The sequence below is a fragment of the Choristoneura fumiferana genome, chromosome 27, assembly GCF_025370935.1.
Source record: "Choristoneura fumiferana chromosome 27, NRCan_CFum_1, whole genome shotgun sequence".
NCBI classification, from domain to species: domain Eukaryota; kingdom Metazoa; phylum Arthropoda; class Insecta; order Lepidoptera; family Tortricidae; genus Choristoneura; species Choristoneura fumiferana.
The window spans coordinates 632,605-695,166 of NC_133498.1; the positions used below are offsets into that span (position 1 = coordinate 632,605).

At 38.1% G+C, this 62,562-nt stretch overlaps 1 protein-coding gene and 4 long non-coding RNA genes across 5 annotated transcripts; 4 read left to right on the forward strand and 1 right to left on the reverse strand.

Moving 5' to 3' along the window:
- Window positions 1–2,597: 2,597 nt before the first annotated feature.
- LOC141443529 (uncharacterized) lies at window positions 2,598–20,164 on the forward strand. Its single transcript, XR_012453047.1, has 3 exons — window positions 2,598–2,664; window positions 14,969–15,071; window positions 16,846–20,164. It is a non-coding gene; the product is annotated as an uncharacterized lncRNA (long non-coding RNA).
- Window positions 6,370–11,288, reverse strand: LOC141443528 (uncharacterized). The gene is made up of 2 exons (XR_012453046.1): window positions 11,242–11,288; window positions 6,370–6,990 (listed from the first exon to the last, which is right to left on the reverse strand). It is a non-coding gene; the product is annotated as an uncharacterized lncRNA (long non-coding RNA).
- Window positions 20,165–44,796: 24,632 nt separating the features above from the next.
- LOC141443519 (uncharacterized) lies at window positions 44,797–45,915 on the forward strand. Its single transcript, XR_012453042.1, has 2 exons — window positions 44,797–45,234; window positions 45,636–45,915. It is a non-coding gene; the product is annotated as an uncharacterized lncRNA (long non-coding RNA).
- A 490-nt stretch (window positions 45,916–46,405) lies between these two features.
- On the forward strand, window positions 46,406–52,559 carry LOC141443520 (uncharacterized). Its single transcript, XR_012453043.1, has 2 exons — window positions 46,406–51,877; window positions 52,280–52,559. It is a non-coding gene; the product is annotated as an uncharacterized lncRNA (long non-coding RNA).
- Window positions 52,560–55,124: 2,565 nt separating this feature from the next.
- Window positions 55,125–57,909, forward strand: LOC141443213 (uncharacterized). The gene is made up of 6 exons (XM_074108423.1): window positions 55,125–55,210; window positions 55,287–55,423; window positions 56,683–56,876; window positions 57,371–57,429; window positions 57,504–57,687; window positions 57,795–57,909. Exons 2-6 carry the CDS (start codon window positions 55,316–55,318, stop codon window positions 57,907–57,909), a joined length of 660 nt encoding a protein of 219 aa, XP_073964524.1. The 5' UTR covers window positions 55,125–55,210; window positions 55,287–55,315.
- Window positions 57,910–62,562: the final 4,653 nt, after the last annotated feature.

Sequence of the window (62,562 nt, forward strand, 5' to 3'; positions counted from 1 at the left end):
CCAGTGCGGATTGAGAACTTCACACGCACCATTGAATTTCTTCGCAGGTTTGTGCAGGTTTCCTCACGATGTTTTCCTTCACCGCAAAGCTCGTGGTAAATTTCAAATGTAATTCCGCACATGAATTTCGAAAAACTCAGAGGTGCGAGCCGGGGTTTGAACCCACGACCCTCTGTTTGAGAGGCGATAGGTCAAACCACTAGGCCACCACGGCTTACTAGGCCACCACGGCCTATATATGTATATATATAAATATATTTCGGGGATCTCGAAAACGGCTCCAACGATGTCGATGAAATCTGGTATGTAGGGGTTTTCGGGGATGAAAAATTGATCTAGCCTGATCTTATCTCTGGGAAAACTCTTATTAACTTAAGCTCGGTCGCCCAGGTACTTTACTAATAAACTACTAGGTGTTGTTCATATTTTTTGAAATTCAATCCTAAAGGTGAAAAGGGTGTTATAAATTTGTATAGAAGTCCGACATTTTTGAAGCTACAAGCATAAAACTTTGTTTTTATGCAACAATTATAAATGAAAAAAAAATATGTATTTATACATTTTCTAAAATTCAATTCCTTAAGGCTGCGTGTCAACCAGAGATGAGCGAGGATGTGTTTTTCATTAACCAATAGAAACGGTTAATTTACTAGTCTAGCTCCGCTCAGCTGTTTCCACCAGAGCGATGCTGTGCGAGGATAGGTAAATGAAGCGTTTCTATTGGCGCATGAAAAACACATTCCTTGCACATCTCTGGTGGAAATGCTGCTTTATAGACGGACTCGAGGCAAGCAGCCTTACGGGGTGGAACGGGGTTTCAAAGTTTGTATTTTAAATTATGGTCAGTGGCGTAGCTATCGTATGACCAGGTGGTGCAGTGCACCAGGGCCACGGACCCCAGGGGGCCCTCTAACCTAGGCTTTGTAAAAAGAGGAGCATAAAACAAGAAAAACTTGTGAGCAGGCTCGAGCCATTTTTTCGAAATGTTTTTGAAGGCCAATATAAGTTCAAGCTACTTGGAAAGAGGGGGTGAGGGCCCGATTCTTTCTCTATGCATCGGGGCCCTCGTCCACCTAGCTAGGCCACAGATTATGGTTAGATCAGGTTCACTCTTATTGCATGGACATAAAGCGTTTTTTGATAGGCTAAAGCCGGTTCTGCTTAGATATAGGGCGATCCTTAGCTAGCCAAATACCTAAGCAGAATTTCAGCTTCCACTATACCCCAATGCTGCAAGACAGAGGCCTAAAAGGGGGCATCCTCTAATGAGGGCTATCGTTTTTTGTCTCACTAGATGGCGCACTGTCGCGTGAGGTTTTTAAGTATGGCTTTCAAAGTCTGTTATTAGATATTAGATTAAAATCATATTTAATACACCTTAAAACCGTACCATAAAAATATCGAGCATGCCACAGTGTTGCATAGTCCCCGTTTTGTTCGGAAAAAAAAGGGAGGACAAAGGTTTCCGAAAGACAAAACTGTCTCAAAACACAGACATTCATTGCCCCGGAACGCATATTTGCCATAATCAATTTCAGATATTGCAAAATATTCACTAAATTATTCTAATTATAAATAAACCCGCGTAGCTCACCCAAAAACTATGAGATTTGACATTTCGGAGACCTCACGCTACACTAGCGCCTCTAGCGGCGAATTCATACGCGATAGCCCTCATTACGTAAGACACTTGGCGATTCATCGACCTTCCTCTACCCCTGGTGAGATGTCATGAGAATTTGCTCGGCCCCCTCCCCCTCTCCTAATCTCACGTGAGATTTAGCCAAACGGCATGTTTTGTATTTATATTCATATTCATTTATTTGGCCAAGTAACATCAGTCACATTTAGCAAGTCATTATAACTCATTATATGCATTGCGAAGTGTTAGGGGCTGTTTCACCACCCATTGGTTAATTTTATTTGACGGATAGATTTAATCAATGGATTGTTAAACAGGGGGTTAATCTAAGTACTTAGATAAACAATTTCAGTACATAAGATTTGGACTTTTCTTTAATTAAGTCCGTGAACTCATTTATTGAATACAGTGGATTTACTCGTACCTACCTAATTAAAAGAACTGCTTTCATTTGATCTTAAACCTATTCATATTTAATGAAGTAATTTCCAGTGGTAGGTATATATGATTTAGTCATATTTCAGTGGACCCAATTTAACCCTATTTTCTCAAATTATTATTACACTGTATCTTGCGGTAAAAAAACGTGATATTTGCCGAGACCCTCCTCTCCCCCACGTGAGAGTGGATGGTTTTTGGCTTGACGCCCTCCCCCCTAAACGCCTGGCAATTAATGGATGCCCCCGAAAAACGACGAATCGGTTTAAGAAATGATGGTACGGTGGTTTGCTGCTCAACTTGGCGAAGGCACTGCCCAGCCCCCAGATAATCCATTTGTCGTCATTTTCCGCATTAGATGCGTCAGCACTGTTTTACGAGAAATTCAAATTATTTCCATAATAAAAGAATTAAGGATCACGTTTAGATTGAAACTGACATAATTCGAAATATTTTGGATAGTGCCAGTTTCATTCTAAACGTGCTAAGTAGTATCCGCTCCTCTACATTATAAATACGGATGTACAACCTAATAATTTGACAGAGAAGAACTGACGCTAGCGCCCGTCCTGTAACTTTTGAAGGTAAAATGTTCATGTATTATATAGTGCTTGAAAATTAATAGTAGATTGCATAACCCCCGACGCAATATGATTGAGGTTATACGCACCTTCAGAATTGTAGAGACTCAATAATAGTAATGACATTTTTAAACTACACCTGGTTGTTTTGGTACAAAGTTCATTATTATTTAAAAAGTACCTACAGTATAAAATTGAAAAAAAAATTACAAAAAAAGAATAAAACCTCAAACGGATGAATCGATTTCGATGCGATTTTTTAACCTGAAAGCGATGCGGTTGTTCTGAGCTATGTTTTACTAAAATCGGTTCAGTTGTTTTTGAAATGACAATGTCGGGGATTTTTTAAGTTGGTGAGGTGAAGTACTATCGAGATGTTTTCGAGCGCCCGATTTGATTTTTTTCGTAAATGCTATGAAACCCTATCTTGGGTGTGTCTGACACGCTCTTGGCCGGTCTCTTTTTTATCTAAATACGTTTGAATTGAGTGAAAACAAATTGTATTAAGTTATGTAGTATTAATAAAATTATTTTTGGGCAAGGAATGTTATAAATATGGTGTTGTTTCGCGTTATAATTATCATTAAATTTAGATGCAAATGATAGATTGTCACTCGACATGTCACTGATAATTTAACGGTAGTAAAATAGGAGCCTGCAGGGCTACTACGAAACTCGAAGTTCGTGTCGTGCGGTCCCTTGACACTTATACTATTTAACTTCGAGTTTCGAGTTTCGTAGTAGCCCTGCTGCTGTATATTGTCTATAAATTTCGAGACACTGTATAACTACTAGGTAACGGCTAGGTATGCTATAATACTAACTGATACTTTATTATTATAATTCCATAATATAATCTGGCATTTAACATCTGACTTCATTAATATTACATTATTCTACCCGGATGTCTGAATGTCTAGGCACTCGTCTCAATCAATCAATCAATCAATCAATATTTTTATTCGTTGAAAATAGGTATATACACTGCAGTTGTAGTTACAATGTGGAAATAATGTTCAGCTACATCGTACCCGTTCGGGCATACGAATTATATGAGTCTTAAATACTAAAGTAAAAAAAAATCCTAGGCAAAACAAATTTACATTTAAAAAAATTATTGCTACAAATATACAATAGGGTATGATTTTATTGATCACCTAAAAAATGCATTTTCGGCGACCTAATAAATATGTCCTTAAAATAGTAGATCTGTCACCAAATAATACTAAAACGGTTACCTAAATATTATTTAAAAATTACATAGAAATAATATTGATCATCAAATAATTATATTGGGTTCCAAAATAATTGATGTGTCACTAAAACTGAATCACCAAACAATATAGAAATTGCTACTTAAAAATTAATTATAATCACTGGAAAATAATATTGATCATCAAATAATTGAACTGAAATTTGACGATATGATGTACAATGAATGAAACAATAATAATAATATCCTCTCACAAATTAAACCAATTGACCCAGCCCCAAGCTAAGCAAAGTTTGTTATGGGTGCTAAACAACAGCTAGACATACATACTTACATAATAAAACCTACACTTAAATACATACAAACATCCAAGACACAAGTACCTACAACAAACATTTGTACTCATCATACAAGTATTAGCAAAAAAAGGTTCGGTTCTGGCACATTGCCGGCCTCTGCCGCGGCACGCTCGCTTCGCTCGCTCGGCTCGCGCACTGAAGGTCGCAGTTCTACCTAACACTCCTCCTCGCTTCGCTTGTCGTCGTAACCAGACCTGCCTTAGTAGAATAGGTAGATGCATTGAATTAAGGAACTGATCTATTTATTAGGTCACAGATCTATTATTTTGGTGATCGAATTTTGATGATCAAACTATATTACAGATACAGGTTACGGGATACAGGTTTTCATTAATCTGATGACTCATACTTAGAGACAGTTTTGATTAATATGATGACCAATATCTATGGGGGCAACAGCGTGGCGGTAGCGCGGGCAGTTTTTTTTTTACAAATACGTTAAAATTTATTTTATGACTGGAAACTCTTATAAAAAACTGGAGAAAGTTTATTTAGAGGATACTGATCTCTTAATAATTGAAAGTGTACACTAATCCTTACCACAGACTAATAAGAGATACATCCCTACTGTAGGGTTTTTTGTGTTCGAGCAAACCCGTGAAGTTTATTTCCTCCCCTATTTCATAATTCTTCTGGAAGGGTAAGCCAACATTTTTATAAGGGTGTCTAAAACCATCAAAATATTGTTTACAAAAAAAAATCGAGACTGTAACAATTAATCCAATTTTTTTTTTTACTGACTAGTCTATTAGGGTGTCGCAGTTTAGTGACAAATCTAAATTTTAGTGTCAGAAAATGTTGTTCCCGTAAAATACACCATTCGATCTAACTAAATAACATTGTAAAACGGCTCCTGGCTGAAATAATCGGTTTCTTATGTGCGCTTGTCTCGTTTATTAAGATATCATTTTACCAAATTTTAAGCCTAAAATTCTGTTGGTTACAAAAAAAAGTATTTATTTGTGTTTTTTCATGCAGTTTCTCCACCTCCACACTGTAAGAACACACAAACCGATCTATCACCACCACCACACTACACTGACGCGTTTCGAACTTAACCAGAGCTCATCTTCAGAGCAACACAACCGTACACCATTATTATTGTCCCAGTATTGTTGTTTTTATCCAGGAATCTACCCAATTTCGTTAGAATATACCTAGTCATTTTAGGACGACCTCTATAAACATTTCAAATTATAGCTCTACTAGCTTTAGCCCGCGACTTCGTTTGTGAAGTATTCGTTGATCGCGCACCCGCAGGAACTTTACATTACGAGGAAAATCGGTAATTAAAAAAATGGGACGATTCAATTACTTTTTATTAAACACTATAACATAGTAAGCAGTACAGAAAACAGAGGTACTTACATAGAGAAAGTTTTCCAAGGTACAAGTAATAGGCGGTCATATAGCTTCTCGTTTCTTTCAGGCAATCTTTACAATAGAAATAAATTAGGAATAGATTTTAGCAAAGTGGTTTGTTTTTTTCGTTAGTTTCAAATTTAAATTAATGCACATAATTAAATCTCGAATGAGAAGATGACATTTATTTATTTAAATTTTAAATTGTTGATACCAACAGATAATTTAATTTAGGTTAGCTTGAAAAGATCCCTTTTAGGGATAAGTTCGCCTATGTACTCTTTTTGTTTTTTTTTTGTTTTCTTTCGTGTTATTTTGTATTTTATGTACAATAAAGTATTTACATACATACATAATATGGATGTTTGTGATCCCACGAATATTATACTTAAATGCGAAAGTTTGTAAGTCTGTTTGTCTGTTACCTCTTGGCGTCTACACCGCTGAACCGATTTAGATGCAATTCGATATACAGATAGTGTGAGTCCTGGGAAAGGACATAGGATAGTTTTGTCCCGGAAATTTGCATAGCTCCCGCGTGATAGCGATAAACGAGTTCTATGCGGACGGAGCCGCGGACAACAGCTAGTCTGAAGTAAAGCAATTTTATTGTATTATATTGTATTTAAAACGGTGTCCGATCAGCAGGTCCCTTTAAAGCCCCAATGATAAAGACATACAAACAAGTTATAGCTTGATACCTCTGAGCGACGCGTCACGGGAGGGATTTTCCTTGTTTTTACAAGAAAGACAACATAAATACAAACAAGAATATAATGCAATACAAATATCTTTATTGATCCCCATCACCCTAGAATATTTATTCGTAGCCATCACCATAAATCAGTAGGTACAGTTAACATAAAGACAAAATGCAGGGTAGATACAATTGCAGCGACTCCTTATGCCATCTAGTGGACAAATATGGAAACTCCGACCGAATCCTATATACGCTTCGAAGTTTCTCAACTCGGACGCATTATACAACTTACGATGTTCCTTCGGACTTCGGTCCCCAACTCCCCAGGCATGACTCCTGCCTGGAGAGAGATGTTTATTGGAGCCTCTCCCCACACAATGCAACTGTATATTACCTACTGTTTGATCAAGAATAAGTACTGCTCAGCCACAATATTTTTCAAAACAGTATTTAGCACAAGCCTCGCGCTGTTTTCCGGTCATTATAATATTTGGGCACGCACAACATGTCCGCTTATTACAAAGAAAATACATAGATATTTCATTTTTCGGGCAGCCCAGATGGCTAATGGCATAATTAGGACTTGGTTCTGGTTGCTGCGATATGGCTCTGGGAACTTGAAAAGCCAATATCATTACGGCTATAAGGACCATTGCAACCTTCATCGCCATTCTTTATGCGGGAGCGGTCCTCTTCTGCAAATAAAAATGTCCCTTGTTATAGTGATGAATAAAATAAAGTTGTGTTAAATACTTGTGATGTACTTATAGATATCATTTAATAATATTGTAAATCTGTTTAAAAAAACCGGCCAAGAGCGTGTCGGACACGCCCAAGATAGGGTTCCATAGCCATTACGAAAAAATCAAGTAATATTATGTGCATTATACCACAATTAAAACACTTACTACAGTCTTAAAATCTATTACCAGAAAACGAGCGTATCTTCACGGCACTTAGGTACGTCCTTTTGTTGAAAAGCGCAGTTTTTGCATATTTTTGGACAAACGGTTTACAAGATAGTGGGGGGGGGGTTCACAATTTTTGCTACTTTGGGAGCGATTATTTTTGGAAAGCTTCACATAATCAAAAAAGTGTTTTAGAAACCTTACTATCTTTTCAAAAGAGCTGTCGAACTATGTGCCACATGTTGATAAGAAAAAAAAAACAAATTCTGTTACGTGTATGGAGTGCCCCCCCTATAAATATTTATTTTTGTAATTTAACTACAAAACTAAATAGCGGCTTTGACAAGGCATCTGTGCTCCAAATTTCATTGTTATACATCTTGTAGTTTTCGAGTAAAATGCCTGTGACATACGGACGGACGGACAGACAGACAGACGGACTTGATGAAACTATAAGGGTTCCGTTTTTGCCATTTTGGCTCCGGAACCCTAAAAATATACCTCTTTGAGTTTCTTGCCGGATTCTGCTCAACAGAGGTTTTTCCGAACCGGTGGTAGATTTTTTGACATTCATAAGTGCTTGAGTATAGCCTAAATTGAATAAAGATATTTTGACTTTTGACTTTTGAAATAAAGGTAACCAGAGGTCGCATTGTCTAACGCTCGGGCGCTCGTGGTCGCATTCCCCGTCTCTTTCTACTCTTATCATACACCGTGTGAGAGAATGAAATGGTGAAAGCGATTGTAATTACGATTGCGTTAGACCAGGGTTACTCAAAGTGGGGTACGCGAACCCCTAGGGGTTCGCTATTCGACGGTAGGGGGTTCGTGACAAGGTTTATGTGACCCCAAAAACCACCAGGCTGCAAGACTAGCAAGATGATTAAGATTGGTTTTTGGAGTCTTTTTGTATTTTTTATTTCAACTCCAAATTTGTTACTTATTTGTTTGTTATTTGTTGTTGTTTGTTTCAGTTTGTAGGTATTCTCGTTGGCAAGGTGACTCTTACCTGTATTTGTTACCTTTTATTATATTATGATGATGATTGAAATAAAAATAACCTTAGTTTCTCCAACAGTCAATTTTTTATTTCTTTCTTTGGGGGGGGGGAGGTAGGGGTTCGCTGTCGTCTAGTAACTTTAACAGGGGTACGTGGAGCCATAAGTTTGAGAAACCCTGCGTTAGACAATAAGGTCTTAGGTTACGTGTAACACAAACGGTAGATAACGGTTGCGAGACGACACCATCCCACTAGTTTGTAAATCTGTTTGTTTGTTTGTTACCACATCACGTCTAAACCGCTGAATCGATTTAGATGCAATTTGGAATACAGATAGTTTTAGTCCCGAGGAAGCACTTAGGATAGTCATTATCCCGGAAATTTGTATGATTCCCGCGGTAAATACCTAACCGGCCAAAAGCGTGTCGGGCACGCCCGGATAGGGTTCCATAGCCGTTACGAAAAAAAAAACAAACAGGTACTAGGTAGGTACATAATACATAATATATTTTATAAGATAGGCTGCTAGGTATTTACTTTAAACTACCTACCTACCTACTAATAATTCTCTACCAAGCTTAGCCGTAGGCATGTACTTGGTTTTCAGCAGCAGGACCAAACCTTAGCAGTATACCTACCTATATATATTTAATGACCGCGATTGGTTATTAGAACGTATAGGAATACATACAGTTTAAAAAGCATAATGGCATAATAAGTATAATTTTCATTAAACTAATTCTTAGGCGAACTTTTTTGATCGTGTAATATGAAGGTTTAGTTAATCGTTTCTGATATAGCATAATTACACCAAAATACCAAATGACTATTACGTATTTTCTACATTATTGTTTTCAAACTTTATGTACCTACTTTGATAACGTACCCACTCGTTGTGTACCTTTTAAAAATCTTTCTGGTATTTTGATATCAACAACGATTGATGTTTTGTTATTGTATTGTACCTACCTATGTAAGTTTCAGCACATGAGAGCCCACGGTTAGATTATACGGGGTGCGGCCTGTAATATGAGCAAATAATTAAAACGTAGATCATACTCGTCAGATTGGACAATATTAGTTAGTGGCGCGTTCTCGCCAACAAACTGTAATATCAGTTTGGCGAGTGGATATGTACAGTAAGTAAGTGTATGTAAGTAACACCTATGAGAAATAAATTTTAAAAAAGACACTTTTGAAAATAATGGATCTTTAGTTTTTTCTTTTTCATACAAATTAAATAGTATGTAATGTACGCCATCCTAGAGTCCAACTGACGTCGCCTGTCACCCTACCAACATCAAACATTTTGCTTTACATTGCTTCTTCCAATAAACTTAAAAGTGTACCTAATAGACATAAAAAAACTATTTATTTAAAAAACTCGCTGAACTAATGTCGGTCATTTCGACAAGTACGACCTATGTTTTAATTATTGGCTCTTGTTACCGGCCACACCCGGTATGTACCATCAGCCAAATATGTGGTCTACCACCCTAAAGTTGATAATCGTTTGCATATCACAAAACAGTAATGCGAATAGACGTGTCCTTTAACTTGAAAGTTCGACTTTAGCGACACATTCATTTGAAAGGAACTTGTTTAAAAATTGATAGACCACTTATTTGGCTGATGGTACCTAGGCTGATTGGTAAAATCAAAACAAATGTTTATTTTGTAAGTAAACTGCAAAGGGCTCTTCTACTCTACGAATAAATAATAAGTCAGGAAGCGTAACTCAGAACAAATTCCAAACAACACGTGGCCATACGTTAGACTAAAACGACTTATGATTTAAATACGAATCATTTTCTAGGTTGCAAATAGACGTGCTTGTTGATTGGTTACAATTCAGAAAGAAAGCAGGGATTGGTTTGCGCGCGTGATGCAATGTCAGATGTCAGTCAAATGAGACGCAAAACTCGCTTTTAAGCCCCGCCTACGGGACACGGAAGGCCGTTTTTCTTGACTAACTATTTATTCGTAGCTACCAGCGCTTTCGGAAAGACCATCATTGCTAAGAAGAATTCGCCGCAAGTAAAATGCGAAGTAACACTTTTAGTAACTGAATCAACCCAAATTACTACGTAACTACAACAACTGCCGACTACTCATACATTTTAATGACACACACTAAGGTTTGCAGCTTTCCTTGCATGTTTTCCTTCACCAAAATGCTTTAGATAAATTTAGAAAATGCCGAAAAACTGAAAAGCAACAACCCGAAAGTTAAATTCCGGTCACGCAAAATCAACCCGGGATGAATAAATACCTCCGTAACATTCCCGACCTGATAAATACCGGCTTGATAATCGGAAGCCAATAAATGAAAGACATGCGCCAGAACCTAATTAAGTTATTTTCTACTAGATTTATTAATCTTCGGCGTACACGAAAAACAGGGTCGGTATTACAGCGCTTTGCGCGTCCAATACAACAATGCTTTTAGAATGCTGATGGGTCTGCCTGGCAGATGCTCGGCGTCGGGCATGTTTATGGCAGCTCGCACGATGGTTTTCAGACTTTAATGCGGAAAAATATAGTCTCATTACTAAGCCGTGTGAGACGAAGTCCCAACAGCATTCTGAAGGAAATTGCTGCCAGATTTGATTGTCCGATCTTAAAATATTGGACTGAGCAGATAAAGAGTGTGGCGCAGTTTGTAACATAGCTAGTATAATAATAATAAATATATGTCCTTAAATACTAATACTAGAATAAGTTTAAAATGTATTATCTTCTGTTTTGTTTTTGCTTAATTACTAACACTATGGATACTCTGTTTGTCCGAAATAAAGAACTTGAATTTGAATTTGAATTAACATACCGGTAATTAGCTGATTGGTATTTGCCAGGTCGAATAGTTCATCGCGGTACGATGCATAATGGGCTGATAAGTATTTATTATTTAATGTAATGACATGGGTTGATGTACACGAAAAACAGAGTCGGTATTCCATGTCAGTGTTATCCGGGCCGGTGAATACTGTCACTCAATGAAATATATTGGTGGACGATATTAAAATTAAAATAATTACCTGGTTTAAAATCCTTCTGGGTAAACCTAATGTATCCACCGCGTATGACATACTAGCTTGATTCTGATGGTCTTTTATATCTTTATGTCGTTAAAGATAGGGTAGGCAGGGGCATGTAGAGTAAGCGGGTAAGTTTTGCGGAACCATTCTCATTTTACTGCGCACCTGTCTAATTGCCGTACCGCTTTTTTCCGCACTAGTGACACGGTAATTAGACTTGAGTGTACAGATAAATGTAAATGGCAGTCATCCTTTTTCTAGATGTGCACTCAGTGCCGTGTCGCTTTTGCATGAAAAAAAAGTGAAACGGTAATCAGACGGGTGCACAGTAAAATGAGAATGACCGGGTTAAGTTTGATTATACTTAATACTGATTGTTATTTCTTGATGAAAATAAATAAATATTATGTTGACATAATTTTTCTCGTCTGTATGTTCTTACCTTCCTGAACTGACATCTTACTCATGCTCAACTTACCTCACAGTCAAGGCAAGTTGAGCATGTCTGACTTTAGTCACTTTAGAAAAATTTTCTGCTAAACTATAGAGAATAAAAAAGACAGTAGGGAGTAAATTTTTCCCAGATAAATTTCCTAACAATCAATGCAGGTATCATATTTCTAATGTAAACCATCATAAAATGAGAAGGTGATAAACACAAAATTGCTCAATGTGCCCCTCTCAACCCTACGTTGACAGCTTTATGATAATGTAACTGACATCATATTTTAAGATAAGTAAAGAAATAGTTAACTGCCACTGAGCTTTTTGCATCTGTTTTACATATTTAATATACAATACTAGCTTTTGCCCGCGACTTCGTCCGCGTGGAATAGTAACTTTGGGAAGTATTTTTTTTTTAGGATACATCTTCTGCCAACAATATCTACACATAGAAACTTCCGCGGTATACTGAAATTAACCTATTTTACTAAACTATTTTTTTGTCTTTCCATTTTCGGTAATACATAAATATTTTGCGGATAGCCACACTTTAGCGATACGACGTGTATTGCTAACACAAAAGGACTTATCTTCATAGTTAACTCTTGGCACCTTGGAGCACACAGAGACAATTTAGATACACGCAGCGCAGAGCACACATACAAACATTTATCGACCGACACAGCCCACGGCCGTCCGATGGTGCCGCCATCATATCGGTGTCGGCTCCGATATCCGATATCGGGCCGGATAATGTGAAAGACAGGTACATATTTCATATATTTTACTTGCCCCGATATCGTATCGTCGTCCGATACCGATATCGGATCGGATAATGTGAAATCGCTCTTACGTCTTTTAGTGTAAGTTATTATATATAGGAGGGTAGTATTATATTAAGACGGCATTTTTAATAATCATACCTACACAGTTTTCCGATAAACATACTCATAGTAAATTTGCTTGGAATTCCTTACGAATTTTCATCCCCATATTTTCAAGTAGGTCAAAATATCAAAAGCGCCAGAACAAATGTTTATTAGGGGTTCGTACCTCAAAAGGGAAAAAATGGAACCCTTAGGATCACTTTGCTATCCGTCCGTCCGTCTGTCTGTCAAGTCCCTTTATCTTGGAAGCGCGCGGAGGTACCGAGTTGAAATTAAAACCTTAAACTCAGATCTACAGTCCCGGAAGCTGTGAAAAAATCAAACTTCTAAGTCAAAGCAATCAAAAGCTACAATCGCCTTAACCGAATAAATTATAGGGTATTTCAGGCTGTTCTAGAAACTTGAAATTTTGTACGAAGGTAGGCTCTTATAGCACGATCAATAAGAAAAATCTGAAAATTATAATTTTTCATGTCTGACTGTCCTTGTCAACACTGGGACAAGGACTCTGCTAACACTGGATAATCATAAAAGACGACTCGCGTTTGACCGGTAATCACAAATATTCATCGATTTATCTTCGATAGTGACGACCTTCCATATAAACTTGCATCCCCTATATATTTCATTCCCTCACAGATCGAATTTTCAAAAAACCTCAAACAAATATCTACTTGTTTCTTATTACCTAAGTGCCTAAAAGCCATGTTTCATGGTTTTATCTTCGACAACGATGAGCTTCCACCATATAAACTTTCATCCCCTATTTTAACCCCTTCAAGCCTTTTTTTCGCAATAAAAGATAGCCTATGTTCTTTCCCAAGGTCTAGTCTATCTCTGTGCCAAATTTCATTACAATCGGTTTAGCGGTGTAGGCGTGAAAGTGTAACAGACAGACAGAGTTACTTTCGCATTTATAATATTATAAAGTATGGATAAGCGATCAAAGATTATTTTTGAACCCCCGACGCAAAAAGAGGGGTGTTATAAGTTTGACCGCTATGTGTCTGTGTGTCTGTCTGTGGCACCGTAGCTCTTAAACGGGTGAACCGATTTGAATGCGTAGCAATGGTTCTTAGACATGTTTCATCAAAATTCGGTTCAGCCGCTTCTGAGATATTGAACTTTGAAGCGACAATATCGGGATTTTCAACTTTTTATTAGTTAGGTTATGATTTATTTTATATTTCCAAATAATTACGCAATAACAGTAGGTACCTATAGTATAACTAAACACTGTGAACTACACGACAATTTAATAAACATTATTACAATTGAATACAAACTAAACAGAAGAGGGACGCGTATCCATACTCTCGCAAAACCTCAAACATCCATCACGCAACAACCCCTACTTGCAAATAAATATAAATAAATAAATATCACGGGACAATTCACACCAATTGACCTAGTCCCAAAGTAAGCTTAGCAAAGCTTGTGTTATGGGTACTAAGCAACGGATAAATATAATTATATAGATAGATACATACTTAAATACATAGTATACACCCAAGACCCGAGAACAAACATTCGTATTTTTCATACAAATATCTGCCCCGACACGGGAATCGAACCCGGGACCTCAAGCTTCGTAGTCAGGTTCTCTAACCACTAGGCCATCTGGTCGTATAAGAGTATCACACAAATTAAAAAAAATATATACTTATGGTACTTAATAAAATTATTATTTTTTTAGCCTACAGATGAGTAGCGCCAAATTTGGATTTTGGATTTGGAATTTGGATGTTTGGATGTTGTGTAAGTGAAAGGTCAATTTCAGATTTATTAGCCTTAATTTATATTAAGGTTAGGTTAATCCAAGAAATAGAGAAAACAAGAGTTAATGCCCTGAGTGAGTCCCAATTTGTACGAAAACCAGTATCGCTGGATTCGCCGAAAATATATCTAATTTATTAATATATGTTGAGAGCTGGCACGAAACACTTTTGCAATCTATACCTAAGTATCGCGTCATATATCATGATAATTAGGCAGATTTGAAATTTATTTGAAATTTATTAATAAAATACACGTAAATTTACCTAAGCCGTGGTGGCCTAGTGGTTTGACCTATCGCCTCTCAAGCAGAGGGTCGTGGGTTCAAACCCCGGCTCGCACCTCTGAGTTTTTCGAAATTCATGTGCGGAATTACATTTGAAATTTACCATGAGCTATGCGGTGAAGGAAAACATCGTGAGGAAACCTGCACAAATCTGCGAAGCAATTTAATGGTGCGTGTGAAGTTCCCAATCCGCACTGGGCCCGCGTGGGAACTATGGCCCAAGCCCTCTGGTTCTGAGAGGAGGCCTGTGCCCAGCAGTGGGACGTGTATAGGCTGGGATGGATGGATGGAAATTTACTTACTACGAATACAAAACTTGTTTATTTTGTTGCAGATACAGAATTGCGAGAAGAGTGTTTAATCCATTTGTCGCCATTTTCCGCATGAGGTACCTACCATAGCTACGTCAGCAAGCACTGTTTTAAAAAATACACTAGGTAATTATTTCCTTAAAAGGAGAAGATATTAAGTATCCGTTCCTCTATAGGTAAATACGGACTAACTTATGAAGTAAGTATTTGACAGCTTTTGAAGGTAAACTGTTAGTGTTCATATATTATTAACTGCTCGAAAATTAATTGTAGATTGCATAACAAGTGCATAAAACCCATTTTTAGGTTAAAAGTTTGAGGTTATAAGTTTCAGGCTTAATGTCTGTCGAGCATCGTAGCTATCAAAAGGATGAATCGATTTCGATGCGATTTTTTTAACGTGAATGCGGTGCGGTTGTTCTTAGCTATGTGTCATTAAAGTCGGTTCAGTGTTTTTGAAATGACAATGTCGGGTATTTTTATAAGTTTTCTAACTGGGCCTTAATTACCGGGCCATGGCAGCCCACTGTTTGGGAAACACTGGACTAGACAATACGGCCTCTGGTTACCTTTATTTATCATACTAGCCGTTGCTCGCGACTCCATCATCATCATCCCAGCATATATACGTCCCACTGCAGGGCACAGGCCTCCCCTCAGAATGAGAGGGCTTGGGCAGTAGTTCCCACGCGGGCCCAGTGCGGATTGGGAACTTCACACATGCCATTGAATTGCTTCGCAGGTTTGTGCAGGTTTCCTCACGATGTTTTCCTTCACCGTAAAGCTCGTGGTAAATTTCAAATGTAATTCCGCACATGAATTCCGAAAAACTCAGAGGTGCGAGCCGGGGTTTGAACCCACGACCCTCTGCTTGAGAGGCCATATGTCAAACCACTCGGCCACCACTCCGTCCGCGTAGAATTTGTTCATCGCTATCCCGCGGGAACTATGCGATTTCCCGGGATAAAAACTATCCTATGTCCTTCTCCGGGACTCAAACTATGTGTACTGAATTTTATCTAAATCGGTTCAGCGGCTTAGACGTGATGAGGTAACAACAAACTGACTTACAAACTTTCGCATTATAATATTAGCAGGATAGCTGTTGCCCGCGACTCCGTACACGTAGAAGTATGAAAAATAGTTAAGGTCCTATTCTCAGACCTACCGAATATAACTAAGTACACAAAAAATTGCATAAAAATCGGTCAATCCGTTTCGGAGGAGTTTGGTTCATAATTCATTTATTGCGCATCATGTTGTACATAAGGTCTAACATTAATTAACAATTCCAGGAACATGAACCTTGTAATCTTATAAATATTGACTATAGAGTACATACATTAATTATTAGAATAGGTTTAGGACTTAACTTTATCAAATTTAACATTAACAGCATGTCAAACACAGTATAAAAAATAAAAATAAAGTAAAAAAATAATAATCTGGACAATGATAATTATTTATAATATTAATTTACCCAAAGCCTAGATTTAAATCGATTAATTCATAATTCATCATCATCTTCACCACTTTCACAATTTAAATAATTCCACGGACCCCTGTCAAAAAAATTCTTGGAATTTTCCTAATACATATGTTTACAGACTGACCCGTGTATACACACTCTCCTCTATGGACAGACTTACTGCGAAACCCTGATACACATGCTACGGACCCCACGTTGACAAACCCTGCCTTAAAGGGATAAGTCCGCCTTTGAACAAGTGTCTCAAAGTTTGTCAATTGTGTTTTGTTTCTTTTCTTTTGTACAATAAAGAGTTTACATACAAAAACATTTTAGAAAAAAAATAGGAAAAACAGTTTCTCGGCCGTAAATTAAGTGTCTTTTTATTCAAGTGTTTATTTACCGCATTAACAAGGGATATTTTATTTGCAGAAGAGGACTTCTCCCACATACATGAAGAATGGCGTCGAATGCTGCAATGGTCCTTATAGCCGTAGCTCTTCTAACTTTAAATTCAAGCAATGCCATCAGTAACTGTTTCAGTCATCTGGGCTGTCCAAGGAATGAAATATCTATGTCTTACCTTTGTGACGAACCTAAACAGACGTGCTGCATATGCCCGAGTTTCATGAGGACCACACGACGCATATCCAAGTCTTGTGCTTATTATTGTTTGAAAGAATATTGCTAAGAGCACCATGTATTCGTCTAAACGGGTGGGTTTGTCCGACCACTGTTATTATCCTACTAATTTAACATTATTTCTTGTTAATTATCTGACTAGTTCATAAGTAACTTAAGAGCTTTCATAGGTACCTGCTGAGCTGGCAACGTTGCATTTTTGTTAGTTTTCTCGATTATTCCATAAAAAAATAATGAAAATTAAAAATGTGGTCTGATAGAACTGTTCTTAATCATGATCATCATCCCAGCCTATATACGTCCCACTGCTGGGCACAGGCCTCCTCTCAGAACAAGAGGGCTTGGGCCATAGTTCCCACGCGGGCCCAGTGCGGATTGGGAACTTCGCACGCACCATTGAATCGCTTCGCAGGTTTGTGCAGGTTTCCTCATGATGTTTTCCTTCACCGCAAAGCTCGTGGTAAATTTCTAATGTAATTCCGCGCATGAATTACGAAAAACTCAGAGGTGCGAGCTGGGGTTTGAACCCACGACCCTCTGCTTGGGAACTGTTCTTAATATATAAGTTAATGTCTCTACTCCAATAATTATTCGTGATAGACTTTTATATTCTTTAATAACTAACAAATGTTTATTAACGATTTTAAAGAAAATAAAATGCTATCACGCATAATTATTGGAGTAGAGACATTAACTTATATATTAAGAAAAGTTCTATCAGACCACATTTTTAATTTTTACGGTATAATCGAGAAAAACTACCAAAAATGCAACGTTGCCAGCTCAGCAGGTATAAACGCTCTTAATATTTAATCAGTTACAAAAAGTATACGAATACCCGAATAAAGAAAGAAAGAAAGAAAGAAAGAAAGAAAATGCGTTTATTGCCAACAATTAGGTAGGTATATAATGCATATTACACAAGAAGGGTACCTACTCTAAAAATTAAGTTAACTTACTAACTATATGCGGGTTCTATAATAGTTCGTGAGACCTGCTTTCTAATGTAGGGGTTAATGAACTTTTATAAAAATCCCGCCTTAACCTAAAAGTATCCCCGCATGCTACTCGACCCATTAAATTGACAAGATTTCATTTTTTTAACATCTGTTAATTACTACAGGAATCGAAAGAGTTTTGGCTCCTGAACATGGGAAATATTTATTATAATTGATTTCTCCATATTAAAAAAAAATACAAAAAATTGAAAAAATATGTCTGAATTTGCCAACACTACAACAGAATAGATATGTTTTCCTTTGCCTTTATCACCAGAAAAAGGAGCTGTCATAATTTTGATATTGTCTCTATGCAACGTCTACGTTAGATTTACGTGATCTTTTTTAAGAGACTAGACAAAAGTAATGGATCTATTGTGTCGTAGTTTTGGAGTTATGCCCTTTTAGAATAAGCACATCTTAAAAAATTGTAATAACTTAATTAATTGTTGTAGCGAAATTTTAAAAATATCAGCGTTTTTCTCTTTCCAAACAAAATACAGAGAACGAATCAAATTATAGTCTTAGAAATATGAAATCTTGTCAATTGCGGCAAATGGTTCGGGCATCAGCATAATGCTGACAAGGTCAGGTCATAACTCGGTGGTGCAGTGTAAACTTAAATAGTTACCTAAGTATTTAATTAACACCTTGCATTGCTATCTTGAAAAATTGTTTCTCTATACGATGACAGGCATTGTGAAGTGGTTAGAGAACCTGGTTACGAAGGTTGAGGGTTCGATTCCCAGCTGGGGCAGATATTTGTATGAATAATACGAATGTTTGTTCTTGGGTCTTGGATGTTTAATATGTATTTATCTATATTAGTATGTTTGTTTATCCGCTGCCTATAGTACTTTTCGGATAGGATGGGTACGGTGACACATGTCATTAAGCAATTAAAGGGTTGTGACAATGTAAATTCGAATCGATTTATTGCGATTCTCGATTAAATATGCTAAGGGTTTGTAATCGATTTTATTAGTGATATTTTATATTTTTAACTATCTATTTTTTGCATGCGGCACACTAACCATGCGGCCTTCTTTGGCACTATATCAAAACTAATAACGTTAAAAAAAATAACAAAAACCGTAGTAACAAAATTAATTAACAAAGTAACAGCTCAAAACATCAAACAATACGAAACACTAATCTACTAATTGACAGATGATGCGAGTCAAACGATTTGACAAGATTGTGGAATCGATTCGGTCGATAAGCAAAGTCAAGCTCTATTGTAATAGAGTTCCGTTTTACGCGACGAAAGTCGACGAGATTAAAATTTATCTTTATATTTTTAAAACATAATAATATATTTTTAAGTGATTCTTGTTGATTATCACGAAATCTTTTAAATAGAGATTTTTTTTGTTCTTTCGGGATTCAAGTATATTTTGTTTTATAAATTATTGGCCTGAAACGTTCATGGCGTGGAATGGAAAGAACGCAAGTGTCACCCACCGTACCCATCCTATCCAAAAAGTACTATAGTATCCATAGTACAAGCTTACAAATTACACCAATTGACCTAGTCCCAAACTAAGCATAGCTTGTACTATGGGTGCTAGACAACGGATAGACATACATAAACTTCATCATCATCATCCCAGCCTATATACGTCCCACTGCTGGCAACAGGCCTCCTCTCGGAATGAGAGGGCTTGGGCCGTAGTTCCCACGCGGGCCCAGTGCGGATTGGGACACACCATTGAATTGCTTCGCAGGTTTGTGCAGGTTTCCTCACGATGTTTTCCTTCACCGTAAAGCTCGTGGTAAATTTCAAATGTAATTTCGCACATGAATTCCGAAAAACTCAGAGGTGCGGTTTAAACTTACATACAAACATCCAAGACTCAATTACAAACATTGGTATTCATTATACAAATATTTGCCAGTCAAGAGGATCGAACCCGTGTCCGCTAGCTTTGCAGTCATATGGTCACTAACAACTTAGCTATCGTGTCGTTCTGTATTTTACTTATTGTTGTTGTAAATTAGACCACCTGTTTAAATCTATTATTTACTTCTTTCTATTGTAAAAATGGAATCTGGAATGTTACTGCTTACTATTATGGTGTTTAATAAAGAGTAATTGTATTGTAGTCATACCTATTTTTTTATTACTGGTTTTCCGGGTAAAGTATCCAATAAGAGCTCGTTCAGACTGGCGGGAACCGCGCGGTTTCAAAATCGCGCGATTCCCGCGCGGTTTGAAACGCAAAAATGTGTACTATTCAGACACCGCGGTTATTTAGCGATAGAGGTGTTTAGTTTCAAGATGGACGTCGAAGAGGAAAATGAAATACTGTGTCTGTGGTTGCTTATAATAAAGAAAAAAAGAAAAAAGCCATATTGGGTGCATCCAATATTTAGTGATCGATTTAAACATGGCCATTTCGTTGCGTTATATCCCATACTAAGAATGTTTGAGGAAAAATTCCTTAACTATTTAAGAATGTCAGTAAAATTTTGAACATGAAACTACCGTGAGACTCACTCATATTAAATGATATTATAACAGATAACTCACGTCTTAAACCGAGTTTAGCTCGACATGTTTCGGGCTATTTCGTAGCCCTTCCTCTCAGGAAACACACAACACACAACAACAACATTTCTCTCTTCTTTGTCGTGCGAGCAGAGCGGTGGCGCGTAGTGTGCGTGTTGCGGCAGCCGCCGAGTCGCGTGCTCCTGAGTTATCCGTTATAATATCATTTAATATGTCAGTAAAATCTTTTAAAGAACTAAGTACTTGAATTGATCATGGAATGTGCGTGGCCTCCTAGAATGTTACTTCCAAGCGGCGCGGTATCCGCGACGCAGCTGAACGCTCTCGTTGAGCTCCATTAATGAAAACGCGCGGGCCCCGCGCGATTGTATTTTCTCGCGATTGGTTGCCGGCAACCATGCGGTTATTCATACCGCGCGGTTATGTCTGAATGCTTTAGAAAATTTTCATGTAAATATGGAACCGCGCGGAAATCGGGCGATTTTGGAACCGCGCGGTTCCCGCCCAGTCTGAACGCGCTCTAACAACACAAAAATAATGTTTAGGCAGGTATGTATGATGCAATAACTGAATAAAAATAATTGCTTATTATAGTATTCAATGTAATATTAAATATTGTGAACAGTTGTAAACCGAACAGCTGTATTTTATGTTACTAGTGTTTTAACAAATATAAATATTTTTATCTTTATATTTGTCTACGTGGTAACGTTCTCGGAACGTGTGAGGTAAGAATAATTTTGTGTTAATAATTTTTACTGAAAAAGTCGCTGTAGGTAAGTTTCCTTAGTCGTTTCCATGGCCTCCTAAACAAAGGATGGTTTCAAAAATTTACCACGAGCTTAAGTACGGTGAAGAAAAATATCGATGAGATTCAAGGGAGCTACGCTCCGCTTCGCTCCCGCCTTAGCCTTCTGAACCTAAACTATCCAAGTCGTTTCTGCTCCGAACCGTCTTAAAATATTTTATCTACATGCATATCATAACTTTCCTATTACATGTTCAGAAACGACTATCAAATGGCCATTATTAAGAAACCTGGTATCTGCGGGTGCATCTTAATGTTCACATTAAAGTACAGTGCATCTTAATGTTTACATTACAGTATCGGTAATACTTTTTTTAACAATGCATATCTGTACATATTACAGAAAACTTATGACATGCATGTAGATAATAATAATTATTATAAATAAAACTTTAGTTTTTTATTATCTGTTTTATTTAAGCTTTGGTAGGTACTTCAAACTAGTTATCAGTAACACTAACTTAAAAATACAGGCCATATCTGAACATATTATAGAAAACTTATGATATGCATGTAGATAAAGTTATGTATGCGGCTATACATAATTAGGCATTAAAACACTCGTGTGATCTTATTATGAAACTCGCCTTGGGCTCGTTTCATAAAACCACACTCGTACTTTAATGCCTCTCATTATGCACCAGCCACATAAATAACTATTAAAATTCAAATAAGACCTTCTGTTCGATAATGATTCGATAGCGTAACGTTTAAACCAACAAGTAATGCTATTGCCACTTTCAGCACTAGGTACATGCAAAAGTATCGATAGTTTGCGTAACAGTAGGAGGGACTCTAGTTCCGTCAGTTTGGCATCTGTCATTTGAATCATGTTAGAACAAATAGAATATAGTATGAGCATTGAGCATTACCCTTTACTACGAAGTGCAAAATTCGAACTGCTACGAGTATATTGCCGTCCCGCTGACGCTTCATCATCATCCCAGCCTATATACGTCCCACTGCTGGGCACAGGCCTCCTCTCAGAACAAGAGGGCTTGGCCATAGTTCCCACGCGGGCCCAGTGCGGATTGGGAACTTCACACGCACCATTGAATTTCTTCGCAGGTTTGTGCAGGTTTCCTCACGATGTTTTCCTTCACCGCAAAGCTCGTGGTAAATTTCAAATGTAATTCCGCACATGAATTTGGAAAAACTCAGAGGTGCGAGCCGGGGTTTGAACCCACGACCCTCTGTTTGAGAGGCGATAGGTCAAACCACAGGCCACCACGGCTTCCTAGGCCACCACGGCTTCACGGCGCCTGTCCCGCTGACGCTTAAGTATATTACAACGAGCGTGAGAGGGACAGTACGATACGAACTTCGATTTTCGAATTTCGTAGTAGCCCCCCTGCGCTAACTGCGCGGGTCGCTGCGATGGATTTTTATGTATCGCCCCCGCAGGCATCGTCTAGAGCTCGAGAAATAAAATTATTACATACATCTTATTTCTTTTATTTACAATTTAACAGAAAAATGTTGGAGAGACTCAGAAGACTGACAGTAGACGCTGCTACAACCGTGGCAGCTTTCTGGTGGCACTGCCTTACCTGGACCCTCTTGACCATCAGTCGCCTTCTACTGATGCTGATGTCACTGGCTAACCCATCAGTCGGAGGAATACCACTCGCCCGCCCGCTGCTCACTCTAGCATCAACCGTTAGAGCTACGCACTCCTGGATTTCACTCACTAAAACTTCAATCACTGAAAAATCACTGAACTTTGCGTCAGTCAGAATACCACTAGCTCATCGGTTATTCAGTTTAGCATCTGAGCGCCCGTCAGTTACCGAGAAATCGCTCGGTTGTCAGCGTACCTTGTCATCAAGTGACAATTTATCACAGAAGTCATCCATGATAATAGCATCAGTCGCTCATCCAATTGATACTGGGAGAGCACTCACTCGTCGTTTTCTCGCTTTAGCTTCTGTCGCCAAAAAATCTTCTATATTCCAATCTACATCACTAGCTGTAGCCTCTATACCTTCAAACAACGAAAAACCTCCCGTTTCTCCGGCAATCACCTTGACATCAGACAGTAAGCCTTCAGATTTAGAGAAATCACTCGGTCCTCAGTCGCTTATCTTACCATCAAACTCTAACCCTTCAGTTACCGAACTCAGTCGTCATTCGCTGCCATCAGTAACTAACCCTTCTGTCACCGAGAAATTACTAGCTTGTCAGCCTTCTACCTCACCATCAGTACCAAGTTCATCAGATGAGAAATCACGCTGTCGTAGGGTTCTCAACTTGGCTTCAAGAGCCCGTCCATCATTTACGAAGAAGTCACTAGCTCATCAGTTATTTGAGCCGACATCAGACGCTGACAATTTGCTAATTCATCAGTCACCTACCTTAGAATCCTCTACTAACACTTTAGTCACCGAGAAATCCCTTCCATCTCATTTATCTCACTTACAATCAGTTTCTCGCCCTTCAGACACCACTAAATCACCCACTCATCAGTTACTTGAGCTCGATGGCTCACGAACGACGATAGTGACCAACAAATCACCCAGTCATCAGCCACTTGAGCCATCGTCAGTGACAAACTCATCAGAGACAGATGAATTGCTCAGTCATCAGCCACTTGAGCCATCATCAGTGACAAACTCATCAGAGACAGATGAATTGCTCAGTCATCAGCCACTTGAGCCATCATCAAACATATCAGAGACCGACAAATCGCTCAGTCACCAGTCGCCCGTATATTCAGACTCTAAGCCTTCGAGCGCCAAAAAATCGCGCCTTGAAGCGTTTCTGGCCACGGCTTCGAATGCTCGTCCTTCTGTTATCGCTAAATCAATCGTAAATCATGCGGTATCTGCTGCTAATATGCGAAAAATACCTAACGCCTTACGGCCTGCATTGTTCACAAAACGAAATTGACTTCTGTATCTTCGTTTAAACATCGTATCGTGCCATTCCTTTCACGCTAATTGTTTTTAACTTACCAGAAAAGTGAAAGACTAGTTCTAGCCCGAGCTTTTAGAAACAAAATCCGGCCGAACGCTAAGCCGGAGTGGCGCACCAGTATATAGGGTTCCGTATTAAAAGCGAGCATTTAAAAATATATTATTTTATAATAAGAATCTTTTTAACGCCAGTTAATTCTAAAAAGTATAGTTTAATAAAACAAAGTCTGTTCTGGCGCTTCGCCGGCCGCTGCCGCGGGACGCTCGCTCCACTCGTCGTCGTACCTTGTAACGTGCAAAATACGCCATCTATCGCTTCATTAGCGGACCAAGTACTATAATCAATATCGGCGATACGTTGCGCGCTTGCTTGCTTGTTTGTCTGCTTGTTAGTTTCGAAGCTAGGCGATTGCGATAGTTCTCCACATCTTCGTTAGAGGGTGTTGTTGTCAATGATGCATGTCCTTTCTGATGTGTTCTGGTTGTCTATGACAGATTGTCATTCAATAAACAGCGTTCCTGAGAAATGTGTTTGATCTGATTCCTGGTATTATTCCTAGTATTTCCATATCTATCACTTTCACTTTTATGTTTCTCAACACATGCTCGAGCCTCTTTCTACCCTATATAAAAGTCATCACTGCCATATAAGGCATTATTCCTCTGTTTGTCTCGTAAGAGCAACACCTATATTTTAAATACCCATTTCTTAAAGAAAGGAAATATCCAATTTAAGTCCAATTTGAGATGAAGGAGTAATTCCCTCAGATAGAGGCTATCGCCTCATTATTTAATTAGTTACAAGTGATGTCTACATATAAAGCTCCCAGCATGTAAGTACCTTTCGTTAGCTTTGACTACCTTCCATTGATTCAGTTATGTTGTGGAATATTCTGGAACAGTTGAAGACACCTAGGTTTTCTTTGTTTCAGGGGTCCGGCATGAATCATCCTTAGCTCAAGTACAAGTTATCCTTACATACAGCACAATTCATCAAGTTTGCAAATAAAATGACTGCCGCGGATGTATTCGTGACAGGGTGTCCAGATATCTAGCTATACATCATATTAATATATCATATCATCATATTATTATGTAATACTCGCAAGGAAATTGTGTATCTTTACAAAATCAAAGGTATTTTCTCAAGATCAATTTTTTAGTAGGCAACTTAAATTTGTCGCACATTTATAATTCTGAATCTGATTGGGATAGAGACGTGTCCCGCCAGGAAACAATTGTCGGTTATGTTTCGAGGTCCCTAATATCTAATATTAGACATTATTACATAAAATTACTGTAATTAAATTCTGATTTAGATTTGTTTTTGTGGTGCAAAAACTCAATGTGAGTTAAGGGAAAAAGCTGTACATTTAATCAATATTGTTCTCATGCTGGTGTAGTAGACATTGTTATCTTTCACTTAATTTTGTTATGTGCATACTTCTGTTTTACAGCTTACTTGTGTAACATTTTTTGCAGAAGTTATTTTAATAAATAACCATTTTTTATATTAAAAAATTGTTTTCTTGAAATCACATCAACAGGAGAAGGCGCCCTGGGAATTTATTTCATATAATTAAACTCTCTTTGTCTCTCTGACTACAGTTAGTTGGTGAATGTAACATGGGCCCTTAAAATCCACGTTACAACCTATTCCTATGTTTAGTTTTTTTTACGTCTGGAAGGCAAACGAGCAAGTGAATCTCCTGATGGTAAGAGATCACCACCGCCCATAAACATCTGCAACAACAGGGGTATTGCAGATGCGTTGGCAACCTATAGGCCTAAGATGGGATATCTCAAGTGCCAGTAATTTCACCGGCTGTCTAACTCTCCACGCCGAAACACAACAGTGCAAGCACTGCTGCTTCACGGCAGGATTAGCGAGCAAGATAGTGCAGGTGGTTTAGTATTGGTATTTGCTGAAACCGAATAAAAAATTAGTTAAATATGTATATGGATTAATTTATTTGAATTTTAACCTACCTAATTGACCTTATTTTATAATAAACATTAAGGTACCAAAATTAGGCATAACGTTAGTAAGCAAAACAAATATTATGATAATTCAATAGTAGACAATCCAATGTTAGTTAAAACGTTATTCGGCAATTTGACTTAGTTAAAATAAGAATCGACAATGTGAGTTTAAATTAACTTTTGTTGTATGGATTTTTTATTATGAAAGGGAGCTAAACGAGCAAGTGGGATACAAGAAAAAAAAATCTCGTGCATCACGTTTTTATTTTCAAACATTCTTTTCCTCTATATTTCAGTTTGTATTTTCAATTTAGGTTTTACGGGATGACCGTAAAAGTAAAAATTGGAATTGAAATAAAAAATACAAAAAGATCACCAATCTTAATTCTTTTCCTCGTCAATTGATCAGTTTTCTTTTTTCAAAAACGAAAACAAACCCAAGCCGGGAGGCAACTCTGATGTGTCTTCCGGCAATTCTGATGACACTGAGGGTGCACTGACTGACGCCAGAGAGACTGAGGGGTTACGGTCCAACTCCACCAGGGCAACTGCTGGTTTCAAGAAAGATATTGATGAGAAAGCTTTCTGAATGATAGATGACAGTGATGGAAACATATTTGACAGGCAGCTGAATGCAGAGCCGAATATTGTGGACAGTATCCATTTGATGCAGCGAAGCGCGAAGTAGAACACCTTTAATATGGCGTTCCAGATACAACTGCCGAACGACTCACACATTTTTCTGAAAATTTAAAATTTTTGGTTAGAACAAAGAGATTTAAAAAATATTAAAGTAGCTATCCTCCGTTACTCCGTCTGCGAATTTCTCGCTATCGTACGGGAATTATGCATTTTTCCAGGATAAAAAATATCCTGTGACCTTCATAGGGTTTCAACCTATCTTCATACTCAATTTAATTTAAATCAGTTCAGCGGTTTAAGTAAGAAGAGATAACTGACAGACAGACAGACAGAGAAAGTTACTTACACATTTATAATTTAAAGTAAGGATTTAAAATGTAAAGTTTATACCTAAATAATTGTCACCATACGCCTGATAAGGACTAATTGTGTAATTTAGACTAAGAAGCCTAAATAATAAGAAGACAACACACACAACTACAGCTCACTCACACCACACAAAGTGTTAGGCCAAATAGGAATATGTGATACGAGTTTCGTTTAAACGAGGTTATACGCTGTGATAATTATGCCAAACAATACGATGTACAAAAAAGAACACTACAAAAAAGTAGTAACAAAACAACAGAAATTCGTTCTGTAGTCAAGTTAAGGCAAGTCAAAATATCTTTATTCAATTAAGGCTATAACAAGCACTAAGGAATGTCAAAAAAAATTACCACCGGTTCGGAAAAACCTTTGAGATGAATCCGGCAAGAAACTCAACGAGGTAAGTAATATTTTTTAAACAGATTTACAATATTATATTTTACCTATTGTACATCACCAGGGATTGTAAAATACAAGCAAATTTTTTGTAAACTCTGTCAAAATGTGAAATCATTCATACATTTTGTACGGTAATAATATAAGTAACCTTTACAATATTGATAAATGATTTAATTATAATTATACGTATAATCCATGTAGCTACTAAGTAAACTGAAACATTTTATTAAGAAAAGAAAATTAATAATTAGTGTGTGTGTGTGTGTGTGTGTGTGTGTGTGTGTGGTGTGTGTGTGTGTGTGTGTGTGCGCGCGTGTGTGTTGTGTGTGTGGTGTGTGTGTGCGTGTGTGTGTGTAAATGTGTGAGTGCGCGTGTGAGTGTGTGTATGTATCTATGGGTGTCAAAGTTTCTGAGTCTGTATGGGTGACAGTGTATGTGCAGGTACGTTAAAAGAGAAATATGCTGTCTTAAGTAGAAGATACTCGTAATCATCATAATCGAGTTTTTTGCAACCACTGTGAGACTTTCTTTTTCATTTGAAACCTACTTAATCTAATTATGTTTAAAACATTATTTATCTTATTATAAAGAAATGAATTTACATCACAATTAAGCATTTATGTAATACTAGCTTTTGCCCGCGGCTTCGCCCGCGTGGAACTCGGTTATCACGGGCTGTTCCCTCGGGAACTGTGCAGTTTTCGCGAATAAAAGTAGCCTATGACACTCTCTGGCCCATAAACTATCTCTATGCCAAAAATCACGTCGATCCGTCGCTCCGTTTCGACGTGAAAGACGGACAAACATACAAACACACTTTCGCATTTATAATATTAGTATAAATGTTCAACAGTGGACGTTCTACGGCTGTTTATGGTGATGATGATGATGATGATGATGATGATGATACATACAAAAACGTTTACCTTATAGGTGTTGGTCACGCAGCGAGAGCTTGAATAATGCTCTCTGATTTTTATGTGAACATTTTTATAGATGTTTGAGTCGATTATCCTGTTCCAGTTAATGATTTATGAGTTAATCATTATTTTGAGCCTGAGTGCGGTGAACTCACGGTAAAGCATATCTGCTAGCCATCATTGCGTCTAAATCAAGGTGCATTTAAATAATAAACGGGAAAACCATAAACAAAAAGCCATTATTTTATTTATAACCTAACCTAACCAACAAATAGTTGGAAACTCCCGACTTCGTTACTTCAAAGTTCAATATCCAAAACGGCTGAACCGATTTTGATAAAACATGTCTAAGAACCATTGCTAGAAAATCTGCTTTTAAATAAAAAAAAACACATTCAAATCAGTCCACCCGTTTAAGAGCTACGGTGCCACAGACAGACACACATAGCGGTCAAACTTATAACACCCCACTTTTTGCGTCGGGGGTTAAAAAAACAAATGTTAATGTATATGTAGTGCCACGAGAGTTAAAGTGAATGATTACACACACAGCTACAAAAAGAACTGATTGCACAAAAGGAGAATGAATGAAAAGAACGAACAAACGTCAAAATCCCGCTGTCATTACATGGCAGGTTCTTGTGTGCGTGACCTCAGCTCTGGTGGCACTACCTATACCTACTTTTGCTCTGAACTGAAAGCCTGGCTTTCCGGCGAAAATATTCTCCCCAAATTATTCTTTAACCGACTGTTTCATTGGACGTACGTTTTTTTTTCTGAAACTAAACCATTCAGGAAATATTTCGGGACTACGAGTATCCTGTAGAATCCTGTAGGTTAGGTTAGTTCTAAAGTACTTACATAAAGTTTTCAAAAAAAATCGTTTGTCCGTATGAAGCAGTTATATATATATATTTAGGGAAAATATTTTCGGCGATAAATTAGAGAATCCTCTATTTAAGAGAGTCTAATAGTAAAGTAAGTGTTGTTAATTTATTAAAATCTAATGTTCACGCTTTCTCGAAATTCTGTTTCGCGACCACAGCGTTCTTGAAAAAAAAATGAAAAATATGACAATGAAAAACTTTATTTTCACACACACACAAACAATAGGTAAAATAACACACCAACAAGATACATAAAACAAGGGTAAGATACAAAACAATAATATAATTACCTATGTGTGTGCCCGAAATATAGCCTCAGCATAAATGCAGACTTCTTCGTTATAAGACGAGGGTAGTAATAGTGGATTGTTCAACAAGGGACTAAAACAAGCCATAATGACACGAGATGTTTAGCCACCCGAGCAGAGCGAGGGTGGCTATAGTTTGAGTGGCATTATGGTTGTTTAGTCTCGCGATAAACACTCTACTTTTCACTTTGAATGCGAGGAAAAAAAGCAATGTTTTGTTCAAAATGACAATATAACTTTTTAAAAACGTACGCTTGACTAATGGTCAGGCCATCTGTTCAAAATTGAAATAGCAAAATAAAATGGTTGCGCGGTTTTTTCTTTTCTTTTATTGTTTATGAAGTGACTTTCTGAATGCTTACATATTTAGCCAACAGTTAAAAAATTGAAAACTATTTTAAAAATAATTGGACTATGCATAATTGCATAATAAAATGAATTAATCCTTAATATAATTGAATAGATTCATATTCGTAATCATTAAGTAATTGTGTTTCACATCGTGTTTTTTTTTTAAATATTTTTGCACAGTCGGCATTTGGAGGTTATTTCCACGCCCTAAAAATCCTCCATTCACAAACACCGTGTTGGCTGTTTAGGGGTTTCCAACGTTAATAAAAAAAAATACTTTAATCCCTAGAGAATAAAAAGGATCTTTAGTCCCGATATCCAGACTCTAAAGTAACATTTTAAGAGCATACGAAGTGAAAAACACTTTATTTTTTATCTCATTTATTTCATAAGCCATACATCTTATGATTAAGTAGGCGAAACACTTTAATCTTTTTTATTAAACATTGTGGCGATATTGGTGAAGGTGCGAAGTATGCATGACGCGCAGGCAAGCATCCGGTTGGCGAGAGACACCCAGGAAACAGACGGGTAAGCGGCCGTCAGTTTGGTGAACAACGGCATGGCCACGTTCCAAAGGAGCCAGGCACCGCACTGGATCAAAAAACCCAACACGTAATTAACGATTTTTGACATACAAGTTGACACGGACTCCATCTTTCTGCAAGTAAATTAAAAGGCATTATTATTGGTTAGTAGACGAATCAATGCAGTATTATTAACTACTAGACTGTTGCCCGCGACTTCATGCGTAGAATTCGTTGATCGCTATCCCGTGGGAACTATGCAATTTTCCGGGATAAAAACTATCCTATGTCCGCCCCGGGAATTAAACTATCTGGGTACCAAATCTCATATAAATCGGATCGGAACGTCCAGGATAGGGTTCCGTAGCCATTACGAAAAAAACAAATAATATTTTTCGAAGGATTTCGTATTGTGTACTGAGTCTTCCATGTTTAGGTATATTTTATACCTTAGACTGCTATTTACTCTTAGGGGCTGTTTCACCATCCATTGATTAGTGTTAACTGGCGGTTAGGTGTAATGCCGTCTCCATCTATTCGAACAAAACAAATAGAGACGGCATCACACCTAACCGCCAGTTAACACTAATTAATGGATGGTGAAACAGCCCCTTAAACTACTAATAATTCTCAAGCAATCTTAGCCGCTATAATTTTCCTTGTAAATTTGATATACATATAATTTACTACCATTCTGAATTTTTTCAAATTTTTCCACCCAACAGTTTAGATTTTAGAGGGGGGGGGGACGCTCGATTTCAATGAAAATTTGCACTTTTAAGTTGAACATTACGAATATTTCGCAAACGGAATGGTTTTAAGATAAATATAATTATATTCTTCTTTATTATCTTTATATATATAAAAGAAGAAACTGACTGACTGACTTATAGATCAACGCACAGCCCAAACCGCTGTGTCTAGAAGCTTGAAATTTAGAATATATGTTTCCTTAAAGGTGTAGACGCGCACTAAGTAAGGATTTTTCGAAATTCCCACGGGATAGGGAATAAATGGGATTTATATTTCACTCGAAATGACCTTATTTCAGTAACTATAATTATTAGAACATCAAATTTGGCATGCACGTAGGTAATACTAACAGCTAAAAACTCTTCAGGATTTTACAAAATTCCCACGGGATAGAGAATAAATGGGATTTATATTTTCACTTTTAATTAATGACCCTATTTCCATAACTATAATTATTAGATACTTCAAATTTGGTAAAACAAGTAAGTAATACTAACAGCTAAACTATTTTTAGGATTTTATCAAAATTCCCACAGGATAGGGAATAAAATGGAATTTATATTTCACTTCAAAATGGCCTATTTGCGTAACTATAATTATTAGAAACTTCAAATTTGGCATGCAAGTAGGTAAATACTAACAGCTAAAAACGGTTTTCAGGATTTCTCGAAATTCCCACGGATAGTGCATAAATGGGATTTGGTATTTTCACTTTCAATTATTGACCCTTTACCGTAACTATAATTATTAAAGACTTCGAATTTGGCGAGCAAGTAGGTAATACTAACAGCTAAAAACAATTTTCAGGATTTATCAAATTCCTACGGGATAGGGAATAAAATGGGATTTATATTTTAGCTTCAAAGTGGCTCTAACTCCGTAATTATAAATATTAGAAACTTCAAATTGGCATGCAGGGAGGTAAAACTGTTTCAAAGATTTTCCGAATATCCCACGGGATAAAACGAATAAAGAGGATTTTATATACTTACAACTGAATCAGAAAACGCATACGCTAAACCAAATAAAATGGGGACTGGAGATTTGGCAACCTGATGTAAATCTGGTAACAATTATTTAGCAGTGACATCCTGCTCATCCTGGCGAGGATCGTCTCCGTAGACGGGAACTCCTCAAAGTTATGGGACACGCAAAAGACTTTACATGATTGTTAAATTTCAATGACACCGCCTGATGCTGCAGCCAGGGTCGTCTGCTGATGACGGAACTCCTCAAGGGCTCATAGCATAGATACGAAATTTTACATGTACGTTCAACGAGCTGACACAATTACGCGATTAAGAAACGCGTAGTATGTACTTCGTTTTCTAAAATTCCAACCCTGAATCAGCGAAGCAGGGTTTCAAAGTTGGTAAGAATCATAATTAATTACGTATGTAGGTCGATTTTTGTATTAGATTAGATGTCTGTATATGTCTGTAGATGATTAGATGTCTGTATTTGTATTTCCATATAATCCTCCGAAAAAATAATCAAAACACGAAAAAAGGATCGCAGAAAGTGAATGTATGTTACTCCAATTTAACGCGGCGAAGCCCGCGGCAAAAGCTAGTAGATATATATACATACTTAAATACATATTAAACACCCAAGATCGAGAACAAGCATTCGTATTTTTCATACAAATATCTGCCCCGACACGGGACGAACCCGGGACCTCAAGCTTCGTAGTCAGGTTCTCTAACACTAGGCCATTTTTACTAGTGTTTACCCGCGACTTCGCATGCTTACATCATCATATACAGCAGTTGAACTGAAATTCCGGGATTTTGCAAAATCCCCGTTGGAATTCCCGAAAATTACATCGTGGTTTTCATTGACAGTGCACTAAAAAGAACCATGCCCAATTTCATGAGTCTAAGCCCAGCGATTGTTAATTCGATATTTTATCCCTATCCCATGGGAATATCGGGATAAAAAGTAACCTATGTGTTATTCCAGATGTCCAGCTATCTACATACCAAATTTCATCCAAATCCGTCCTGCCGTTTTATAATATTAGTAGGATTATTATTATCGGTGGTATGTACGGGTTTTGATCACGGACCCATGGGGACCCGATCATTTTCAAGTCATTCACCTGATGGGAAATGATCACCACCGCTATAAATACCAACAACTCAGAGAGTCAATGGTCTGTTGCCAGCCTTTTTTTAAAGAAAGTACGTAAAGACTGACCAGAATCATAAATAACCTCGCCATGTTGCGGAAAACCAATGTTTGTGGTGTATGGCACGCAGCACGGAATGCTGAGGGTCCGGGTTCGATTCCCAGCGCTGGTCTCCTGTCATGGGACAGGAGTCTATACAAATTTCTCCCATGCACCATACATTTCAGCCTGCTTTTTTCTCAGTCACTTAAGCAGCGACACTAGCGACATATATGTTTTAGCTCCCGTAAAAGTAACAATTTGGAGTTGAAATGAAAAAAACAAAGACTCCAAAAGCCAATCTTCTTAACATCTTAATTGGTGCCGTCGCCCAAGTACAAATAAAAAATAAGTATAGTATTTTTTTTATTAAATTTAAAGTATAGATAATTTACCTTGTTGATGCTGCGTTGATGAAGCCGTAATCAAGTACAGTGTAGGCAATTTTTAATACGAATTTTATACATTTTATACCACCCGTTATGTCACATCAGTTGGATTCACATCAGTGATACTGAGAATCTCTGTATCTGTAATATAGGTCATCCCTGATTGTTTACCTTCTTATAGAGCATTTTCCACTTGGTGTATGTCTATCTAATCTAGCTTTTCATTGTACTAAAGAAATTTATTGTACTGCCATTTTGTCCTAACATTGTATTTAAGATGTTCGAAATCGGAGAAATCATTTGCCCCTAAGATACAGGTATTTTATACCTAGTTTAGGGGACAGAATTGCTGAATACTCTTATAAAGACTCTCATGTACAAACCTAATTATTGTATAGTGATTATAGTGAACTGTAACATGCTTATGTACAATAAATTTATTATTATTATTATTATTATTATTATTTAGCTACAACTGTGGTCAACGCCGGAAAACCGACAAAAAAATCCTGTCAAAACAAAACAAATGAAACATAAATAAAAATTTACTTCCACAGAAAAACACTACTATACCTACCTACATCATCTAAGTACAAATCAAGTACCTAATGTCGAACAAACTGAATTATGACCTGGGGTGGAACCTTCTTCTTCTTCTATTTTAAAAATATTGCTTTTCTGTCCCAATTAATAGGACAATTTCGCCAGTGTCACGGCAAACTCTATTTGAGAGGGACGTTGTACGGTGATTGTAGTTTTTGCAACTTGATAGTAAAATTCCAGAAACCACGTGGAGACCACTTGCGCATTAAAAAATGTTAGACACGAGAGCAATATAGAACTTTGGGATCACTGTTCACTGTTAAGGTTAATCGCCGCATAAAACACTATCAAAATTATACTTCTACTAGCCCAAAAAAAAGAGAAATAGCAAAATTATATAGATATTGTCTACATCCGCCATCTTCGAATGCTACAAATCGAATCAGGTGGAACCTTTGTGCTACTAAAGTCATGTCATGTCGTGGGTCGTGTGCTGGTTTGGGACGCTACTTGCATAGACACACTAGCTCCTTCCCACGTCCGCGGAACAGCTATTCAAGCTGGTGCAGCAGCAGAAGCAGCGGAAAAACTCAAAATAAACAAATACAAAGGTCTCGGCCCTGAATACAGCTTTGTTCCATTCGGGTTTGAGACCTTAGGTCCGTGGGGGCCCAGCGCAAAAAATATCTTTAAAGAATTATCCAAACGTCTCTCGGATACCACAGGGGACCGCAGAGCTGGCAGCTTCCTCGCACAACGTATCAGCATTGCTATACAGCGAGGAATTTTGCAGGTGGTAGGACCTTGTGCAAGGTCCGCCCGGATTGCTACCACCATCTTGCTCGCTAATCCTGCCGTGAAGCAGCAGTGCTTGCACTGTTGTGTTTCGGCGTGGAGAGTAATACAGCCGGTGAAATTACTGGCACTTGAGGTATCCCATCTTAGGCCTTTAGGTTGGCAACGCATCTGCAATCCCCCTGGTGTTGCGAGTGTCTATGGGCAGTGGTGATCTCTTACCATCAGGAGAACCACTTGCTCGTTTTCCATCCAGTCGAATAAAAAAAAAAATGCTGCCAGCATCTTTGGGTCCATGCCGCGGGGGGATACTTTTTCAAACTTCTTTTAGTTATAGTTTAGTTATTAGTTTGTTTTACTTTTATTAATATACTTAGCAGCGCAAAATTTGGCCCACCCTTCATAAAAAAATTACCGATTCTGTACATATTTGAGGGCAAGATTTATTACCGCTCAGTATATTTTTAAATTATTCTAATTTTAATTTATTATTGTGTTCCATTAGAGTACACTTTTTTTTTCAACTGGATGGCAAACGACCAAGTGGGACTCCTGATGGTAAGAGATCACCACCGCCCATAGACACCTGCAACACCAGAGGGGTTGCAGATGCGTTGCCAACCTAGAGGCCTAAGATGGGATACCTCAAGTGCCAGTAATTTCACCGGCTGTCTTACTCTCCACGCCGAAAACAAACAGTGCAAGCACTGCTGCTTCACAGCAGGATTAGCGAGCAAGATGGTGGTAGCAATCCGGGCGGACCTTGCACAAGGTCATACCACCTGCAAACCACCACGGACATACGATTTCAGTAAACGATTATAAGAGTGCGAAGTCATTTTGACATCTCATACATTTGTCAAGGAAATGATAGTGAAATTGACTATTAAAGGTTCCATCCTAAGGGTCTATTGCGTAAGTTTCTGACACTCACGATCATAATCAAATGAATCTGCAGGGCTACTACGAAACTCGAAGTTCGTGTCGTGCGGTCCCTCTGACACTTATCCTATTTAATACGAGAGCGAGAGGGACCGCACGACACGAACTTCGAGTTTCGTAGTAGCCCTGCTGTCATGCGAAAACTGTCACTTGATAGCGATCGCGAGCGCTAGAAACGTTATTTATTATTAAATAGCCGGTAAACGAGCATGCGGGTCACCGGTAAGCTATCACCGCCACCCATGGACACCTACAGCATTATTAGGAATGCGGGTGCATTGCCGGCCTGAAAAGGAAGGGGAAGGGGCGAGGGGAGTCAAAGGCGGAGGGGAGTTGGGCCTCCGTATCTCCACTAGCAAAACTACTATTTCACGCCGTATTCTGTGGGAGTGTGGTACTAACCCGGTCGAGCCGGCCCATTCGTATTGCAGCCAGCAAGCGGTTACAGTAAGGCTCTACCACATGTAAATATTATTCAAGCGTTTGAACCACCTCATTTTCGTGCTTACATGTCTTTACAAATGGGCTGTAGAATTTGATGACACTACATTATTTTTTAGGCGTGCTGTACTTCTAATAGATAACCTGGAAACTGTTACAGAAACTCTACCATATCAACAAAAATGTGCCCACGAAAACCATACTTAATAAACGCCCGAATATTGACCTATTTCATGAATCAGTTTGTTTTACTATACAGGCACAATAGGGATAAGTCCGCCTTTGTACTTAACACAAATTTATTTATGTAACCTTTTTGTTTTTCCTTTTTGTACAATAAAGAGTATAAACAAACAAACAAACAAACAATGGGAACTAGCTCAGAATAAGCTGCATGCAATAACCTGCCCTCCGCCCCCGACCCGACCGAAGAAATGTCTACCTACTGCGCATGGGTCTATATTGGAATCTATAATATCTTTTGTCCTAATTTAGAAATCCATAACAACTTTTGTCATAATGATCTTTTGCCATAATAACGTTTGCCATAATGTAAATCCTACTAATATTAAAAATGTGAAAGTTTGTGAGTGATTGAGTTGAGTTTGTGATTGAGTGAGTATGTTTGTTACTTCTTCACGCTGAAACGGCTGGTTGGATTTGGATGAAATTTGGCAAAAAGTTAGTATATAACCTGGATTACAACATAAAATAATTTTTACCCCGATATTTCCACGGGATAGGGATAAAATCTCGAACTAATAACCGCTGGGCTTAGGGTCATGAAATTTAGTATGTAGATAGCTGGATAATCTGGAATAACACATAAGCTACTTTTTATCCCAACGTTCCCACGGGATAGGGATAAAATCTCGAACTTATAACCGCTAGGCTTAGAGTCATGAAATTTGGTATGTATACTATAACTATAGCTGGACATCTGCGGGGCTACTCCGAAATTCGAAAATCGAATTTCGTGTCCTTCCATCCCTCTTACACTTATACTATTTAACATGAGAGTGAGAGGGGTGGTACGATACGAACTTCGATTTTCGAGTTTCAAAGTAGGCCCTCTGCAATAACACATAGGCTATTTTTTATCCCACGGGATAAGGCTAAAAACTCGAAATATCAACCGCTGGGCCTTTCCGGTGGCGAATGCACTAGTCCCAAAACGCACTATTATTCAATACACTCTAATTTCGAAAGCCCCTCTTCTCATAAGAAACTAGGCCCAAAACACCATATTTCCAAAAAGGCTCATTACACGAGAACCATTGATAACTAGTCCCAAATACCCCAAATTGTGTTCACCTGTAGGTGGCGTAATACTTCATCCTCATAATGCATAGTTCTCAAAACACTCTAGTTCCAAAATACCCTATTTTTTTTCTGTTATTTTCGAATGACTCTTTGAAATTGCTTTCAGCCGTAACCGTTACCCGTTTGACGCCAAGAGTATAAGTAATAAGTAAGTAAGCAACGGATAAATATAATTATATAGATAGATACATACTTATTCATATTAAACACCCAAGACCCGAGAACAAACATTCGTATTTTTCATACAAATATCTGCCCCGGCCGGGAATCGAACCCGGGACCTCAAGCTTCGTAGTCAGGTTCTCTAACCACTAGGCCATCTGGTCGTTAAACATATATTTTTTGAGTTTTTTTTTTGGTTATTAGGTTTTTAAGTAGGTACCTACCTTAGTATTTAGCTTCTACTTAAATTTTATTTGCGATTTTACTACCTATGTATATTTATCTTAGAATTAGTTAATGTTTTCTTGGGTGTGGTTTTAAAAATACATACCCTTAATGAAATGAAATAAAATTAAACAGTTTATTTTGCTTTAATAAAACTTAATTTTACTTAGGTACTAATAGGAAAAGTACATGTATATGAAATAATACAATGGAAGACAGATATATATTTTTATTATTATTTGAATAGATACACAGCACAACTGAACTATCTCTACGTTATCTGCTGAACATAAAAATATACATATTAGATACATTTATGAATAATTACAGAATATTGTAAAAACATAATGTACGGATGAAATTTAGTAGATAGGTCTCAGCCCCTACATGAAATTTGTCTCAAGTATTTTATACATATACAACGTCAAGGGGCTTCACCGAGTTTTTAGCGCTAAAGCCGAGTCCAGACGAGTGTAACGTGTAATGTAATCTATCGTGTAATGTAACACGAATTCTACGTGTGGACGTCACTACGAGCATTACATGTAACGCTCGCGCGGCGCTCGGTGTTGATCCATCGGCTGTCGGTTTTTCGCGCGAACACAAAGGCGCTCGCAGTGTTCGTTCGCTTTGAGTTCGTGTGCCGTCCACACTGTTGACGCTAAATTACACGTAATGTTACATTACACGTTACACTCGTCTGGACCCGGCTTAATCAATAATCAATGTAGATATGGGAAAGGGGGTGAGGGAGGAGAGGGGCGAAACGTGGCGGTCCAAGATAGGTTGGTCGGAACGCAAAATTTTCGACGTATTACAAAAACAAGTACATATTTTTAAAATGTATCGTGTATACGCGATAGAAAACATCTAGTTGTCTTATCAATCAAAAACTCATGACCTGCCGCGCAATTTTACGCTATACAGTCAGCAACAAAAATATATACATACACTGAAGTGCCAAAAATATGTATACTTAGGTATACAGGACTTTATTGCCTGAACATTAAGGTCGTGTATACATATTTTTAGCGCTTTGGCTGTATTCATATTTTTGTTGCGGACTATACCTACTACGGGTTTATTTTGCTTTTTAGAGACGACTGGGATTCTTTTTCTATCGAACGAACTACATGTAATCATGTTTGTGGAAACATTGTGGAGTGTATGATTTATAGAGTAGGTAGGTAATCTTCTAATATCTTACATATGACTTTCAAAACTAAAGCTTTACTAGTAATGATACAGCAAGGATTAAATGAACGCAATAAATACGTTAAAAGCTCGGTGCGTCCTAAAATAATTACAAAAATCAATCACTACTCTCTCTTACTCGTACCACGCTTCTTAGAAGGCAATGCAAACAGAACTCGACGTTTGACTGATTTCTCCGAAGGATTATCACAATTCTGACTATCACAACTCTTATTATCATTGTCATAATCATCCTCTACCCAAGATAGAAAAGGACAGATATCTACTATGCAGTCGCGCCATCTATAAAAGCAGCTAAAGACAACTTCAAATATGGCTTCGAAGACAAAACTTATCACAGAGCAAGTGCTTCTGATGGCACATTCAAGACAAGGGCACGCCAGTATGGCCATCTCGGTGCACCCATTGCAACAGGATGCAATGGCTTTGACGGAGAATATTATGAATCTTCCCGCCATGGTGGCGATGGGGCACTCCATGCACTTCCATAGGAATGCGATGATGGCTTTTGTGATATGGAAGAGGATGTAGATCAGGCAGCACGTCATTTTTCTGTGTTCTGTAAAATAAATGTTATACATTGTACTGGATGATTATGATATGATGTTTGAGCCAGAGCGTTGATTATCCGATCCGATATCGGTACCTGCGACGATACCGATATCGGGGCAAGTAATAGTTTTTTATGCAACAGTTGTATAACAGGGTTCAAAAAAGGTGAGTGAGCTTTAGCGAACATCGTAAGAAAAAGACGCCACGAGCTTTTTTTGACTTACTTACTTATACAACGTTGCATACAATACTTTTTCTTCGACTTGGGTACTTATTAATTAAAATACAAAATTAGAGAAAAAGTAAACTTGAAATGTTTTCATACTTTAGTAAAAAGTATCGCAACCGCAAAGAGAACATAAACAACAATAAACAAGTAAGAGAAATATGAAAATGTCAAAATATGTCTAAGTTAAATTTTGTTTTTGATTAACGTTTATTTGCCTGTGTCGATGTTAAAAATACGCATTACTTAAATGTTGGCAGGCTATGGATTAGTAGGTTCGGAAAGTTTTTTTCTGTATAAAAACCATAAGTGATTGCAGCAGGGCTACTATGAAACTCCAGACTCGAAGTTCGCGTCGTGCGGTCCGTCTGACACTTATTCTATTTAATATGAGAGCGAGAGAGACGGTACGATACGAACCTCAATTTTTGAACTTCGGAGTAGGCCCTCAGTATCGTTTTAGCAACATTACGATACAGTGCTGTTATGGGGAATAGACAATATAGACTTTTCCAGAACCTTGTTATGTATGTTGTTATATTACTGTTCCTGATTAAGTAAATCACATATTACAGTATAGGAGTAGAAAAAAATTATGAAATATGTAGGTACCCGTCTTTCAGATTATCCGAGCCGGTATCGGATCATATTTCATACATACATCGGTATCTGACGCCGATACGATATCGGGGCAAATAAAATGCATGAAATATGATCCGATATCGAATCGGATAATGTAAACAGTTTTGCAGGTGGTAGGACCTTGTGCAAGGTCCGCCCGGATTGCTACCACCATCTTGCTCGCTAATCCTGCCGTGAAGCAGCAGTGCTTGCACTGTTGTGTTTCGGCGTGGAGAGTAAGACAGCCGGTGAAATTACTGGCACCTGCTGAGGTATTCCATCTTAGGGCTCTAGGTTGGCAACGCATCTGCAATACCCCTGGCGTTGCAGATGTTTATGGGCGGTGGTGATCTCTTACCATCAGGAGATTCACTTGCTCGTTTGCCATCCAGTCGAATAAAAAAAACTGTTTCAAATATAAATTGCTTTATGGCAAATAAAAATTATGGAAAACGATACATAATGAATGACAATAAAATTAGTCCAAATAATAGAGAACTCTAAAACTGGCATTGCGATATTTTTAGCAAACAAAATAATGTATCAACAATTTAGTGGGACTATTTGAGTTTTGTTTTTCTCCGTGTTTTTACATATTAACTGAATAATGGTTATGTTATAAATATTATGCTACAGATATTATTAATATCTATAATGAAAAAAAAAAAATTACCTCAGAGATCACGCGATGAACGACCCAGAGCGTTGAATGCAAACCAATTTGTCGACGCACATTTTATACCATAAATTTTCTGATTATTTTTGTCCTATTATGAGGTAACATATATTTGTAAATTTTGTTTTTGTAGCTGTTTGTGCTAAAAAAAAACAAAGGTAATAATAACTCATTTATTTATTACCTTAGTTGCACCGTTATTTGTTTTTTCATTACAAGCTTTTATTTAGTTTCACCTGTCCCGTTGTCTGTCTGTCTCTAATCAAATCTTGAAAGTTAAATTCGACCAACTACCAGTAGTTGGATTGACTTGAAATTTGGTATACTTATGTAAATTGCGTGACAATACAATAATCTGGTAGTGACATCTTGGTAGTCCGGCCAGGATCGTCTCCGCAGGACAGAACTCTTCAACGGTTAATGGCATCGACTTGAAATTTGGTATGCGATTGTAGTTTGGGTGACAATACAAGCACAGTCAACAAAAAAGTACAGACAGCAAAAAAGCTTGTATTAAAAATGATTTTTTTACCAAAAACTTATTACACTAGGTCCTTGCTTTTGTTTACCTACTAGTTTTTTATTTTATTTTTTTATTTTATGAGAGGTGCTTTATAGGAGATGAAAGAAGAAGGAAAATACATTTACTCGTGACATTGACTACTTATTACAAAAAGACAGACAGATGGGAAAACAGTGTCACGAAATGGACCCACCTCAGCTTAATGCCAGCTCGAGAGCCAGCGCTGGTCTTCCGGTGGGACCGTGAGTCTTCGCCTTCGCCGCGTGGAGTTCGGTATAAAGAAAGAAAGAAAGAAAATACATTTATTTAACGCCATAAAAAACAAACATAGGAACAAACAATAGAACAAATAAAGACATACATGACGCTAAATAGAAGCTGAGTGCAGCATAATGCCACGGCAAGCCGTGGCGCTGTTTTTCAGTGAGGAACTTATCTAAAAACTAATTTAAAATAAAAATTAAAATAAAAATATTAAATTGTATGGCAACACCTGCTGTCACGGTGCAGACGTTATTAGCTCTTGCCGCTAGATGGCGTTAGTAGCGCATTCTATTAAAAATATTTTATTTCCTATATTTAATTAAATGCGATTGCGCAGCTGTTTTTTTAATGTACAAATTGAAATTTTTCTCCTTTCAATTTTATACAAACTACCATAGATTCAAATTCCATATTGTCTCTGGTATTTTTATCAATAAGAGGGTAAGCTAGCTAAAATTGTTGAATTTGGACGGTGGTTGTTTTCTTAACAGCTGATATTGTTATTGTGTCAAAATTTTGCTTAAATAGACGTACACAGCCAGATTTTCACATTCTGCAAAAATCAGAAAACAACAAATACGCCTTCCAAAACTATTTATCCATATTTTTAATTTAAATTCAGTGAAACTCTGCCCAAATTTGGGCGGCACAGTACGGTCTGGGACTGAACCCCTCACCGTTTCCACCAACACCTGCACGGCTGCCTGGAACCGAAGCCCCTGTCCTTCCGCTATTGAAAGGACTGCTGCTGCTTGCTGGCCCTGGAGCCCCTACTGCCTCCAGCCTTTGTCCAGCACCGGCGAACTGTGCTTCGGAGGGAAGCCTCTCCAAAGGAAAACGCATTCCAACTCAACTCTTTCGTATCCGCGACCTCGAGTTTTTATTTTATTTTATTTCTATTCTGTCAGAAAAGCCTTAGGGCTAAATAAACGTCTAAAACCTAAATTCGTTTTACTCAAATTGAACCCCTAGGGTCTCACTGCTCTACCCTGACAAACAAACTTAAACAGTTCAATCTTGTCCAGTTGAATAATGTTATCGCGCGCTATACCCTCGGAACTGCGCATTTTCCGGGATAAAAAGTAGCCTATGGCACTCTCTGGCCCATAAACTATCTCTATGCCAAAAATCACGTCGCTTCCGTCGTGTTTCGACGTGAAAGACAAACACACACACTTTCGCATTTATAACATTAAGTATGGATTTTGTTTTAATTTCCTGAACAAAATAAAATAAATTATCATTCCGCCGAAACATAATCAGCCTGTGCATTTGAGTGACAATATTTCACACTCTCTGTCAAGTGAAACGTCGTTTGTCATAACCGTCAACGATTGGCGGGAAAACTCTTAGTAAGCATTGTGACTTTGACATTTATGTATCTAAGTGGCCAGTTACTCGTGACAGTCAAAGAAGTTTTAATCACTGACTATTAATTATCTCATTAACAGGGTGTTTTTACGCAGTACGTAAAGTTGATTCTCTAATTATCTTCGAAGCGTTTTAAGCGCCCCATTTTCTGGTCACATTTTTTACGAATTGGCTGTAGATTTCGATGTCGTTTTCGATTATTTGTTAAGAGTTCCTGTACTTCTACCAGATAACTAAAAAACTATATCAGAATATTCGGCCATGTTTAAAGGAAAGTGTCCAGAGGGGGTGGAAACGTTCGAATAATCGCCCTTTTACATATTTTATACCTTAAGTCTACTCATAGAGACGAGTACTATCAGCTGTAAAAATATTGGTAGGTACCTAATTTTTGTAGCACCTTATATATACGTAAGTAGTTGGTTTCACTGGTCAGCACGAAGCGGTTTGCCTCAACCTTCATAATGCGAACTGCTAAGGAATGAGATTCGCTCCCGTCGTCTGTATTTCCGGACAAATACAATCTAGGGCTCTTCAAGGCTAGACTGAAAAGGCTGTTACTGAACTAGTGGGATACACCTTTGGCCTCATCTGCACTTATCAGGTGAGATAGGGGTTAATCACGTGTAGTTTTATGTAAAACTAAACTGGTGGATGAAAGTGCCGTGTTGTTGGTCATTGTCGTGTTGGCTGATGATGATGATGAAGACGACTTACATATTAGTAACCTATATAAAGTAATAAAAGCTAAAAACATGTTTTTTTGACGGGACAGGTAAATGAAGCGTATAATAATAGCTGTATGTGCATTGATTTGTTGCATTTTTTGTTTTGCCCATTGGTTTTCCGCGTACCAACTGCTTATATGTATTCTAACTAATGTATCTACCTAAATAAAACATTTTTTACATAAGTCACAGTGTAACGTAATACGTACATAATTTTTACTTTATTTACATAACCTAACCTAAACACATCTGTCACATACTCAACAACACAGATTAAAACACAAAACACACTTACACATCCTATAACACTAATCGTTACGTTCTGGCTACAACTGTCAATTTATCAATGCGCTGCTATCATGCTAATATTTTGTAAACACGCCCTAACGCTCACGTTCATTCGGGAACGAATGAGTGATAGGAACTGCTCCGGCGCCGGCAAATAATTTAGCCGCCGCGCGCCGCGCAGACTGAGGAACTTCATCGAGGCGATCGCACGGCACCTTTGCTCCGGTCTCTAATACGGCCTACCTATTGCACGTAACCGCGAGTTAGTGTCGTCTCTACGCGTTCTTCGAACTATTATAATTTCGATTCGAAATTTGTAAATATTCGTGTGTGTTTATTTAGCCCCAACTCGGGTAAGTGGTGCATTATTGTCCTTTAGTAGCTAAACGTAGAAGTTCATTATAAGTAATTATAATGCTTGGGAAATTGTAGTTTCGCAATTAATTATCATCCCAGCCATTTTTATTAAGTCGTTGCCATCACGCTTGTCCTAACGCTTATTAGAAATAGGCGAATGATAATTGCAACTATTGCAAGTCATTTCCGTTCCACCCTCGCATTTGTATAAAAAAAATATATAAATCCTTTCATCACCTTTCATCTCATTTTCATTCCGCTTTAAATGTAAACTCCGCTTCTGATTGTGAACAACCACGGCAGCACGGCTACATAAGTACTTTTCATGTCGCTGTTGCCGCGGTCGTTCACCGATTCACTGGATCGTGTGTAACGCTTTATTGATGGCGCGTTCCAGGGTCCAAGGTACGGGTTGACCGCACCCTCGTCACCATCATCATCATCATCATCGTCTTCGCCTGCCTCGCGCGTCAGCCAGCGTCGGACCGTCATCGGGTGCCTTACCCGACCCTGCGGAACAACGCGCTACTACCATCTCGGCTTCAGTGCAGGACAGTGCTTGCTAGACAGAGAAATAGGAATTGGGTTAACGCTGTTTTGTGTACTCGGTTCGAACTACCACCACTTTTGTCTACCGCTGAATTGGCCTCAGGCCTAATAAATTCCTTTATTGCGCAGTTCTGCTTTTACTTTTTCTCCCGTAGAGGCAGACCCGCTAAAACTGCGACACTGGCGCCTCATAACGTGGTTATTGTACACAAAATAGTTCCGATTCCGATTTTTCTTTTTAGTTGTAGTTAGTGTGTGTTTGTGGCTTCTTTTTGTGAAACGTTTTTTTTCACGCTTTTTTTGGTTTTTTCCGGTTACTAAAGTGTACCCATTACCGTTAATTAAACCTTGTTGTTACTCTAAATTTTAAATGAAATCGTGAAATTTTGACCTACCCACATTGTAAAAGTATTCTTTTATCGATACACTTTTAAGATTATTTTGTGTTTCTTTTAACTAAATTACAAAATCTTGTATCGAATTTAACACAATTATTATTTTGTGCAGTTTTTTTTAGTGCTTTGAGGTACACATTAGTAGCATTACCTTTTCATTTTTATTTTGCAACTAACTTGTTTTTTTTTTTTACTAATAACAAAAAAAAACCAGACGTTCAATTAGTAAATTTGTTTTGTAACAGAACGGAGCTCGGGTTTTTTTTATTAATAGGGTAATTGCACCTGTAGTTGTCACTGCTTATCCAGTTGTTTTTTTTGTTTTGCTTTTCTTTTTATTTCTTTTGTGCACAATCATGTTGCCCATTAAATACTTATCTCTGCAAAAGTCGGAACTCGAATATGAGGTTCGGATTCGTGGAGTCACTGCTGCGTCCTCTGTTGAAGAACTACGTAAACAGATAGTAAAACTTGCGCCAGAACTCCCATCCGAACACATATTGGAGTCCCCGCTTGAGGTAAATCAGGACCTCAGGGGCTGTTTTGATGTTCTCTCAAAAGTCAAGTTAAATTTAGAAGCCATTGATCCACAATCACCAAATGTACCAACCTTGATGAGAACACAGAATATGCTCCACCATTTGCACAATCGAATTGCGAGAATAACGCGCAGTGACGACATAAAGAAGGAATACGACGATGTGACCAAAACATACAAGGTGTACTCACAGAAATTGGTAGCTCTTCAGGCAAAAACACCCACTACTACCCCTAGTGTGGATGGGAGTTTCTCTGGGGAGTCGCGGTCCGTTATGCCAGACGTGCAAAACATGATTTCGGTTACGTGTGATCGGTCATCGGCTGATTTAGCGAAGTTGAAATTTAACGGCAAGAGCTGTGTACGCTCCTTTATACAGCGTGTTGATGAATTCATAGTGGCTAGAAACGTACCCTCACATAAAATCTTAAATTACGCAACGGAGATTTTTCAAGACGATGCCCTCCATTGGTATCGGTCTGTGAAGGACAGCGTGGGATGTTGGACAGAGTTAGCTGCCAGATTGAGGGAGGATTTCGACCAGACGGACTATGACTACCGGCTCAAGGCTGAAATTCGGTCCCGTACTCAGGGCGAACGAGAAAACATTACCATCTACCTTGCTATCATGGATGGAATGTTCTCGCGTTTGGCTAAGCCAATTCTGATGGAGGAGCAGCTCGAAATCCTCCTTCACAATATTAGGCCCTGTTATGCCAGCACTTTAGCATCAGCTCCTCAAATTGAGTCTATCGACACTCTACGCTCATTATGTCGTAATTATGAGGCTATTCAAGCTCGTCTTTCACAATTTCAAGAACCACCTAAGGTCACAACTGAGACACTTGCTCCAGAATTTGCTTATACTAAGGAAAATAATAAAGGTTTAAATAAGACACACAATAACGCCACTAATTTTAATAAACAAAACTACACAAATAACAGAAATTACTATAAACAAAACTATTCTAATAACGAAACTTACTATAAACAAAATCATCAATATAAAAACAGTCAATATAATAACAATAAACAACAACAAAGTTACGTACATGCGGTTGGCCTGAACAGCAATCAACCGTATTGTCCTAGATGTCGCACTAACTCACATCACATAAGGCAATGTCAAGCGGAACGGAAGGTTTTATGCTTTAAGTGCGGCATGAAAGACGTAAAATATCCAGATTGCCCTGTTTGCAACAAAAAAACAAAAAACTAGTTCAGCAGAATTGTAGTAATTTTGATAAGCATGATTGGGAAACTTGGCTTGCCTTCATTAAAACATTCACCGCAACTTACAAAATTTCTACAATTCTGCAATCTAAACCTGTTACCGATCCCAGACCTTACGTTAATATAAAAATTAACAATATCAATGCCTGTGGTTTGCTAGATTCAGGTGCAGCAGTATCTATTATAGGTAACAATAGTCATAAACTTTTACCAGACTGCATAATACACCACGATAACCACATTAACATGGTAGCCGCTGGTGGTCAGTCATTAAAAAGTATAGGGCACATTAATATGCCAGTCTCTTTCGAAGGTCAGTTTCATATTTTGAAAGTTTACGTTGTACCAGAGGTGGAGACATCAATTATCCTAGGCATTGACTTTTGGCGCGCGTTTCAAATATGTCCAAAGTTTTTAGGTAGTATCACAATGTCTAATAATTCATTAGCTGAGGTAAAAGTGAACACTAATGATACTTTCATTCACTCTTATGACAATCTCCTCGTCTCACAAAAACCCATTGCAGACAATGTTATACAGCAATTTAAATCAATTTCGATGGAAGAAAAAGGCCTGGGCAAAACTAATTTAATTACACACCATATTGATACTGGCGATGCCCAGCCTATTAGGCAACGTTATTACAGAATGTCACCTGAGAAACAGCGAATATTGATGGATCAGGTAGACGAGATGTTGTCTCTCGACGTAGTGGAGCATTGCGAGAGTGCGTGGTCTTCCCCGGTTCTAATCGTTAACAAGAAGAACGGGCAACCAAGGTTTTGTCTCGACAGTAGAAAGTTGAACGCAGTTACTAAACGCGATGCATACAATTTGCCATATGTGGCTGAAATATTGGATAACCTTCGAGACGCCAAGTACCTATCAAGCGTCGACTTATCCAAAGCGTTCTGGCAAATCCCCATTGCTCCAGAGGACCGCGATAAGACGGCTTTCTACGTACCGGGTAGAGGCACGTTACGTTTTAAGACCACCGCTTTCGGTTTGACTAACGCACCTGCTACACAACAGCGTTTGGTAGATTTGCTCTTTGGGGACATGGACTTCAAGACGTTCGCTTACTTGGATGACATTATTATCATCAGCTCAACGTTTGAGGAACATGTCTCACGTCTCTTGTGTGTTTTGGACAAACTTAGACAGGCTAACCTCACGGTAAATTTTGAGAAGTGCAAGTTTTTTCGAAGCCAGCTCAAGTATCTGGGATACGTTGTTGATGCCCGCGGTTTGCGAACGGACCCTGAAAAAGTGGAGGCTATTGTTAACTTCCCCACGCCTTCCACTCGTAAGGAATTAAAACGGTTCCTCGGTACAGCTACCTGGTATCGACGTTTTGTGCCAAATTTCAGTACCATCGCTGGTCCCCTTAACAAACTAACTTCAAGTGGCAAGAAGTCCCCTCCCTTTAAGTGGACACCGGAGGCTGACGCAGCTTTTAACGCGCTCAAAGAATGTTTGGTGTCTGCACCAGTCCTCTCTTGCCCGGTGTATTCCATGCCATTTGAAGTTCACACTGATGCAAGCAACTATGGGGTAGGAGCCATGTTAACGCAGACTCTCGATGGTAAGGAGCACCCTATCGCCTACATGAGTCGATCCCTAACCAGTGCCGAGAAAAACTACAGTATTACAGAGCGAGAGACCCTGGCTGTGCTGACTGCTCTCGAGCACTGGCGCTGTTATTTGGAAAATGGGCAGACTTTTACAGTGTACACTGACCATTCTGCGTTAAAATGGTTCCTGTCCCTAAACAATCCCACGGGTAGGCTGGCACGCTGGGGCGTCCGTCTGTCGTCATTTAATTTCGAGATTAAACATCGCCGTGGTGTGGACAACGTTATCCCTGATGCTCTTTCGCGTGCTGTTCCCGTTTCGTCCGTCAGTCTAGCCAATTCTATTTTAAACACAGACGATGTCTGGTATAAAAATATTTATAATGGTTGTTTTAATACACCAAGCAACTTTCCTAATTTTATAATCAAAAACAACTCATTATTTCGTCATAGTAAAGATAAATCCCCGCTTAATTCGGAATTTTCATGGAAAGAGGTTGTCCCTAGTAATTTTCGAGAACAAATTATTACAGAAAATCATTCGGTACCAACGGCAGGACATCTTGGCATTTTTAAAACCTATAAACGATTATCTCTATTATACTACTGGCCTGGTATGCACCAAGATGTCGTTAAGTTCGTGGGCTCTTGTTCCGTCTGTCAGTCATACAAGGCGCAAAATCACTTTACATTGGGTCAAATGGGTCGTCCGAAGCAGTGCTCCAGACCATTTCAGATGATCTCAATTGATTTTGTTGGCCCTCTTCCTGTTACTCGAAAACAGAACAGCTACATGCTCGTAATAACTTGTTGCTTCTCTAAATTTTGCCACATCTTTCCTGTACGTCGAGCAACGTCAGAAGCAGTCGTGAAAATCTTAGAAGACTCGATATTTTTGATACATGGAGTACCACAGACTATCTTCCTGGACAATGCTAGTCACTTTGCGAATTCTGCTACCAATTCCCTCTTTCGCAGGTACCAAATACCAAATGTCTACTTCACACCTAGGTATACACCGCAGGTTAACAGCGTTGAGAGATTCAACAAAACCCTGGTTTCCTGCCTCTCTACGTTCGTCGGGAACGACCATAGGACCTGGGACACTTTCGTCCCCAAAGTGCAATTCGCTATCAACAACTCAGTAAACGAAGCGACCGGTTACACACCTTCTTTCCTTGTGTACGGCAGAGAGCTTGTCTTATGCGGATCTCACTATACAGATTCGGACCTAGGAGACGAAGTTCTGTTCCTCCCACGCGATTGGTATGCCGAAAACCTTGGTTGCCTGGCTTCTGTGTTCAATGATGTGCAGGCTTCGTTGTGGAAAGCACATGTGAAGAACACTGCACACTATAATTTACGCAGGAAGCCAGCAGAATTTGATGTGGGTGATCTTGTCCTTAAGCGCACTTTTGTCCTTAGTGATAAGGATAAACATTTTTCAAAAAAGTTAGCGCCAAAGTTTGTCAAATGCCGGATAATTGAAAAACGGTCTCCTTTAGTCTATGTTTTGGAGGACATGACCGGGAAAAATCTAGGAGTCTGGCATATTAAAGATATTAAGCTTGTCAAAAACATAAATTAGCTTTTCTTTTTTTTTTTCTCCCCAAATTTTCACAGATACAGTTTACAATACCTACTCCATCGTTATTTCCTCACCAGCTTGTTATTAACACCTAGTCATCTGTGCGATGTATCACATATGCCTTGCTTATGGAAGGAAGCGTCAACTTCTCGCTATGTTGTTGTTGCAATTTTAAATGATGATGAAAAAGTGAGGATGAATTTAAGGTTGACTGTGAGATGATTGAATGAAAGTGCGATGTTAATAACATATTTAGTTTTAGCTTACGGGTTTTCTTTCAGGATAAAACCCTTTCTGTAGCGAGGGGGGTAATGTAACGTAATACGTACATAATTTTTACTTTATTTACATAACCTAACCTAAACACATCTGTCACATACTCAACAACACAGATTAAAACACAAAACACACTTACACACCCTATAACACTAATCGTTACGTTCTGGCTACAACTGTCAATTTATCAATGCGCTGCTATCATGCTAATATTTTGTAAACACGCCCTAACGCTCACGTTCATTCGGGAACGAATGAGTGATAGGAACTGCTCCGGCGCCGGCAAATAATTTAGCCGCCGCGCGCCGCGCCAGACTGAGGAACTTCATCGAGGCGATCGCACGGCACCTTTGCTCCGGTCTCTAATACGGCCTACCTATTGCACGTAACCGCGAGTTAGTGTCGTCTCTACGCGTTCTTCGAACTATTATAATTTCGATTCGAAATTTGTAAATATTCGTGTGTGTTTATTTAGCCCCAACTCGGGTAAGTGGTGCATTATTGTCCTTTAGTAGCTAAACGTAGAAGTTCATTATAAGTAATTATAATGCTTGGGAAATTGTAGTTTCGCAATTAATTATCATCCCAGCCATTTTTTATTAAGTCGTTGCCATCACGCTTGTCCTAACGCTTATTAGAAATAGGCGAATGATAATTGCAACTATTGCAAGTCATTTCCGTTCCACCCTCGCATTTGTATAAAAAAAATATATAAATCCTTTCATCACCTTTCATCTCATTTTCATTCCGCTTTAAATGTAAACTCCGCTTCTGATTGTGAACAACCACGGCAGCACGGCTACATAAGTACTTTTCATGTCGCTGTTGCCGCGGTCGTTCACCGATTCACTGGATCGTGTGTAACGCTTTATTGATGGCGCGTTCCAGGGTCCAAGGTACGGGTTGACCGCACCCTCGTCACCATCATCATCATCATCATCGTCTTCGCCTGCCTCGCGCGTCAGCCAGCGTCGGACCGTCATCGGGTGCCTTACCCGACCCTGCGGAACAACGCGCTACTACCATCTCGGCTTCAGTGCAGGACAGTGCTTGCTAGACAGAGAAATAGGAATTGGGTTAACGCTGTTTTGTGTACTCGGTTCGAACTACCACCACTTTTGTCTACCGCTGAATTGGCCTCAGGCCTAATAAATTCCTTTATTGCGCAGTTCTGCTTTTACTTTTTCTCCCGTAGAGGCAGACCCGCTAAAACTGCGACAGAGTTAATGCCGAAAGTGGCGAAAGTTTCTCGATGAGGGCTACGCCGCTACGGTATAGATGTCGCTAGTGTCACTGCTTAAGTGGCTAAATAAGAAACAAACAAGCTGAGATATGTGGTGCATAGGGGAAATTCGTGTCTGTACCGTTGTCCAGCAGTGGTGTAGCGGTATAGCACACGGCACGAAATGCCGAGGACCTGGGTTCGATTCCCAGTGCTGGTCTTATTTTTCTGGTTTTTCTGTGCATCTATATTTCAGTTTGTATTTTCAATTTAGGTTTTACTGGATGACCGTAAAAGTAAAAATTTGAAATTGAAATAAAAAATACAAAAAGATTCCAAAAAAACAATCTTAGTTTTAGAGTTGCCCTCACTGCTAAATATGAGTTGTCGATAACCATAGGTACCGTATCCCCGGTATCCCCGTATATCCAGTATCGTCATATAGGTAAGGTACACAGTACAAATAAATCTTAAGGGCTGTTCCAGTGAAGTAGGTACTAAAAACTTCATAAACACTTCTAAATTAAAAAAACTCACTCATGTCACTCGTCGTTAACTTTACACTAGACAGGTAGGTACCTATATTCGTATGTCAAGAGTGTAAATAGTATGCTATGAATAAAACACAAACAAGATACGTACCTATTAGCTTTAATGAACACTTAAGGTATTTTTAGTTAGCGTGGCACAAAATCCGATTGTTATCTCAATATTAAAAATTACTCGAACGAAACGTATGAAAATTATCCCTAAATTTACTTTACTTACACGATTATACGATACAGCTCTGCGACAGACCTAACTCTAAGACGACGAAACTAACACCGGCGCACAACTACCCGCATTTTTATCGTCATTTTTATTGTCAATGTCTAATGTAGGGTAGCACACAACACTAACAACATCGCTCCGTAAAGGCACGTTCACACCAACCGATGACGCAGCACGAGTATTTAAAACTGTTTTCCAACTCGGGGGTACCGACCAACCGCAATCCCAGTTAAAATTCGGATGACGACTAATCTCACGCACTTGCCGCGGAATGAAAAACTTTTCTCTCGCAAATACAGACACCTTATCGGTTTACTAATGTTTCGGCGAATAACGTTTGGCAACCTGTTTCATTTCGCAACTTTTCATTTCCCAACTGTTTAATATTTCTGAAACTGTAAATACTTCAGGATTTTTATTCCAAAACTTGTTTCACATGACCCAGTTCACGATCCACAAATCTCGGATCACAAATACTATTACTACTATTATTATTATTATTATTATTTATACTATTTAATACGAGAGCGAAAGGGACGTTACGATACGAACTTCGAGTTTCGAGTTTCATAGCAGCCCTGCAGGAAGTACAAGAACAATATTTTTTTTTATTAAGTAAGTTCCGTTCCGTAACCTTTTTGTGACCGCCATACGTCAAATTCAAAATATTACACTCTTTGTTGCTAGGCAAGGCAGCGAACATGAAACTTTAAAAGTGAACCTTCACAAGGCTACACTTGATACTTGAATACTTTCGTTAGTTTTTATTTTTTTCAGTATGTTGCACCAATTATAATCAATTGATTTTTCGTATAGTAGTAGCTAATACTATTTGCAATTTATATGATTTTTTACATAGTTTTACCCTAAAAAAACTTCTTAAAAAAAGGTGTAAAAAAATAAATGGTAATGTTTTATTTTTATTTTCACGTATAAAATATTTATAAAACTGTAGGGTTTACTCCCACAATAACTACGTAACTGTGATTTTGTTTCAATGCTTTAGCTGCTTTGGATCAGGAGAAAAACGGGTTTTTAAAAAAAAAATGTTCAGAAAACACATTTTTGATATTATCTTTATCTCTGTGAGAGTTCAAGATAGAGGGCTGAAAGTTGGAGTGATTACTAGTAATGAGGCGACAAACAATTGACATTCACCAATTCAACTATTCCTCACAGGGGCCACATGTCCTTCCTTAGCCTGCTAAACCGTTTAAACATCAACATCTACAAAAAGTCGAAATATCTCCCAACGGTTGCATTTTCATTAGACCCTTTTCTTTAGAATGTCTTAAGTTCCCCTATATTATAAAGTACTCTGTGGTCTTAAGTGCCCTACGTGTGTTAGTATAGTACGTCACACACAGATCCGTTCATATCTTAACCTTTTTTACGCATAACATAGGCATAACCGAAACGTATACGCATTTAACGCATAACCAAAACGTTTCGGTGATTACCGGTTGTGAAACATCACTATTTATGAGATGTAAAAAACAGTTAATACATAAAACTTCATTTTAATAACTTGGTTTAATAATTAGAGTATAGTATAGTTTGATATAGATGGCGCCGTACATAGCCATATTTTTTAAAGAAACAACAACAAGATGGCGCTGTTCAAACCTTTCTAAATGTTTCTTCTGTCATACAAACAAGTAAAGGACACAAGCTAATTTCAATAATAATATTTCTTACCTATGGCAATGTCAGTGTCAGTCAGTTCAGTGTTATGTCTATCTATGTCAGTCATGTCGGTTTTCTGTCTTCTGTCTGGTCTGTCTGTCATTCATTTCATTATACATTATACAAGCTATGTTTTGTAGGTATATGCGTTTTTATTTTTATATTTTCCGTCCTGCCTTCTTATCTCGCTGAGAAATAAATAATATTTTTTAACAGTTAACAGTGACTTGAAGTAAAATTCCAATATGGATAGATTCTGTCGTGGTTGCTTGGTGCGGTACGATGAACCAGCGGAACTCATACAATATACCGAAAAAAACAGACGATTGTTTGTTTACTCCACCGGTTTGCAGGTAGGTAAATACAAATGAAAACTCCTAATATCACCCAAATTCTTCTACTGTTATTCGTTACTAAGCTATTAGCGGTAATACATTCGTGCTTACCTTTTTAGGGTCCGTATCAAAAATGGCAAACAGAAAACTTTGTAGTTTCGCCATGTACGTCTGTCCGTCTGTCCCCGGCTTAGCTCACTAACTATAAACACGTAGTAGAAAGTGTATGACATGGGTATTCATAATAATCACGCCAATAAAGTGGTAGGTACTCTTAGTTCTGAAGTTAAAGAAACATTTATTTGAATTAAATCACACACTAGCATTAGATGAAATCATTACAAATTATACCATTATTATACTTCTGAATACATTTTTTTTAACCTAAATACTTAAGGTTATGATTGATTTTTTGGAGTCTTTTTGTATTTACAATGTAGTATATAGGGTTTTACATAGACCATGCTATCCATGGTGTGCCAAAATATTTCAGGATTTTGTTTTAAACTATTGTGTGTATAAAATCATTAAGAGATTAAAAATAACAATGTGTCTGCCTAATTCGTTAACCTTCTAAGTCCATTTTGACTAAATTAATAAAAATTAGTATTTAGCAGGTTATTGTGTTAAAGGTTAAATTGAATATAGGACTTAGCAGTTATTAGACTTAAATTCAGTATGCTGGAGAAAATATTGATAATATTTTGTTTCTTATTATTTTACAATAAAACCAATTCAGCCAGTAATAAAAATTGTATTTAGTGTTGATCAATCACTAATAATTATGAACTTACACCTAAAATAGACTCTTTTTACTAAACAATCAGCAATAGGTAATTAACAAGCAAATAATGATTAAAATATATGTTCTCGATGTTAAATAATATATAGAACAATGAGAAATAACAATAAATTTACCCTGTTGATAATTTTCTGTTGTCATACTCAAATAAACCGAATTTTCAGTAAAACATTGCATGACGCACCAGCATGTGGCATCCCGAATAACTGTCAGTGCATAACTGAGGCCCGAACTGGACTTAGCGGATTTTCTCTGTTAACCTCCACACAGCAGTTTTTTGGGCATACGATTTGACACTTATTTTATGCTGATATCTCCGTTATTCCTTTACCAAATGGCAGAGAATGGTGTGCATTTTCTGACAAGTATGAAAAGTAATTTTCACCCAAAAGTGGACTTAGCAGGTTAACGAATTAGGTTGATGATTATGAAAGGTTAAAATAAGAATTACTCTGTTCTGTTTTCCTTCTTAAAGGTAAAACGTAATGACGCGTTCACATTCCAACTGTGCAAAGACTGCTACCTCAATATGAAAGTGGCGTGTAGCTTCAAGAAACAGTGCCGGGGCTCTGATAAGAAGTTGAAAAGTTACTTAGCACTGAAGGATATGGGCGAGACCATGGACTTGAGTGCATACCTGAAGAATAATGATGATTCTTGGATGTATCGGTAGGAGAACCGTTTATGTTATATGAACCGAATAAAGTCCTGAGTGGATTAACCAACATGACCGAATGACTTTATTATTATTTAAATATAGCTTCATTTACCCACATTTCACTTTAGCAGGCATTAGCGGTCCCCAAAGGTAAAAGCCTCCATCTTTATTCACTTTTTTTGTCTGTAGCAATATTCATCCGAAGTCATAGATCCATCTTTTTTGCCTTCCAACACTTCTTTTCCCTAATTGGCCACACGATTTTGTGTGATATCATTGTAAATGTGTATTATATGTACAGTCAAACAAACTGATTCACATACCTTTTAATAATCAATTTCACTATGATTTCCACAAAAGTATGGGACGCCAACATGACATTAGTGGCACAAAGGTTCCCCTGTGGCACATGATTTGGTTTGTTCAACTGTATGTTACTCTTTAAGTAAGTAGGCTTCGGGAAAGATGTGTTATATATAACTGTATGTATCTCTATATTTTCCAGATTTCCTATGTTGTATGGCAGCAGTACTCCACACCAAAAACCTAAAGAAGATGATACTGGTATGAGTCAAAACAACCTCTATTGAAGCATTAATAAAAAAAGTCATGTATTACAAATGCCTTTTGTCTTTCAGAATCCTCATCAAGCATACGTAACTTCATGACAGACATCATGCCAGAAACTGATCTACTAGAGACAGAGGCTCGCATCATCAAGGAGGTCATCGAAGAGGATGCTGATGTGCTGGATGAGTCACTGGACTCGCACTGGCTGCAAGATGATGTATCTATAGATACTAACTTTAAGCTGGATTTTAGGTAAGTATAGCTAAATTAAAAGAACTAAGTAGATGTTAACTATTGCTTGCCAATGGAGTATTCTACTCTGTTTGAAACAGTACTGGAATATTGATTCCTCTTTACAGTTTCAGCCCATTTTCTACCCCGCGAGTGGGAAATAATGCAACATACTCTCCAAAAAATTGGCACAGCATAAGCCAGCCGAGAAACAAAATGAACAAGAACATAACTATGCTTTAAGTAATAATGCTTTAGATATGCCTGATATAAATACCAGCTCTATTAATAATGATTTAATTCCAAGTCAAAAAGAAAATGGCTCTATTTACGAAACAGCAATTGAAAAATTAAAGGTAGTTGATGATATTATCAATCATAAAATTGTAGATACCGATATTAAGTTGGAATGTGATGATAATTTAAATAATATAGACAAGATTCCAGAGCAGCAATGTATAATAGACAAAAATTTAGAAGAAGCGCTGAAAAATTCTAATAATAACGAATTTTTCTTGGATGAATTACTTGTTTCACCTCAAGGTAATCATTTGCAATGTAAATTTATTTTAATTGTGTAATTTAAAAAACAGTACATATAATAATGAAGTGGAATTATTTTTCAGTTATCCCGGGTATAAAAACGCCACCGACGCCATTGATAAACAATATTTTATTTGGCGAAAAACTAGATATGGGTGAAACCAGTAACAGTGAACACAAATATGCACCAGGAAATCTTATAGAAAGTTATGAAGATGTCATATGTCATATAGAAAATTATATAGATGTGAAAATGGATGACTTAGGAGTAGACGAGAACAAGACTGAAAGCATTGTTGAAGATACACAGACAGGTAAAAACCAAACGCTTCCGGAAAGCAACGATCCAATTAATGCAACAAATTTTTACTGTAAAATGTGCAGCAAAAAGTTTAATACCCTGCGACAATTGAAGCGACATGCGGATTTACATTTAAGGAGATATACATGTGATTTTTGTGGAATGCAATCTAATGACAAAACCAATTTTGCAAGGCATGTTCAGAAGCATTTGGTGAGTATACAATGTTTTACTTTAGACTATCATCACGGTCATTATTAATTTTATGATTTAGGCGCATGCAACTGTGCCGAAATATCGAGCTTCTCTAAAATCAAGGGGTACGCGGAACAAAACCCGAATTTAAAACATAAAATTATGGTGAGTATGTTAGAAATATTTCCATTTTTACAAGTTTTTTATTTACTTACAGTGGTTGTTGTGTGTATGTAAGTGTTGTGGTTCTCAAACATGCAAACTATCTTTCGACCACTTTCTAGTAGTCTATTTATTGATCTGAAAGGCATACATACCTGTGTAAATCTGGCAATAATACAACAATCTGGTATGTTTTGAAAATGATTGTCTTTTTTTTACAGCTCATAAAACCACAAGATTTCGAATGTGAGGAATGCAAGCTGCAATTCTCTTCAGAAACTACTCTTCGGAAGCATAAAGCAGCCCACTCAGGTCAAGCACTCATAAAAATTCCTAACGTAAAGGTATTTTTGTCCTATTTATGTCAAAAAACTCAAAAAAAGTAGGAAATTAAACGATAGCGTCTTTCTTTGCAACTGTAACATTTTTGGCGCAAAATCCTTGAACATGACAATAATTTTGTATGTTGTTTTTTGGGTTCCATACCCAAAAGGTGCTATCGGGACCCTATTATTGAGTCTCCGCTGTCTGTCGTGTCTGTCCGTCCATACACCACACCACACTCCACCACACACCACAGGGCACTATCTCTTTAGCCCTAATTGCTAGGCACTTGAAATTTTCAGACTAAAATAAAGATTAAAATAACCTCTTCACCGTCACAAAACAAACGAAGTGACGTGGAAGTTGCAGGTGGTAGGACCTTGTGCAAGGTCCGCCCGGATTGCTACCACCATCTTGTTCGCTAATTAAAACATTAATCCTGCCGTGAAGCAGCAGTGCTTGTACTGCTGTGTTTCGGCGTGGAGAGTAAGACAGCCGGTGGAATTACTGGCACTTGAGGTATCCCATCTTAGGCCTCTAGGTTGGCAACGCATCTGCAATACCCCTGGTATGTTTGCCATCCAGTCGAATAAAAAAAAAGTGACGTGCTCTGTACGCCAGAGACAAACCAGCGACAAATCAACTTAATTTTTAACTCCATTGAAGAAGGTTTAATTTCGAGTTGAATGTTGGTCATGTATAGATGAATTATGTTGCCAGTTATATATTTTTTATTTTATTCAAACGCAAATTGTATATTTCAGAAGTTTATATGTACGGAATGCGCGTTTTCCTGCGACAAAGCCAGTAATTTCAAAATCCACATGAAGAGACATGAGAAAACATTCTCGTTCACCTGCACTGAGTGTGGCAAAGGTTATTACAGGCGTTCGGAGTTGGTTATACATATGAGGTAACTAGCTGATGCCCGCGACTGTTTGTTTATCGTCCTGCGGGAACTCAACTTTCCAGGATGAAAACTATCCTTCCGTGGGCGTCAAATTACAATATACCAAATTTTATCTGGATCGGTTGAACGGTTTAATGCCTAACGGTCATTCAAATTTGAATGTGACTGTTAGGTATTACGGAATTTATATTATATTGGCCCTTTGCAAATCTTACTTAAAAATACACCTAGACGACAAATAAGTTTTACTTTATAGATGAATTTGTGTTTGTGGTATAATTAATGGTAGTATTAAATCTGCGTATTTCAGATACCATACGGGAGAAACTCCATTCAAGTGTACTTTCTGTGACCGCGGCTACCCGAGAAGAGACGCTCTCACTCGGCACATCAAGGCCAACCATTTAGGTACGGTGTTTAGGTGCTTCTCACTATTCTACGTTTAAGTGTTTTTACGCCTTTAAAAGCGCAATAATATCACAGCATTATAAACATAGCAGTACCACCACACGTATATGTAGGTACAGTCGCTAACAAATATTTCGGAGCTACCAAGGTGGTCAACCGGTGGAGGCAAGTGGCGAGTTGTCGTTCATTGTGGCGTTCTAAGGGGGAGGCCTTTGTTCAGCAGTGGACGTCTTCTGGCTGATGATGATGATGAAGGTGGTCAAAAATATCGATACATGAACTCTAATCCTACTATCCTACTATCCTAATCCTACTAATATTATAAATGTGTAGCGACTCCTAGCGCCATCTAGTGTACAATAGAAACTCCGACCATGTTCTACATCGCGCTATCGAAGTTTCTCAACGCGGTCGCATATATACAAGTTCCGACGCTCTTCCTTCGGACTTCGGTCCCCAGGCATAACACCTGCCTGGAGGGAGATCTCTCTATTGGAGCTCCCCCCACAAATGTGAAAGTTTGTGAGTGAGTGAGTGAGTGAGTGAGTATGTTTGTTACTTCTTCACGCTGAAACGGCTGGACGGTTTTAGATGAAATTTGGCAAAAAGTTAGTTTATAACCTGGATTAAAACATAGGATACTTTTAATCCCGATATTTTCACGGGATAGGGATAAAATCTCGAAATAATAACTGCTGGGCTTAAGAGTCATGAAATTTAGTGTGTAGGTAGATGGACGTCTGGAATAACGCATATGCTACTTTTATCCCGATGTTCCCACGGGATAGGGTTAAAATCTTGAACTAATAACAGCTGGGCTAGTCATGAAATTTGGGATGTAAATAGCTACCATGAGCTTTACTGTTAAGGAAAACAACGTCTAGTTCCCAATCCGCTGGGCCCGCGTGGGAACTAACGGCTCAAGCCCTCTCATTCTGACAATATATGTTATATAGCACGTAGTGTTATATATATAGGCCGATGAGAATGAACAATATATTTTTTTTATTTCAGATAACCATTTGCCTGTGAATATTGCAAAAGTCGGTTCGTGAACATGACTAACTTGAAGAACCACCACAAGAAATCAAAAAATTGCAGCAAAACAGAGATAAAATTGCCATTGACCAAGACAAGATTAACGAAGAAGAGTCATCCCAGTTTTTAATTACTGAAACTATAGTGAATAGTACGAAAGATTCTTAATATGGAAATATAAAGACTGTCCACGATAAAATCCGGTTATTATTATGTAGTTTCACAACCACTAATTACTTAAAAAAAAAGTGCTGCTTGAAAATTAGCATTCATTACAAAGTACACCAGATCAGGCATGCCCGGACTTTATCGTGGACAGTCTTTAGGCCTTTATCACACGGTCGCCACACGTCACAGCCAAAATTGTACCGTCTTATGATTTTCCACCGGCGGCGAGGCGAGACGGGAATTGAAATTTGTATGCATTCTCGCGCGCCCGCCGCGAAGCCGCCGCGGGCGCCGCCAATACAATTTTCAATTCTCGTCTCGCCTCGCCTGTGGAAACCACTTTTATACTTGTTTTTTTTTAAGCATTAGAAAGAAGGTAAGCGATCTTGTAGTGTCTTTTTATTGAAAATCACTTGAAATAAGTCACGGCAAATATGTAATAATTTAGCAAGGACATATGATCATTAAAGTACAGGCTTTTGCTGGTATTATACATAAGTGATAGTTTCTGTTTTTAAACGTTTTTCAATAAAGACTCGTCAAGATTGTTTACCCTTTTTCTAATCTAAAAAAAAAACGAAGTATAAGCGTCGCACGCAGTTTATATAGAGTTGCATATAAATAAAGATTCTACTCTGCCTTCCTAGTCAAGGTGGCAGTTGCTCCGCATATCTCTCACGATGCGAGGTTGAAAGCTCCGCTGCACTTGTTGACTCAGTCCATTTCCCGGATGTTACCCGCTGTCACGATTTTCTTCCAGGCGCCCGACAGCTCTTTTTTTCTAGCCACGTTGCCCATGCCCTTGTTATCAATATACCGGAGTTCATGTCTGAAGTGCTAAGCACAT

Bases quoted from the DNA above. Each gene is read 5' to 3' on its own strand.
- LOC141443213 (XM_074108423.1), top strand. From the start codon at position 55,316: ATGGATAGATTCTGTCGTGGTTGCTTGGTGCGGTACGATGAACCAGCG. The intron at 55,424-56,682 runs GTAGGTAAATAC...TCCTTCTTAAAG, and splicing joins TTTACTCCACCGGTTTGCAG to GTAAAACGTAATGACGCGTT. The intron at 57,688-57,794 runs GTAAGTATAGCT...TCCTCTTTACAG, and splicing joins AACTTTAAGCTGGATTTTAG to TTTCAGCCCATTTTCTACCC.